The sequence below is a fragment of the Lycium ferocissimum genome, chromosome 2 (assembly GCF_029784015.1).
Source record: "Lycium ferocissimum isolate CSIRO_LF1 chromosome 2, AGI_CSIRO_Lferr_CH_V1, whole genome shotgun sequence".
NCBI classification, from domain to species: Eukaryota; Viridiplantae; Streptophyta; class Magnoliopsida; order Solanales; family Solanaceae; genus Lycium; species Lycium ferocissimum.
The window spans coordinates 27,876,365-27,948,453 of record NC_081343.1 but is presented as its reverse complement, the minus strand read 5'-3'; the positions used below and the strand labels follow the sequence as shown (position 1 = coordinate 27,948,453).

At 37.4% G+C, this 72,089-nt stretch overlaps 4 protein-coding genes, 1 non-coding gene and 1 pseudogene across 6 annotated transcripts in view; 3 read left to right on the top strand and 3 right to left on the bottom strand.

Moving 5' to 3' along the window:
- LOC132034468 (actin cytoskeleton-regulatory complex protein PAN1-like) overlaps window positions 1–5,003 on the top strand; it is a 25,096-nt gene extending 20,093 nt beyond the window's left edge. The window contains exons 6-14 of one of the 2 annotated variants that reach the window (XM_059424843.1): window positions 1,310–1,381; window positions 1,457–1,555; window positions 1,682–1,750; window positions 1,827–1,941; window positions 2,623–2,691; window positions 2,925–3,258; window positions 3,430–3,550; window positions 3,824–4,834; window positions 4,876–5,003. In XM_059424843.1, coding sequence (XP_059280826.1) covers window positions 1,310–1,381; window positions 1,457–1,555; window positions 1,682–1,750; window positions 1,827–1,941; window positions 2,623–2,691; window positions 2,925–3,258; window positions 3,430–3,550; window positions 3,824–4,606 — 1,662 coding nt within the window. In that variant the 3' untranslated portion in view covers window positions 4,607–4,834; window positions 4,876–5,003. Of the gene's footprint in view, window positions 1–1,309; window positions 1,382–1,456; window positions 1,751–1,826; window positions 1,942–2,622; window positions 2,692–2,924; window positions 3,259–3,429; window positions 3,551–3,823; window positions 4,835–4,875 lie in introns of both variants that reach the window. The other variant, XM_059424838.1, reaches the window with a different exon arrangement.
- A 586-nt stretch (window positions 5,004–5,589) lies between these two features.
- LOC132034480 (amino acid transporter AVT3B-like) lies at window positions 5,590–7,244 on the bottom strand. The gene has a single exon (XM_059424852.1). It carries the CDS (start codon window positions 7,070–7,072, stop codon window positions 5,795–5,797), a length of 1,278 nt encoding a protein of 425 aa, XP_059280835.1. The 5' UTR covers window positions 7,073–7,244; the 3' UTR covers window positions 5,590–5,794.
- Window positions 7,245–27,408: 20,164 nt separating this feature from the next.
- Window positions 27,409–28,794, bottom strand: LOC132047968 (probable protein phosphatase 2C 47; annotated as a pseudogene).
- Window positions 28,795–41,182: 12,388 nt separating this feature from the next.
- On the top strand, window positions 41,183–42,390 carry LOC132047967 (uncharacterized). The gene is made up of 2 exons (XM_059438920.1): window positions 41,183–42,073; window positions 42,194–42,390. The coding sequence occupies exons 1-2, from the start codon at window positions 41,474–41,476 to the stop codon at window positions 42,326–42,328; spliced, it is 735 nt and encodes a 244-aa protein (XP_059294903.1). The 5' UTR covers window positions 41,183–41,473; the 3' UTR covers window positions 42,329–42,390.
- A 19,112-nt stretch (window positions 42,391–61,502) lies between these two features.
- LOC132047473 (uncharacterized) lies at window positions 61,503–63,227 on the bottom strand. The gene is made up of 3 exons (XM_059438514.1): window positions 63,073–63,227; window positions 62,862–63,026; window positions 61,503–62,754 (listed from the first exon to the last, which is right to left on the bottom strand). The coding sequence occupies exons 1-3, from the start codon at window positions 63,225–63,227 to the stop codon at window positions 61,503–61,505; spliced, it is 1,572 nt and encodes a 523-aa protein (XP_059294497.1).
- LOC132048461 (small nucleolar RNA R71) lies at window positions 63,160–63,264 on the top strand. Its single transcript, XR_009412994.1, has one exon. It is a non-coding gene; the product is annotated as a small nucleolar RNA R71 (small nucleolar RNA).
- Window positions 63,265–72,089: the final 8,825 nt, after the last annotated feature.

Here is a 72,089-nt window from a genome sequence, read left to right as displayed (position 1 = left end):
CTGTTCCTTTTTTTCCTTTGAATTTTTCACTATTGCGCTATTTTTGTATGCTGTTCTACAACAGGAACCTTTCAATACTAAATAGTGTTAGATGTCCTTTTTTCAAGGATAAGCAGGCCCCTTCTGTTGTCTAGTGCTAGATTGAGAAAACTTTTGCAAAGAAAAATGGAAATTGCAAGAGTCAAGAGAAGCTGGGTCAAACGTCTCTAGGCTAGATCTGGCCGAATATAGATTTTTTTGTTGATAAGGTAAATAATTTTATTAACAATTGGGGAAACCCTGTATACAAGCCGTATACTAAAAGAAGAGAACCTACATCAAATGTGGCTCTCAACAAAAGAGATCCAATCCTCTATACAAATAGGGACCTCGAAAGTACACCAAAATGAAACTAGAGACAAGAGTACACCAAAATGGAACTAGAGACAAGACACTACTATGCATCTTTACAAAATCTTGTTCCACCCCTTCGAAAGCCCTTCTATTTCTCTCTTTCCAAATGACCCACATTATTGCTAATGGGGCGGAATGTAGAATTATGACCCATAAGATGCAGCGAGATCTTGGATTGTAAGATCCAGCTGAGATCAGGAGTGCAGGTCAGAGTTTGATAAGAAATGGACCTAGGACGTAACTCAATCCCAAAAGCTAGTTCATGAGGTGAGGATTGCCAAGACCTTATGAGGAAACATTACTACATCCAATGCCGCTATGGGACTTTAACACCCCCCTCACACGCAAGTCTGAACATATGAAGCGTGGACAATATAGCATGAGGCCCTCACATTGGGTAAACCAAGAATTAGGATGGACATGGCTCCGATACCATGATAAGAAATGGACTTAGGGCTTATCTCGACCCCCAATGCTAGCTCATGAGATTGGATTGACCAAGACCATATAAGCAAACAAATTGCCACATCCTACACCTACGTGGGACTCTAACACCACTATTTCTACTTGTCTCCTTAACGTTTGAGTCTGATATTCACTGGCCATTTGGATTTTTTATTATTCATATTTCATACAACAGCTTAAAGTTGTTCCATTTCATTCAGGCAACGTGGTTCAGCAGATTTTGTCCTATGGCTTACTGAGTTCTGAGTAATTAGTGATTATATCTGTATATGTGCTAGGGTATCATGACATACATTTGTTCATGGCCTTGGTTTAGAGTTGTTCTTCCTGAAGCTGTGAATTTTTATTCGGTAACTGATTGGTGGGTTTCCTCGCTGGTGTGTTCAGCAATTGATAGCTGAAGTTGAAGCACATCACTAATACTGTCATTTTGCTTGTCCTTTTTCACCAGATACTATACAAAAGCCGATGCGACAATAGACTAAATGAGATCACCGAAAGAACTTCTGCTGACAAAAGAGAGGTAAAACTTATTTGAATACAACAATTTTGAACACGTCCAATGATTTGTTCTGTATTAAAATTGATAATTTTACAGGTCGAATTACTGGCTAAAAAGTATGAAGAGAAATACAAGCAGACCGGAGATGTTGCTTCCAAATTGACCATTGAGGAGGCCACATTTCGGGATATTCAAGTGCTTCTGCAACTCTTTCTAGCCCTATGCACTTATACTAACTCTTATGTTCTGCTATTGTATAGTAAATTGTGCAAATCTAGCAGAGGTTTTGTTGTGATATCGTGTTTTGCTGAAAATTTGCAGGAGAAAAAAATGGAGCTGTATAAAACAGTTGTCAAAATGGATCAAGATGGTAAAACCGATGGTATCCAGGTAGCTATATCTTACCACTAATAGATTTTCTGGAGATCTCGAGAACTTATCTAAATTCAGTCTCTGGTTTTTGTAGGACCGTGCTAATCAGATTCAGGCAGACCTCGAGGGGCTAGTAAAAGCTTTGAATGAACGCTGCAAAACTTATGGGCTACGGGCCAAACCAACTACTCTACTTGAGCTTCCATTTGGTACTTGCACTAGTATTTTTGTAGCTTTGCAATTATATATGCTTTAATTTAGTTATTCTATATGTTCTTTATTCTTGATCATAAAATCCAGATTAAAAACATTGTTGAAAATTTATTTCCTGCATTTCCTGTTATTTTTGGTTCTGAGTTGACCCCATTTGAGTTGTTGTTATTTGCGACAAATTTTGGTTCTACCGGGCTGTTTATTTGTTCTTTAAAGTGCCATTTATGTTTTATTTTTGTTGGCCTTCCTTTTGGCACCCCAGTTCAGTTTAGTACTTAATTAGGGGTATCATTACTAACTTCTTGCTGGCTGCATTAGGATTTGTTCCAGTTTAGAAGTTTTCTGATCCTGTTGATTATAAAAGTAAAAAAGCACCTATTGATCATATGAGGATGTAATATATGGCATGTATACTAAAAATGAGTATTTTTATATATTTCTATTCCTCTAATGAGACCTATTCCTTTATATTTACATCTTGCACATCTAGATCATGAATTGGGACTAATTCTGATGTTGAAATACTGTGTGTGTTCATCTAATGGTCAGCACCTTGGTGAGAAAAATGGGATAGCATGCCTTTTTGATGTCTCTTGTATTTTTTTAACCTAAGCTCTCTGATTTTCAATTGCTTTAGTTTTTTTAATGTTTCTGATGTATTAGTAATAATTTTAAAGGTTGGCAACCTGGCATCCAAGAGGGGGCAGCAGACTGGGATGGAGAGTGGGATAAGCTTGACGATGAAGGTACGTTGTAAGATGTCATAGTTAAATCAAAAGACGGATATTCAAAGCGCCTCCAGAGACCGCCTGATCAGCTTCTGTCATTTTTAGATCAAAAGACTTGACTTTCATAGTGCCTTCAGAGACCACTGGATCAACTTCTTTTCCTCCCTTTCCTTTGTGCTGTTTTATCATTATCTTTTTTAAGTTGTCAAAATTTTGAACTCATTGCATTGTTGAATAATCGTCCTCCGCAGAATTCACATTTGTGAAAGAGCTCACCCTTGACGTACAAAATGTCGTTGCCCCTCCTAAACCAAAATCTTCACTGGTTCGGGATAAAGCATCTTCTTTGAATGACCATGATACGGGGAAATCATCTGCTGATGCTGACACTGATACAAAGGCAGAGAAGTTGCCAAACCCTGTAAAAGCCAGAGAGATGGCTGATGCGGAGACTTCCCATGCAGCAAGAAGTCCAACTGATAGTCCAACAAGGAGTAATGCAGTAAACAGCCCGTCAAAAGAATTTGAAGAATCACCAAATAGGAAGGACAGTGCTTTTGATGGTTCTCCCCATGCTGCCCAAAGGTAATTGTGGTTGTTTTCGTTCTTCCTTTTTGGTGATTTAATCTACAGTGGTGTTATAGTCTCCAAATAATGACGACCTTTTCTATTATTCAATCGTATTCTTTGATGGATTCAGCTTCTCTGAAACTGTTATCTTTTCTAGAAATCTGAACTTCTGTATTACTAGTGCAGTGAACACTGGGGAGCTGAATCTGTGTTCTCTGGGGACAAAAGTTTTGATGAATCTGGTTGGGGTACATTTGATAAAGACCGTGATGCAGATGCTGCATGGGACTTCAATTCTGGCGCTAAGGTAAATGGATACATTTACTCATTTTAGTTATACAAAAAAAGCGCATGGATAAATTTACATGTTCATTTATACATCTTCAGGGGTCATCTATGTCTCTTCGGCCTATCACCTTTTCTGAAATCTTTGCCTGACCTTTTTCTTTTTGTCACTGCATCTTCTGGAGCATCTTGGTCTAGGCAATTTTCTACTCATCTGTGGTGATTGGAATAATTCGTTTCTCATTGGCTCAGTTGAAGGGGCGTATCATATTGCTTCTTTTCCGCGGTTTTGCAGGATTCTCGTGATGAGAAGCACAAGGAAACTTCTCTATTTGACGATGATGACTGGGGCCTAAAGCCTATAAAAACAGGCTCCACAAATTCCAGCAACTCACTCCCGAAGCAAACCCCATTTTTCGATTCTGTTCCTAGCACCCCTAATCACAATACTGGGTTCAGTTACTCAGAGAACCAGTTCCCGAAGCAAAGCCCATTCTTTGATTCTGTTCCAAGCACACCAAGTTACAACTCTGGATTCCCACAGGGAGACAACTTGTTCTCTAGGCAAAGTCCCTTCTTTGATTCTGTTCCCAGCACACCAGCCTATAACGCAGGTGGCTCCCCAGTTGCTGATAACATGTTCCAGAAAAGGAGTCTCTTTGCGGACTCGGTTCCAGGCACACCTATGTCTGAAGATCACTTGAACAGCTTTTCCAGATATGATTCCTTCAACATGCATGATGGTGGACTCTTTGGCAGTCGTGAGTTTTCAAGATTTGATTCCATGCGCAGCACCAGAGATTCTGAGTACGATAATGGTTCATTCCAACAGCGTGATTCCTTCACTAGGTTTGATTCATTCCGCAGCACAGCAGACTCTGATTATAATTTTGGAGCCTTTCCCCCTCCCGAGTCACTATCAAGGTTCGATTCCTTCCGTAGCACCAGGGACACAGATTACGGTCATGGTTCCCCATCTTTCGATGATGCAGATCCATTTGGGTCCCATGAACGATTTAAGACATCAGTGGAGAGTAAGACACCAAAGAGAGATTCTGATAATTGGAAAGCATTCTAATATGGTAACGGATTTCCTTACTCCGCATGCGGTCTCTCTCTCTTTTCTTTTTCCCCTCCATTTTAAACTGTTTTGGCCAGGTTTTTCGGTTTTAGGGATAGTGAATTGGTTGTGATTAGATAGTCTCTCTATGTGGCATGAGGTAGTGTTAGGATAAGTTGTATCTCTTGTATTATTCATTAGCTGGTCTGTTCTTTCTTCTCTTTTTTTTTTTTTCTCGGCCCTGGGGTTGGGGGGGGGGGGGAGGGGGGGGTGGTGGGTGTTGTGAGGGTGGCATTTATATTTTTGACCTTTTCCTTTGTCGCATTACTTATTCAAGGTGAACAGATTTGTGTTCCCCCCATATTCAAAATTTCAATGTAAAAAACTTGTAAAATGGTCTCTTCATTTTCTGTCAGCTGCTATTTGAGAGTTAAATCTAGTCGAAGGGAATTTTCCCACTTGACTGCCATAGTGCCAGTTATTATGATAATAGGTGATGGAGGATTGTGGTAGATTATATAAATCATATGTATCCATTTCGCATAATATAATTCGAATGATTTATGACAGTTCTAATACGTCTACGTTGACTGCCTATCACAACCTTTAGTTCGAAACTGGAACTGTTACGCGTTATGAAACTTACATTGACAACTAACCCTCCTACCAAACATCAATGAAATTTGGTCGGAAATGGCAAGTTCAACCCAAGAGAGACGACTGAAAAAGAGCAAAACCACATTACCATTTTCGATGAATGCATTAACTTTAAGGGAAAATAAAACAAATGTTAGTCTTTCAAATTAACCTCTACCTATCCTTACAATAAGATGATAAAACTAAAGTGAAACTTATTATTTCAAGTTCCAATATTATTTAAGAAGAGAGAACCAATTTGGCCTTGCTAAAATAGTACGTAGGAAAAGATTACATATCAATGGCCTTTGGTGGAAGAAAATATAGGAACTAAAAGGAAAACTTATTCTCATAGGAGAATCCAGTTCACAACGAGTTTGATCTTATTATATGTACACATTTTGTTTTTGGCATATGCAATGAGTTCTATTGAATCCACAATCTGACTCTGCGACAAGATAAAATAAAATGTACTTGGGAGTAATTTGAACTCAACCTAAACCAGAGAGTACATGAAATATCTTTCATGATTCACTTGAATTGTAGTAAATATGAAGCAAGTAGCCAACTTCAAGCTTTGACTCCAAAGATCTCCAGCATGGAAGAATAGGTTCCATAGACTGCAAGAAATGCACCCATTAAAACAAGTGCAGCATCAAAAGCCAAACAACGCCAGCCAAGTTCGTTCTTGAACACAATTAAGTGAAACATAGCAGGCAACACAAACCCAAGAACAATGCACACACTGCTCCCAACTAGTGACAAAAAATCAGCAAAATTTGGCACCATCAATGCCACTAAAGTGACTGACAAAACAACAATCCATCTTAGCCAAAAACAGTATCTGCCTTCACAAAATCTCCTTTCCATCACTTCATAAACTGGGTTCATCATCAGTGGGAAAGTAAAAAACAGATTTATGCAGAGTCCAATCTGCACTAAGGTGCTAAGCAATCCCCTCCCAAGATTGGTAGTGATTATATCTTTAGTCTCTTCACCAAAGGCAAAATAACCTAATACTCCAAAAGAACCATACATCAAAGAAATGAAAGTCATTGACAAGCCCAAAATTTTCCCAAATTTGTCCTTGTCTTTCATCTCTGCTTCCAAAGGTAAAACCATTCCAACACCTTCAAAAGCATAAACAGAGACACCAAGACCATAGAAGAAAACACTGAACCCACCAAATGCTTCAAGAACTGGTCTGTTCTTGAGAAAGATCAACACATCCTCAACCATAACTACCCCCATAGCACCTAAATCAACAACATCAGCAAATATACTCAAAGGGGCTAAATGGGTAAGGGTAGGAATTGAATTTAACCCCAACTGAAATGGCAAACAACTCCAAATATACACCTTCTTAGGTGACAACCCCATGATTTTGGGTTCTTGATTTGTCACAGAATAGTTAAATATGTATGCTAAAGTATTGGCTATGAAAATCAGGTAACTGATGCAAAAACCAGCTTGGGAAAGAACAATCATAGCATCTACAGTACATCTACCTATGGATCCACACACAGCATATCCCAAGTCACCAAAAGATGAAATCTTGGCAACTTTGTAATGGGATTCAAGCTTTCTTCTTGAATAGACCAAAAGCATCATACAATAGTAAGTAAGTGAGGCTACTGAGAAAAGCATGAGAGTACCCATAACCCATCCTGTTTTCTTGAAACTATAAGGAAGGCCAAGAACTCCAGCTCCAACCACTGCTATGAAAACATTAGCAAAAGTTTTGGAGGATGAAGAAAGGTGTTGGGTGTCTGTTAAAAGTGGTGTATCTTCTCTTGGGATTTGTAGAACATGGGATGATGAACTTGCTTTGTCTTTATCAAACCCCATAGGGAAATTTAAATCAAGAATCTAATCCCAGTGGCAAACACACAGAAAAGATGAAGACTTTATTGATTTTAATGTGAGGAAATAGTAGTATTGCTGATCAGAGAGAGAAAATCTTGAGTTTATTCCACGGTTTCAAACTACCAAGTAAAGATGTAGACGTTCTTATAAAGCGAGAGAAAATTGAAGGGACCACTCAAGAAAACAGGACTTGAAAGTGACAATCGATATTTTTTGAACTGAAAAATCTAGACACGGCTTCATTTATTTATTTATTTATTTGTCCAAAAGAAGTCGTCATTTTTTTGTTTGATTTTCCTGTTGAAAAAGGACAGATGGTCGGTCGTAGTAAGTTGTTTGAATCCGCGACTTAAGTAGCACAAAAAATAAAAAGTTGAACCAAATTAGTGCAAAAAAAAAAAAAAATACATTACTAGTATTCACGCACGAATTAAAGGACCGAAATGCAAAAATACAGTTTGGGCCTTTCACGCACGAATTCCGTACGTGAATGGTGTCAACTGTTTTTTTTTTTTGGGCGTTACCTTTTCAATCACGTTTTTTTTCATACTTTGGGCAAAGATTAGTCATGTTTCAAAATTCTAAAATATCAATATTTTATATAAAACTTAATATCTTTTTTTGCGTACAATAATGTCGGCCATTACATGAAGTCACTTTCAAACGTTTGGATCGTCGTTTTAGGGGTTCTAAAAGTGCTTCTCAAGCAAGTTTTGAAACTTGTAATATTTATAGGGTTTTGATTTAAGTGTTTTTATTATATTTGAATGTATCAATTTAAATATTTGATTTAATAATAATTCATCCAATACGAGAGGTTTATACTAATTAAAAAATAATTCATTCCATTTAATTACAATACTAATTCAAAGCAATACAATAATAAATTACAATAACAATACAATCTTCAAGTTCTAGAGGCTCTATTACTTCGAGACGTGCTTGTACTACCACGGCCTTGTTGCCCACACGAACGCTTATCATGGCCATATTGCTTACATATAGAGCACTTGCGAGAGTAAGTTCTTTCACTAACATCCATTTGATTGGGTCTACGACTCCGTGAGTTAATGCCCAATTTTCTAATGTAATCCTTGTTAGCAACCATCGAAAATGGCTCGTTTGGCCAATAAGCTTCGTTACCAAGTGGGTGGAATTGGCGGGAATATGCTCTAAGGTAACGTGGACCTTGTATTCCCGCCACATAATTTGTTACCGTTTTTCTCATTCTCTCGAAGCACTTGACAAACATGAGAACACGGCATGTGGTACGTTTGCCACTTACCACAAGTGCATGTTCTTGTTGCCTCACAAACAGTATGCACGTTTCCACCCTTACCGTTGTAATAACCCGTCCTAACTTCATACACATGTTGAATTGGGTCATCTTCGGGTCATTTGGTGACGCTCACATTTTTGTCTTTAATGCTCCATAGTTTTGAAGGGCTTTGGCATCCATGTCCGCCGTCGGCTAATATCGCTACGCTCGTGTCTAACAACAAATCGCTCCACCACCTCGTTTGAAATTCATTCTCACCATCGCGGTGATGTAGTCCTCGAGCGGTATTTCGGAAGCCATTGAAAGACTCCGAGTCGCTTGTTGTGAGCATGCCCCATCTTTTTCCTCCATCGCATTTGAAGCGTCCATTTTTCAACATGGAGCTTCATCAACCAAACGTATGCGGGTTCACTCACCGACACGACGAGATCCATTTTGCAGCCCATTTTCGTTGTTGATGCTCCATCGCAGCCCCCCCCCACATCAATTTGTTTAGAGTGCCATTGTGAAACGTTGATTGCAAATTTGCCTTCAAGTTGCCTTAAACAATAGCGATGGTAAACAAAGTGGTCGCCACCCGATAAATTATTCATATTATGCAATATGCCTTTATGACGATCGACAAAGACGCATATGCGGTACGATCCTTAATAATACGAGTTTTCAAATGGGTCAAAAAGATCCCCCATGTGTCGTTGCTCTCGTTAGCGGCAATTGCGAAAGCAAGAGGAAATATTGACCCATTGGCATCCATTCCTATTGCAATTAGGAGCTTGGTGTCGTAGGCACCATATACATGCGTACCATCATGGATATCACTGGTCGGCAGTGAGCAAAACCATCAATGCATGGTTTGAATGTCCAAAATACGAAGTTGAAGATTTTACCCTCTATAAGTCGCCACTCTACAACAGTACCATGATTAAAATGTTGTAGAGCTACCATATACCTTGGCAGCGATCGAAAAGAAGTATGCCAATTTCCAAAGACCATCTCAAAAGCGCGTCTACGCCCGGAGAAATCCCTTTCTGTTGCTTATAGTTTTACTATATACGGCTTGAACGTTTCGAATACAATCTTTAATGGGGAACCTGCACAAGTTTAAACAAACAACATTTAGTAATAATCTTTTAATTGATATAAGACATATAATGTATTAGGTAGGATAAGTTACCTTGGCGTTTCGGCAATGTCTTTAAGTAACACTTGAGCAATTATGTTTGTATCTAAATTATAATGATCTCGCTCGATTTTCTTCCATATCACAAGTGTGTCTTTTCGTGGAATTTTGTGATAGCCCACATACCATCAAAGCTTAACAATTCCCCGAAGCAACCACTACGCCGAAATTTGATACCGTCGTCTACAAACTAGCCTCCATATCTTTGAGGTTGACAGATGAACCTTAAACTCTCTCATGTCCTTAAAACAATAAATTTTGACAGCCCGTTGCAAAGCTTTTTTGGATGCGAACAACATTCCCTTTGCAAGGTAGCATCGATCTTTGTTGAGATCCTTAGGTTCAATCCGTGTTTTTAAGCGACTATCATAATCTTCTTTTGTGAAGACAAATGCATCATCACGACCCTGTGCTATCAAGATAAGGGATATTGTTAGAATGCCACCGAATCGGGCTTTCGAAGTTGGGTTTTCACCATCGATGGTGGTATGTGGCGGTGTATCGGTTCTTGTTGGTTTTGGCTTTGAGGAATATTGTTGGTCATACCAACTTGAACATCATCATCATCGTCTTCATCATCGGTTACCTCTGCATTATTAGCTATTTCATCGTCATCACTTGATGATGACTCATAATAATTAGGAAAATCTTCATTATTAAGTGCATTCATCCTCCTACATGAAAAGTAACATATTTTAAATACTAACATCATACATATATATAGATAATTTAATATCAAGGTGTAATATCAAGGTGATGAACATACTGTTGTTCATAAGCACTGTCATGGTGTGGAGAATGATCAACTCCACCGAACTGAGAGGATTGACCAACATCCATATTTGGTACCATCAAGTAGTTTTGAGAATCGTTCCTATAAAGATTTGAAAACAAAGTTATTTACCAATTCATACAACAAACACAAGCTACTACACATAATAATAATATAAAAAATCCATATTTACCAATTTTCATTGTAAGCTTGATTAAATTAACGGCTTAGATTTTTCAACCGGCACTTGACCACTCAAAATGTCTCCATAAGAACTAAAGTCCCCATACGTGTTACCATGAATAGGCCGGACGTGAGGATTTCTTCCCGAGGTATCTTTTCAACATACATCTCAAGAACATTAATGAATACTAAATCACGATATTCTTCCAACGATCCCAAATAATCACTCAAAGATTCATCATCGTTGCTATTGTGCATGCCATAACGCACTACACCGTTTGATATTGTTTGTGGATATCCGCCGCGATTATTGAGATTCCAAACTCGGTGCTGGTGTAGTTTTCATTCTTTCGTGCATGTAATCGACTAGTGTTTCATAATTTAAAGTTGTTGGAAATTTAACATGGGCTTTTGGTTTGATACTATAACGAATGGAGTAATTGTCCTCGACGATATCTCCATCCCAATATAGTGAAACCTTAACACGCATGCTTCTCCACACGTCGGCGTACGCCTCGCGACCATCTCCGCTCGTATGGCGTCGGGACAGTAAGATAGTCAGCGGGAGGGTCAGCTGGTATGGGCTGAAAAGGTCTCAACCTAGTCCACACCCATATCTGATATAGTCAATTAAAAAAAAAAAATTATCAATCGTCGTTTTAAAAAAATATATTTTGTGTATAATTACACACACTTAAATATATAACCTGAAGGAGCGAGCAAAATGCTAGGGACCTCTACCCTCGTGCCCATAGAACATCGGCAGAATCCTCGATACATGCAGCCCAGCCAGCGCCCCAACTATAACATCCTAACTCGGCAAGATCGTCGATATACCGAAGATACCTCAAGCTCATATGCGAACCCGAAGTGTTCGGAATAGGATGGCCCCGAATATGATGAGTAGGTATAGACGCGCACGTCGATCAACATCACCGGAGGCGTGTCCTCTCCAATCGGATGCCGCATGTCCGTGAGGCGCAAGCGAGCGTAAAGGACGACAACAAAAGCCGACTCGTCGGGAAATATGACCATCCGCAGCCGCGAAACCGGTGAGCCTAATCAACTCATCCCGATAAGGCGGCGGCACTGCGAGGCTCCTCAATATACAACGGGCGTCCATCAACTCAGTAGCCCATAAATGACCTCCACATCCCGAAGGGTAATGGTAGCCTCGCCGGTGCGGAGATGAAATGTGTGCGTCTCCGGTCGCCACCTCTCAATCAATGTCGTCACTAGCGACCTATCGTGCTGTACCCGACCAACTTCGACGCACAAGTAGATACCGCCCCGACGTAGTATATCCAGGACACGAGGATGTGGGGGACGAGAAGCTAAGATCTCCCATGCTGAGTCCCCTAACCGGTACGGGACCGAGACTCGGGCCGTGTGTCGGATGTCCATATATGTCGCGACATGCTCGGTCAAGATACAAGAACTCCCTCGGTCCGTGGCCCCGGATCGCAGGGTGGTGATCCATCTATTTTACGCATTTTAAATAAATCATTAACAAGTAGTATTAGTATTAGTTATGTAATCTTTTTTCGAAAAATTTATTAAAGATGTGGCGACCTATCCGTTTTACGTATTTTAAATAAATCATTAACAAGTAATATTAGTTATGTAATCTTTTATAGAAAATTATATTAAGGGTTTTCAATCCTAAGCTACGGGTTATGAATCCTAAACTAAGGGTTTTCATTCCTAAAATATAAAGATAAGTCAAATAATTAACAATTAGTTAGCATACAATTAGTATAAATAATTAATAAATAAACAAATAACTAACTAATCAAATAATTAACAAGTTATTATCATATATTTAATAAATAAACAATTAAGTAACTAATCAAAAAATTAATAAATTATTATCGTATATTTAGCAAATAAACAATTAATTAACTAATGAAACAATTAAGAAATTATTAACAAATAAACAATTGGCTTAACAAAAACAAAATAAATAATTAGCCAGTCTAACAATTGAAATAGCTAGTCTAACAATTAATAAATACTTAAGTCGCTAATCCAACAATTAACAAATACTAAATAAACAAGCAATAAATAATTAACTAATTAACAATAGATAAACAAATAAAAAAAAAAAAGGAAAAAAATGGCAACCCAACAAAGGTACCTGATCGCCCAAAAAACGAAAAAAAAAAAAATAAAAATTACGAGTAATCCACCACAGTTATACAATGACCATGCTTAGGGTAATAATATATTTAACAATGTAATAGAAAATTCATAGTGAAATACCTAGATTGAAGCTTTTTTTGAGTTTTTGAAATGTGTTATACGCCGCTCTATTCCGAAATCCAACCTGTAAACTTGTTCCTACACTTCAATATACCAACAAAATGAGTTTAGAATTTAAAATAACACGAAATTAGTGTTTTAAGGCAGTGACACAAAATCCGCTTTAATGGCGGTGGGAGGCAACGGATCTGTGGTGGGGAAGATGGGGACCGTTAATATGTTTCCATTCACGCACGAATTTGCGTGAATACTACTAATGTTTTTTTTTTTTTTTTTTTTTTTGTGACTAGCTTTGCTCAACTTTTATTTTTGTCTAATTAAGTCATGATTCTAAGTTGTTTCAATCACTGACAAACATTGTGTATTTATTAAACATGATTGCCATTATACCTGAGTGCCATTTCTTAATTGAAAAAGACCTTTGTTTAACAAGTTTCCTTTAATGAAATTATACGTAACGTTAGCATTGGCATCAACATGCAATATACAATACAAATGGTGTAGGAGATGAAGTTTTATAAAATAAAAAATAAAAAAAATAAAAAAATGGTGTAGGAGATTGCAGAAACAAACAAGTCTGACCCACTTCCTACCACAAAATTCTTCCACCTGGTACCTAATTCATAAAATATCTCTACGACTCTACCTGTCCATTGAAAGTTAGCTCACAGATTAGATATGCGAAAAATTATGATGCATGCATTGTTTATAAGGTAAAGGAAGTGATTGGTTCCTCATTTGGCGATTGGTATATTCAAATCCCTTTATAATTATCATTCGTTATAACAGCATTTCACTATAGCGGTTTGATTTTCTCCGAAATCGATTTTTTATGTTATATTTTACTTTTCTATAACAACATTCTATCTATAACAGCAATGACATTCATTATAGCGATACACTCTTTATAAAATTATTTCTCTATAACAGTCACACTTAAATATTGTGTAATAATATTTATAAGAAATATATTATCTACAAAATAAAATATTAAAATATTTATGATAATCATCATTAATGTCATGTACATAGTAAATTTCAAGTACGAATATCTAAAAATCTTCAATTATATTATTAAGCTCTTAGACAACTTCAAGGAAAGCTATTGAATTCCCTTTTACTGAAAGTTTGAAATCTTCGTCAGTTCAAACGTTATATTATTACTAAGATCGAAATTTATGAAACAATCTACAATTTTAGAATTCTTACATCAAACTTGAAAATTTAAATGCATATGTTTCTTAGATTTTAATTTTTTATCGGTATAGTATAACTAGTTATGGATTTCTTAGTAATTTATTAGTCTTTTTAATTTTTAATTAATGAAATATGAAATTCAATTGGGATTTTAAAATTAACAAGTATTTTTGGTTTCGTTTATACTAGCATAAAAAGTGTAAAAAAAAAAATGTGAATGAAGGGTCCCACTGAATTAAATTGGTTCCATGAATCTAAGAAATGGTGAGAATTCTTGATAAAAAAAAAAACTTTCGTACTTTTTTTATAACAGTTAAATGAAATCTAAACATCAAATGCCAGTATATATACATAGCAGCACCTCACTATAGGAGTCATGAAATTTTCGGACAAACGCTGTCATTATAGAGAGGTTTGACTGTACTTGTTTTGGGGTGCAATTGAGTAGGCCTTTGGTCATAAAAACTAAATATTTTTTATTTTATTTAGAATTTTTGAATTAGAGTTGAAGATGAGGTTGTGTTTGGTTATATTTTTTTGCAAAGAATATTTGGTTGTTCCAATGTACTTTTTCTATAAAATTATAAAATATGATTTATATACCCAATTTCTAAACACTAGTAAAACCACTAAACTTGATTAATTTACCTGAAACATACAACCAAATTTGCTCTAAAAGAGTAATATCTCTTAATGGATAGTTACGTAATATCATAAAAATTTAGTCCCATACATATTTTTAAGTACAAAAAAAATAATTCACTAATTCAACATTTTTCATGGCACTTGGATAGATGTGTCACAACTTCTTGTATAATCTATCTCTTATATCCCTTTGGAACTTCGGATAATTTTAAAGTTATTCGTCTTTTCAATATCAGCCATTAGTTTCTGCATATATGGTTGGTTATTCTGTTGTTCAGAATTTACCAAATGCCTTTTTTCACTTTATTATATGACTTTCTGTTAATCCAAATAATTTATCTGTTTCATGACTTAGCTAGATGCTTACTCCCTTCATCTTATATTACTTAACCTTGTCATTTTATTGATAAATCAGTTATTATATTGTTCTAGATTAGTTTTGGATAGTATCTAAATTGAAGTGGGGTCATTTTTATAAAAAATAAAACTTCAGGGAAAATTTGAAGAAAAAAAAATCAAAAGTGAAATGAAAAAGAAAAGTTAAAACAGGTTTTGAGGTGTTTTGCAAATTTCAAAGACAACTTCAAGTTGTATTTGGAATATTCATGGTCAAACATTGATTTTTAAAATAAAGTGAAAAAAATCCGAGAAAAAGGAAACTAATTCAAATTTATGCTGAAAAACTTACTTTAGAGATGTTATTTATTAAAAATGATTTCATTTCTGGAACTGAAATCCAAAATCTTTTAAGAAGCAAATTTAGAGTTTATTCTAATCCAAACACACATCTCATTAATCTTCTCAGTTCCATACTCACAGATGCCTAGTAAAGCAACTATTCACAATTTAAGAAGTGAATGAATTGAGACAATCGTTGGCAGGTAGCGATAATGATCCTATTTAATGCAATATTCTTTTTTAATATCTACGTTTTCTTAACAATACTTTCCACTATACATAAAATTTAGTATATGGAAAGAAAATATCAAATCTTTTCTATTTCTTTTACTGAAATTTAGACTCTAATCTCTTTTCTACATTTTCTTTTATCTGTGATAGCCACTGCCCCTTTGCAAACTGCTTTATCATGGCTTAATCGCTTTTATTATTTTCATTTCTATCGCTTTGAATTTTCTTGGCCTTATCTGACCTCTTTTACGTTTATTATCGGTTTAGTTTTCGTAAAAGCTTGGCCGTCCTACTTTGGTAGGAGTCGTGGTCGCGACACCTACTCCTTCCCAAACCCCACGGTGTGAGATTTCACTGGATTGTTGTTGTTGTTGTTAGACTCTAATCTCTTCGAATTTCATTAATCACTAGACACAGGTCACACACCCTTTGGTGCTTAATTATTCTAGAACCTTATGGGGTGAAACAAAATCTAGCAATGGGAAATACAAACAGATGGTTAAGATTTTACTAGAAATATATATCCAAGTGTCGCCTTCCCTTTGTTATAAATATCATCATTGCTCTGGTGGAATTGAAGCAGCAAAAGTTGAAAAAAGGAACAATGAACCTTATGTATTTCCATTTTTTCGCTAAACAACCTTGTGTATTATTTAGTCAGATAACATCTCATTGTGATGTTCCATAAGCTTTCTCATTTGGATTAGTATTTCAATTTTGAGAAAATATTACAGAAATTTAAAAATTGTAAGTATGTGATTCATACGTAATTCTTTCAAAAAATCTTTCTGAAATGAAAAGTAAATTTTACAAAAAAAAAAAAACACACACACACACAGAGCAAAATAGTTCCTCACTAGAAGTGTCTAGAACGTTTTCTCAAAAGGTAACTTTTTTCATTCCACGTCATGTCTTGCCAGATCAATCATTTGCACCATTTAAATAATGCAAATTGTCATCTTCAGAATGGTTTGCTCTTTTTTATCTGTTTTTGGGCCAAACCCATCGTCAGACATACGTGGTCGTCACTTCTTTCACGACGAATACCCAAGTGACCTTTGTTCCATTTAGACACCTCAAAAAAGAATCGATGTTTCATTTAGGCATTTTTATTTGAGTTGGAAAATTGTGTGACCTCCACACCAAACAGGCGCGTGAAAAGCTTAATTTTACGATTTTTTTTTATTTTTTATGTCTTCTTCTTCCTTCTCTTTCATTCCAACACTTCCTCCACCATAAACCATCAACTTGCCACCGCAACACCACCACCGGATAAGTTTTCCGGCATAACAAGTGATAACAAATTGACAAACCCTTCCACTACAAATTAACAAATTGACACCACCACCGGTTGCAAATTTTTTTTTCACTGTGCAATAAGTTCCTCATCAAACCCAACTCCAAAAATCATTCAAACAACTTTGATTCTCAACCAAACTCCCCGAATACGTCATGAACAAGTTCTTAATGCTCTTAAGAACAATATTTAGCGCGCCTAATTGATTTAATTATTTTCTCTTTCTGAGCTTCTAATCTCCTTCCATGGAGGTCACGTTTTTTTTTTCTTTTAAAACACAGCCTTTCCGACTGCAATTTTTTTCCCGAATGTAGCATATCTCCATTGAAGAAGAAAGTCAAGCCGCCATTGTTGAAGCTCAAAGCTTCCAATTTGAATTTTCGGGTTGCCTCAAACGGGCTCCATTTTTAGTGGGTGATATCTCAAAAGAACCGGAACGTCGTGAGGAGTTCGAATCCGAAATTTGATTCTATTTGGTTGAGATTTGAGGAACTCGCCATTAACGTAACTCAAAGCTTCAAATTCGAAAATTAAATTTCCGAATTAGAGGACTGCAAAAACAAAAAAAATAATGAATCGGGGGCTATAGATTAGTGCCAAATTTTGAATTATATGCTTTCAAAATGGATCAAAATCTAATGAAAACAAAAAAATAAAAATGGAGCCTTTAGAAGAAAAAAAAATGGTGTGCGGTAGTAGAGGTGTAGAAAGGGGGAAGGAGGGGTGGCGTGGGGGGGAGGGTTTAGAAAAGTAGGTAATTTATTTATTTATTTTGGTGAAAAATAATTTTTTTCCTTTTCTTTTATCTTGTAATTGATTTTTAAATTATTATTTTACATCCAATTGCCACATGTCCTATTTTAATTAGTCACCCTGCCACGTCATTCGCTAGTGGATGACACTCATTTTGCAATTTTAGCTGATTGCGAAAAAAGTGTCTAAATGAAACATCAGTTGCCCACCTGAGGTGTCTAAATGGAACAAAGGTCAGTTGAGGTGTTCAAGTGAAAGAACTGGACGACCACAGATGTCTGACGATGGGTTTGGCCTTTTTTTTGTCATCCTCTTCAATTTATCATTTATTTCCTTGTGTGGACAAAACTACTTATTCCTTTTGAATGATCCTGACACACACTCCCCTTTCTCATTCAGACCAGCAATACATGCCCTTGCATCTCATGTCTATTAACTTTAATTAGCTAGATATATATTTTATGTAAGTTAAAAATAATTTTTAAAAATATTTTAATTGTTATTATATATAACAATATATATAAAATATATTTTATGTATCATCACTTTAGTTATAATTAAAAAATATAGAGTTTAAAAATTAAAAAGATATGATGGAATTAAGTATGAGTCGGACCTTTTTCTCATTGTCATGACAATGAAAGTTGTTCATCGATGTGAAAAGAAAATTAGTAAGAATATGAGGGAAAATTAATATTTTAATTCTAGATTTTTTCTTTTAAATTTTTTAATATCTTGTATGTATACCGACAGGTTGATATCCATTTCAATTAACTAACTGTTCAAATCCAAACATAAGAACCATTATTGTATATATTGGATTTTTAATAGCAAAACTAATAAAATATTTTTTTTAAACAAATTAAAAAATATATTATAGTTTTTTATATTAACAATTATAGATAAAAACAATTCTTCTTCTTATTTTACCCTTTATATTAATTACTCATTTTAAAATCATTTTCTGAGGCTATTGAGATTATACATCAATAAGTATGAATATTATGATAAAATATATACTTCATTTATTAATTTTTAAAAAACGTGAAAAGTCAAAAGTGGACAAGTGAAAGTGCACGGAAAGAATAAATATGTGTAGGAGAATTAAAATTGAAGTGCATACGTGTATACATGAGAAGAGAATAAATACTCAGTATTATGATATATGTCCAAGTGAGATAAAAAAGTAGTTGATTAAAGTGTACAATTTATATAACTTTTGGTACAAATTTGTATTTTTATTGTTCGTTCTCTCTTTACGTTTAAAGTATTGATAAAGAAGGAAAATGGGGATAAAAGTTACTCCCTTCATTTACTTTTACTTGTCCACGTTAATGTATCAAGAGAAAGAAATTTTTGTTCCTATTATTAATTTTGCCCTTCACATTAATTACTCATTTTCATATTATTTTCCAAGGTTATTGAGACTTACACCAATAAATATAAATATTATGATAAAATATATACTCCCTCTGTCCATATTACTTACAATTTTCCCTTTTGCACGCCCCTTGAAAAATCATAAATAAAAGATATATTTTACTATCTTACCCCCATCTCTCTCTAATAAATACATTCTAATCAAAATTGACTATTACTAAGGGTAAGATGGAAAAGATTTAATTAATTTTATCTTGGTTTTGTAAATGAGCAAGTAAGTTGGATATATATTTTTAGTAATGTGACCAAGTAATATGGGCAGGAGAGGGTAAGATGGGAAATATTTAATTAATTTTATCTTGGTTTTGTAAATGAACAAGTAATTTGGACATATATTTTTAGTAATGTTGAGTACTTTATTTATTAATTTTTAAAGAACGTGAAAAGTCAAAAGTGAACAAGTAAATATGTACGGAGGAAATAAATATGTGTCGAAGAATTAAAACTGAAGTGCATACGTGTATACATGAGGAGCGAATAAATATTCAGTACTATGACATATGTCCACGTGGGATAAAAAAGTAGTTTAGTAATGTGACCAAGTAATATGAGACGGAGGGAGTATTTCATTTATTAATTCTTAAAGAACTTGAAAAGTCAAAATCAACAAGTATAAGTGCACGGAGGAAATAAATGTATCGGAGAATTAAAATTGAAGTGCATACGTGTATATATGAGAAGAAAAATAAATATCCAGTATTATGACATATGTTCACATGAGATAAAAAATAATTGATTAAACTGTATAATATATATAGCTTGTGGTGCAAATTTGTATACACGTATATACATAAGAGAAAATATTACCAATTGCATGGGCCCAGGTGGGAGGATAAAAAGAAGGAATTTTTACGCGTTATAACTACTTCTAATACATAATTAGTGGTAATAACTACCTTTTATTTTAATTACTAATAATAACTAAATACTTTTCTAATTTAACTATTATAACTACACTGTAATTTTTGAATTACCATTTCACAAATACACCTAAAAATTAGCACCCCCAATCCCATATCCCCTTTTAATGGTAACAAAATTAATCACTTAATATACATTACCATTCTCTCTCCTTTTTCATAACTTCTTACCTTTTATGACCGTCTTCTTCCTCTCTTCACCCTTCTGCAAAAATTTCACTTCCATTCTCACCAATCAAGAGGATTCATCGTATTCTTTTTTTTTTTTTCAAAAAAAAAGGAAAAAGAAGCCTTAAAGTACTCACGGTCTATCCCATCTCCTTTGTTTCGTGAAATTTTCGCTATTTGTGTTATTATTCTTCCACAAAATCAACTTGGTGGAAGTGATTGTTTTTGCTTCTGTGCCATGGTGGTGGTTATGGCGGCGCACACGAGAGAGGGGAGAGAGAAAGTTTTTTAGGGTTTTGAGAAGACGAAAAATATATGTATTTGTGTATGTTCTATAATATAACTACCAATTGTTGTGGTTGGTGGTGTATTTTTGTAAGTTTTTCTATATATTTGTGTATTTTGTTCAAATTAATTCCATCAGTTCATCTAGTTTTAAATACACGGGTGACGCAAATACATGGTAAGTTTCTATATATTTATGAATTTTGTTCAAATTAATCCCATCAAATACATGGGTGATGCAAGTTGTTACTCACACAAATACATGAGATTTAATTTAAAATACATGGGGTTTGATTGGAAACTTCAAATACATTAGTTATGCTATCAAATACATGGGTAAATAAAAAACGAAATCAATATTGAAAACTTCAAATACATTACCACTAAATACATGGGTGATGCAAATTGTTACTCACACAAATACATGATATTTAATATAAAATACATGGAGTTTGATTGAAAACGTCAAATACATTAGTTATGCTATCAAATACATCGGTAAATAAAAAACGAAATTAATATTGAAAACTTCAAATACATTGGTTGTTGATTGATCGTGTTTGTTTTGTCAATGTATTTTCAGAGGTGTTGAAGATTTAATTTGAAATTTGAATTTTACGTTTGAATGTTGAAGAATGCATGGAAGAAGAGAAACGTGTAAGGAAAGGGAATATTACAGGAGATTTTGCGGAAAAGAAGGTAAAAAATATCTTAATTTCTCATTTAATACCACCACCGTTACAGCCTAAAATAAAGGAGCCTGTTCCTTTTTTTTACCGCATGCTCATGTATTTGCTGGCAACAAATACATGCGAAAACATACACAAATCAGCTGATTTTTAGCTACGAATGGTAATATTAAAAAGGATAGCTACAAATGGTAGGAAGCTACAATAAGGTAGTCATTTGAGAAATTTTACCTAAAACGAAAAGTTGGCCAGCCCAAGTGTACAATTAACATTACTTTTGGCTTGTGGTACAAATTTGTATACACGTGTATATATGAGAGAAAATATTACCAATTGCATGGGCCCAAGTGGGAGGATAAAAAGAAAAGCATTTTTTTGCGCGGAGTGCCCTTCTTTTGGGGTGGTCTTTAAATTTTGCCCCTCATATTTGTGGTCTTTAAATTATGCCCCTCATATTCTTTGGTCTTTAATTTTTGCCCTTCGCATTGCAACTTTGAGCTTTCGCGCAGGTTCTGAGTTCGAACCCCCGCTCAAGCAAAAATTAAAAAAAAAATCGCAAGACAAGGTTTGAGTCGCGTGTATGCCGGACCCGGCATACTTTTGTTAAGGAATTACAAATTTTATGCCGGACCCGGCATACTCATGCCTTATGGGCAGACTTGGCATAAGTATGCCGGGTCCGGCATAACTTTGATAATTCCTTCACAAAGTTATGCCGGTGGGGGCATACTTTTAATGGGCAAACTTTTACTTTGTGAAGGAATTATCAAAGTTATGCCGGACCCGGCATACTTATGCCAAGTCTTCCCATAAGGCATAAGTATGCCGGGTCCGGCATAACTTTGATAATTCCTTCACAAAGTTATGCCGGTGGGGGCATACTTTTAATGGACAAACTTTTATGCGGACCGCATAACTTTGTGAAGGAATTATCAAAGTTATGCGGACCCGCATACTTATGCCAAGTCCGCCCACAAGGCATAAGTATGCGGGTCCGGCATAACTTTGGTAATTCCTTAACAAAAGTATGCCGGTCCGGCAGATAGCGAAATTTAAACTTGCCTTGCGAATTTTTTTTTTTAAAATTTTGACGCGCGTGGGTTCGAACCTGAAACCTATGGGTGTTAGCCGAAGGGCAAATTTTAAAGATTTCAAATATGAGGGGCAAAATTTAAAGACCACCCCAAAAGAAGGGCAATTCTGCGAATTGCCCAAAGAAAAGTTGGCCAGCCCAAGTGTACAATTAACATTACTTTGGGCTTGTGGTACAAATTTGTATACACGTGTATACATGAGAGAAAATATTACCCATTGCATGAGCCCAAGTGGGAGGACAAAAAGAAAAGTTGGCCAGCCCAAGTGTACAATTAACATTACTTTCTTTTTTTTGCGCGGAGTGCCCTTCTTTTGGGCTGGTCTTTATATTTTGCCCCTCATTTATGTCTTCTTTAAATTTTGCCCTTGCCGCCTGTTTAATGAAAGTTTTTTGACGAAATTATCCTTACCCCATTAAAATCCTTTTTATTTCGTCATTTGCCCCCCTTTTTTTTTTTTTTGCTTCTTCTTTCCTCCTCTCGTTTTGTGTTTGTCTCATATGTTCTAAAACGTAGGTACGAATTTGGATCTTTTGCTCGTTTCAATATTTGTTTTTATGTTAAATTGTTATTTGTTGAATTAATATCTTTGTCTTCATCGTTTTTTATATTTAATTGACCCTTTTTTATTTAAAATGATAATGTCTTGTTATAGTGTACGTATGATTTTTTGAACTTTAGTTTCATTCCCATGTATATATTTTAGTTTTTTGAATGTCGTATTATGAATGTCGTAATATGTTTTAGTTGATTTTGATATGCGTTTTGGTTTTCTCTTTGTTGAATCATTGAAGTTTTGCCTGTGAACTGCTGTTTTATGTTGTTTCTGCTGTTTTTATTTAATAATCTGGTTTTTGTGAAGAATGTGTTTGTTTGAGGCAACATATGCCTGGTCCGGCAGAGTTATTGATTTTTGAAACTGAAGTTATGCCGGTTCCGGCATAAAGTTATGCTTGTTCCGGCATAACTTCATGAATTAAGTTAATTTATGTGTGCTTGGTTTTATGGTGTTTTCTTGTTAATAATTTTGATTTTTATGCAATCTTATGTGTTTTTGGTGTTGTTTTGTTAATAATGTTTTGTTTTGGTTATGAAAAATGAAAGTTTGCCTCTCACGGCATACTTTGTAATTTTTTAAAGTGAACTTCTCGCCCTCCGGCAGACTTGTCTAATTCTTAACACTTGTGTATTTTTTTGTTTTGGTTATGAAAAATGAAAGTTTGCCTCTCACGGCATACTTTGTAATTTTTAAAGTGAACTTCGCCCCCTCCGTGCAGACTTGTCTAATTCTTAACACTTGTGTATTTTTTTGTTTTGGTTATGAAAAATGAAAGTTTGCCTCTCACGGCATACTTTGTAATTTTTTAAAGTGAACTTCTGCCCCCTCCGGCAGACTTGTCTAATTCTTAACACTTGTGTATTTTTTTATTTTGGTTATGAAAAATGAAAGTTTGCCTCTCACGACATACTTTGTAATTTTTTAAAGTGAACTTCTGCCCCCTCCGGCAGACTTGTCTAATTCTTAACACTTGTGTATTTTTTTATTTTGCTTATGAAAATGAAAGTTTGCCGCTAACAGCATACTTTGTTCTTTTGTAAAGAGAACTTCTGCCTCCTCCGGCAGACTTGTCTAAATCTTAACACTTGTGTACTTTTTTATTTTGCTTATGAAAATGAAAGTTGCCTCTAACAGCATACTTTGTTCTTTTGTAAAGTGAACTTCTGCCTCCTCGGGCATACTTTTCTAGTTCTTAACACTTGCGTAAATTTTTGTTTTGCTCATGAAAATGAAAGTTTGCCTCTAACAAAGATACTTGCCTCTAACAAAGATACTTTGTTCTTTTGTAAAGTGAAATTCTCCTCCTCCGGCATACTTGTCTAATTCTTAACACTTGTGTAATTTTTTATTTTGCTTATGAAAATGAAAGTTGCCTATAAAAGATACTTTGTTCTTTTGTAAAGTGAACTTCGCCTCCTCCGACATACTTTTCTAGTTCTTAACACTTGCGTAAATTTTTGTTTTGCTCATAAAAATGAAAGTTTGCCGCTAACAAAGATACTTTGTTCTTTTCTAATGTAAACTTCGCCTCCTCAAGCATACTTGTCTAATTCTTAATACTTGTGTATTTTTTTTATTTTGCTTATGAAAATGAAATTTGCCTCTAACAAGATACTTTGTTCTTTTGTAAAGTAAACACGCCTCCTCCGACATACTTGTTCGAACTTTTTTCGATTATTTTTTGTCAACCGAAGTTACTATAATTTCAAGTCTAAGTCATTGAGCATTGTATACTAATCAAATGGAACGTATAAACTAATAAAAATCGAACAAAGCAATAAATTTGATCAATTCTATGTTGTTGAGTAAAATTATGATTCGCAATGTTGAATCTGTTGCATATCGATTGTTTAGTTCATAGAAGATGATTTGTTGTTATTTTCAAATATTAACAAATCTAAACTTAATAAAGCATGATATTGAGTTGAATTACATTCAATTGAAACGCTATATATTATATATTTTATCTTTTTCGATGTTGTAGAAGAAAATCAATGGAGATTTCTCCGGTGAAATGTTGGAACGATGGAACGATTGAAAGGTTTGTTGTTGAAATGATGGATAGGTTTAATTGGATGTTTGGGGTTCATTACAGACTTTTAGATTTTTATATGTTATGGGTAGGGATAGTAAAGTCTTTTTCTTATTATCTTTTAGCTTAGAAGGGCAAATATTAAAGACCACGCATTACGGGGGCAAAAATTAAAGACCAGCGCATTTGAAGGGCATTCGCGCCAATTGCCCCATTACTTTTGATGCAATTATAACAGCAGTGTTAGTCCATGTTTGCCCACACAAACTGCCATTTCTATATAGTAGAAGTAGAGAAATGGCAACTCTTTGAATTAGTTTTCTATTTTGCACTAATTACAAATACAGTTTAAGTTTATTGACAATTTAATTATTGATTGCAATTATGGTACATAAATATCTTCTAGTGATAAGAAATAAACTTGAAAAAACGTAACTTCTACATAGCCAAGTGGACCAGGGGCGTATTTAAGGGGGCGGGACGGTATTCATCCGAACACTTTTGGCAAAAAATTATACAGTATATATTGAGTAGATTGTCTGTGTTTATGTACATATATAAGTTGTGAATACCCTGAACAGATACAAAAGGTTAGCTCAACCGGTCCAGGGTGTTCAAAATACACACAAAATTGCACTGCTTTATTTTTCCGGCTCATTCGCACGTTTACATTTTTATTTTTTGAATTCTAAATAAAAATTCTGAATTCGCCACTGAAGTACTGTACAGTAATTGTATAAGCACAATTTTCCGTCTCCTCCTGATCTTCAGTACTCTATATAGGCTCGAGTATGGCTAGAAATAGTACAACAACTTACGTAAGATGCTGCGACTTCATGCCACCAAGAAGATTGAGAGTAAATTGGACAAGTTTTACTGCTCTAACATTACTTTAGAAAAAATTTATATGGTGAGTGAGATATGCCATGTCATATTTGCGTGAAGGTCTCTATTAATTGACAAGTGCATATTTATGGGTCCCACTCTATTTTAACTTTCCCCCCTCCCTTCACCCACCACATTTTCTTCAATTCACCGTCATACTCTCCGGTCTCTTTAGCTAAGCTTGCCAAAAATAATATTTATTTTTTAGCTAGTTTACACAAGCCATTTAATTGTATTAATTTAAATAGCACAACAAGACATAGTGAAAAGACTAGTTAATGTCCCGAAATTAGCATTTTCGTAATTAATTAAAGTCATTCGTAAAGAAGAAGATAATGATAAAAATAAGAATATTGAATTTTAACTTTTAAGTCACATCTGAGCAACAATAAACATCCATTAAAGTAACTTTCCCATTATTTCGCGAACACGGTGCACAAAATACCATTATACCAAGTAGGGGTATATAAAGCAAATCGATAAATCTAGACCAAATTGATAAATTGAGTTAATTGAAAAAATAATAATTTAATGGTTTGATAATGAGAAAAAAAATCGATCGTAATTGATTTGATTCAATTTTAACTAAAAACAAGGTGAAACTAAGACAAACCAACCTAACATTATATATATATATATATTCAATTTTTAAAAGTTATTTATATATAAAAATATTTTTTATAATCTACTTTGTAATTATTTTTTTAACTTTGTCATAGCTTTTGTTTCTTAACATTTTAATACCATATTTTGCCTTGCAATTTTATCCCAATGTTCATATATATTAATTTAAGTGAATCCGTTATACGTATGATGTTTTTGTTGTCCTTGACAACAATTTATTTATTTTTAATCAAGTTTCTTAGGGCGTTGTAATTTTAGTTATGTGTCTAATTAATTAACATGAACTGGAGTAGATATGATTGTATGAAGTAGTATGACATTTGCATAATATTTCACAAAAACAAATTAATTTTGTTATAAAATGTTTCACATCAAACCAAGAAAAAACCAAAAAATTTGAAAAAAAAAACTAGATTTTATAGATATTAAAAACTGACAAAATTGGTTTGATTTAATAAATAAAAGAACCCGTATCAATTAGATCTATTTACAGGTACCAAGCATCAAATGAAGAATATAAAAATATGCATAAATATAAAAAGAATTGGGTGAAAAAAAATTATGACCACAAAACTGACTTTGAAAACAAGGATAAAATATTGAGAGTGAAATAAATAGAGATGAGGAGGGCAGATAAGTGAAAGCAGAGATTGGAGAGAGAAATAACACTAGGGATGAGAGGGGTCATATAAGTGGGACCCATACACTTTTTTTCAATAAAATATCACCCTCACATGCCAAGCAATACTTATGCCTCATCCACCATAATTTATTTTATTACTTCATCAGTAATATGGATTATGGTTTTGCTTTGGTATATATCTGCAAGCTCCTTTTCTCTTTTAGCTTAAGGATCAGAGATATATCTTGTAGCTTATAACTCATGTTTAAAATCAAATAATCTACTTCCCTTTTGGCAAATGACCTTTATTCTAATCTACTAACAAACATAAAAAGCTACAGTATATAACAGAAGTGAAAAGCACTTGTTGCTATTCAAATGCTATGGCACCTTTTTCTGCATTGGATCTGTGACATTCCAAGATATCCCCCTTGTTTGAATGACCAATATTCCAAATTTAACATCAATTGTGAAGAAAGGAAACTTAACTCCTTCCCTTTTTGGTGTCATAACTTTTGCTGGGGAAGGAATTGAGTTTAACACAAGGATTTACACTACGAATGTAATCGAACTGACTATATAGCAAGTCATTACTTCATTTTTCAGGTTACCAGATAACAAGTTTGCTACGAAGAGTTATCTATTGTTGCATATCATCATAACCTAATTTCACAAAAAATGTATACACTACAAGTGCACAAAACCTAAACTCCAAACTTAACATAATCCAGTCATTTCGTAGATTATGGTTGCCACTGGATTATAAGTGTGAGATTGAACCGGTTGGTGTACATATGAACCTTATTATGAAGAGCAGCCACATCAAGGAATAGTAACAGTGACAACTGAATAAATCTAAATTGAGTCGTAGGAGGATCCTTACAAAAGATTTTCTTTTTGTTAATCAGCAACAATATACCATTTCCATGGACAACAGAAAACTCAGAAAAATCCCTGACAATGGTGTGTAATAGGTTAGTTCATCTGTACAAGCAGATGATCACGTCTGTTTTGTATGTCACTCAAAACACCCCTTAGAATATCCAATCCTTCAGCTGAGATGCTCCTCCTCCTCTGGGTTCTTGGTATTTCAATTGGCGGGGTGGATCACGAGAGATGCAAACTACAAGAAAGGTTAGATTATCACAAGTGTTACGCTTTAGAGCCTCTCTAACAAGCTCCCTCGAGCATCTCTCGGGATCATTATGCAACATGAGCTCTTTCCTCACGATAGTTACCGCGTACTGCCTACTCATGACATCCCATAAGCCATCACAACCCATTATCAAGAACTCATCCTCTTCGGACAGGACCACTTCTTCCAACTCTGGCTTCGAGCTTAAGGGTCCCTTTGAACTTTTGGGACCCTTTATGTGCCAGTCACCAAGAGCTCGTGCAACCGAGAGTTGGCCATTGAGATAACCGTCATAGATGACTCCCCTAGTTTCTCAATTCTTAATTTTTTAGAAGTTGTGTTTGGTTTGTGGTCTTTTGATAATTCAATCGCTCTTCCTCATTTTCCTAGCATAGTTCGAGAGTCCCCAGCATTAGCAATAAGCATGGTCTTGTGGATCGCCACAGCATAAACAAAGAAATGAATGTAAGTTACCTATTGTGACAAATGAAAAAGGATAAGGGGGATAGATAAAGAATTCATCAACGCATAACTAAGTTATGTATGTTCCTATCTGGCTTTGTAAATAGATACAATAACAACAACAACATACCAGTGTAATCCCACAAGTGAGGTCTGGGGAGGGTAGAGTGTACGCAGACCTTACCCTTACCTTCGAAGGTAGGGAGGTTGTTTCTGAAAGACCCTCGGCTCAAAGAAAGCATGACAAAAAAGTTAGACAAGGATTGCATAAAATAAAGAAGCCATGAAAAAATAGTATAGATAAGCGCCATGAAAAAATAGTATAGATAAGCGCCATGAAGAAAAGTAACAGTAAATGCAGCAAACTGTTGCTCCCAAACGCACACGCAATTATACGTGGTCGTACAAGTAATATAGACTATTAAGTCCAGATATCGATCCCACAGAGACTTAGATTCTACTGTTAAGCTAATTCAAATACGGATGAAACTATTCAAGAAAGTGAAAATCAAGATGTTTATTGTACTAAACTAAAACTGAAAAGTAAACAATTTGTGATGGGTGTTTTTGTGACTGGGAATATCTTGATAAAGATTGTAAGAATTATCAGATGAGAGAAAGATCTAGGGTCATGGCTTTCGACAATCCAGTTGATCTTCGGACAATTCCACCTATTTTATTTCCTGGTTTACTAGTTGACGGGTTAATTATACTTTATGATATTCTCTCGAACTACTCACAAGCTGTAGATGTTACTATAACGCCTATATCTCTATGGTCATCAGAGGTAACAAGAACGCATTTATTTCTCCGTATTCAACTAAGTAGGGCTAAATGGTATATCTCTATCCTCAGTAGCAAAACGATTAAATCGAAGAAACTCTATTTATTCTTATTACGTACGTGAATTCCCTTTCTCAAGTCCAATTCGCGCACCACAGATAGTGTCTAACTATTGGCCAGATAATCAAACAATTAAGATCAAGAATAAATAAGCAATCCAAAATATGGAAAATCAATAGATAATAATTGTCATCAAACCAACTTTCAAGTCTTTCGCCACAACCCTAGAATTAAGAAGTTTAGCTACTCATAATTCGATCATAGACAAAAGAATTCATGAATAATCTAGGGTTGAAAAAGATGAAAAATAAAATAAACCTAGAGAGAGAAAATAGAACGGTGGCTTACAAGTCTTTGAATAATCTCAGCACACCGTTTTCAGCTAATAAAACGTCTATATATAGTCTAGGGTAAAAACAAAAAATAAGTAAACCTAATCCTAGTCGAACCGGGAAAGCTTGCGCAGAACCCCGCTTTCCTTCCGCGATGCGGATGGATAGCGCAATGTTCGAGGCCCTCGCTTTCCTTCCGCGATGCGGAAGGAAAGCCTGATGGTAATGCCTGGAGCTGTTTTGGTCCGCTTTCTTCACGCGATGCCGAAGAAAAGCGGACCCTTCAGTCGAATTATTTTCCTTTTAGTTCATCCTTTGTGGTCTTCGACTCGTCACCTCGTCTAATCGTCATATGCTCCAAAATCAATCACTTTAAGCCCAGTTTTCCATCGTTTGTCATCATCGTACCTATACACATGAAATATAACGACATAAGTTCAAATACGACGATTGCATCATAGATTAAGCGATAAAAGTCATAAGAATAGGATGTAAAATGACACAAAACATGATATTTGTGCCAAATATCACCACCCCCACTTAGACTTTGCTCGCCCTCGAGCAAACTCAAACCAACACTAAACTACACTTCTAGCCTAACTCATTCAAACAGGTCTGCAACGGGATTCGGCTAGTATGGCTATCTCAAAAGAAAGATTTCAAAACCAAAACAATGAGCCGAGTTGCGAAAGCCATGCCAAAGATTTAAAACTTTCAATGTTTAGCACCAAGGACCACCTTCTTAAAAAAAAACACTTCACTTTTAAAACCAATTGACCCAACGACACCACTTTAAAACATGTAAGCAACCTTATGATCAAGAAATCAACACTTCACCACTCTATTGCTAATTATGTGCCCTCACCAAAATAAAGTAGTCCATATCTCTCAAGAATATCACACATGTTTAAATCAATGGACATAAAATCAATAAGTACGCTCACTCTCACAAAGAATATCACATGTAAAGTACGACATACCATAGGCTTGCCCGTAGTGTAACCACTCCACTAATACAAGTAAGACGAACCTAGAATCAAGTAGGACTTCGAGGGTTGTAATGTAGGCTAAGGGACGGGTAGGAGTTATTTGGATAATAGTGACTATCCTCCCTAAGCACTTTAATACATCTACTTCTATCATTCTTGCACAATTTCTTCATTAGCCCTTATTCAACACCGACCAACCTTTAAATTTCTCCCAATTCACCCATTTTCTTTATTTAAGCACCACTCTTTTTAAGAAAAAGTCGCACAAGTTAGATGGGAACTTTTTCGCTACATTTTTTTTTTCGTTTTCAGATTTCTTTCTTTTCTGTTTTTTTTCCTTTCAATTCCCACTAACAAGTGAATTAGTTCTTTTCATTCGGTGCTCCCATTGTCTTCCTAGATTACAATTAACAACCATTTCCCCTCTTTATTTCACATCCCAACTCCCATTATACATGTAAATGATTAAAGTGCTAATAGAGTATTTGGATCAAAAATTAAGTTTTATAGAACGAAGGAGTAAAGGCTAATTAACTGCTATCAAAGAAAAGGCTAAAGGCTCAAAAGGGTTAACTAGGGTGCTATTTACAAGTTGGTAGGATAACGTTTTAGGCTTTTTTAGTGACTAATCAAAGAAACGCCTCTATCATTTTCTAGGCTCAACCGAACTTCATTTCGCTTTGTGAACACACAGGGCAAGTTCTAGATGTCAATACCAAACATGGATACAAATGCAAAACCTTACACACACATGGCACACAATCAACGCAAGAGGGATCCGGTTGTCCCTCGAATCAAACAACAATGAAAATCAACAATGCCAAGTGGGTCATACGAGTCAAATAACGACTATTTTGCAAGTGCTTTCAAGAAAAGTGATACAATTTTCAAGGCATGCTTTCACAAAGGGGAAAAATTCAAGATCACTCATATGCCAATACTTCACCTAACCCGTGCACCTAGCATTTGAATACACCTATCCTAAGGACTAATTTTCCCTCAAGCAGGTTGTCATCCACCCGTCATCAGGAAAAGCCCTTTCTATGACTAAAAAAAAAAAAAAATCTACCTACTCCCGGTTCAAAGGGCCCCTCTTGGGAAAGAACCGAGGCCATAAGAAAACCAAAGGGGGTGGATGATGAATGCCTAATAATGAGGGACTTAAGAAGTTATCAAAGAAAAATAAGGAAAATAAAATCTTTTTGAACTATTTTTTTTTTTCAACTTTTTTTTTCGACACTAAGACGCAAAACTATTAAAAAAAAATAAATCCTAAGGCATACTAATCATCATCCGCAACCTCAAAACATGTTGTTACAAACCAGGGACGAATTTTTCCACCCCACACTTAAAATTATGCAATGCCCTCAATGCATATATATTTAAAAAAAAAAAAAAACAAAGCGTAAGAAATACTCCCTGGGGCCCACTAAGGCCTAGCTAGCAACATGCTCTCATCATCAAGGGGCGAATGACTCCACACTTAAAACTCTGGCATGCTCCTCAGCTTTCAACTTTAGGTACTCAGACTCCCCCTAATCGTCGTGGCACGACATGAATCAACTTTTTCCTCCACCTCGAACTTATAAATTTCACCCCTAATTTTGCATCCAATTTTCTATCACGCTTCTGGGGCGGTGGTGTGAAAATAAAGGAACCAATCAATAGATATCGTTTCTTGAACTTCTTGGCCCTTAAGTGAGGAATGTCGCTTTGTCTTTTCGGTGTGGCAAATTTCAGGATGTAAGACTCTTGTTCCTTATCTATACACTTCCTCATCGGCGTGGAAGGCTCGATTTCCATGTCGCCAACCACGCATAATGTAGAAAAATGTTTAGAACGAGGACCAACCCGCCGTAACTCTAAAACTGCATTGTTTCTGACATCCTCACTTTTGTATACCTCCTCAACAATGACATTATCAACAAAGATCTGATCAAATGGTTGGAATTCCTCTATCTGCTCCACATGCTGGCCACTATCCAAGGTAATATGTAGTTGGGCATCAGACGCCTCGACCTTTTTATTCATTTGTGCCTGCAAGCCATGGATATCTAAGCCAAATTGGTCTATCTCTTGTCCGAGCTCGTTCCCACCTTCTATAAGTTGTGTAGCCATGTTTGTAAGACCATCACGGAGAAACCCATGAAATTTCATTTGTTGAGCTTGTTCTGTTAGCCAAGATTGGCTCACTATCTCTGCTTCTTCAAAGCCATCTACTTGTGGGAACTCGCTCTCTTCTTCTGTTTGAGGTTCGTCTTGAGTATTGGCTAAGCCTGTAACTTGTAGATCATCATAAGTTTCGGCCTCGGCCTACATCTCTGTGAGTTTGGCACGAATCCTCTCTATGGCTTTCCACATTTTTGCGTTTTGCTCTCTCATTAATGCATTATGCTCCATCATTTGCTCCCCTATTTGCTTCATCATATCGCTAACCCGAGCAAGACTTTCCGCATCCTCACTTCGTTACTACTATCAACATCACAAATAACAGGAGAATCATAATATGGGCTCGGGGATGGGGAGTAAGAGTTAGGACAACCATTCCAATGACCGTCTTGACCACCACATATATTACCAATATTCCACTCAAAAGATTGGGAAGGTGCACACAACCCATTCCCGAAAATATTTTGACAGTGTTGCCACAAGTGGGGTCCTCCACAAATCAGACACGGATCACCAAAATAGGAACAACCAATATTCGACCAATTTTTACTCCAAGATGCCATGTCAAGCAAGCTAACCAAAATATTAAATTAAAAATAAAATAAAATAATAATAAATAAATAAAAACTTGAATAGAAATTCAAAAATCCAAATTAGAAAAACAGTAATACTGCTAAGTCCCGGCAACGCGCCAAAAACTTGTTGCTCCCAAATGCACACGCAAGTATACGTGGTCGTACAAGTAATATAGGCGTTAAGTCCGGATATCGATCCCATAGAGACTTAGATTCTCTTGTTAAGCTAATTCAAGTTCGGATGAAACTATTCAAGAAAGTGAAAATCAAGATGTTTATTGTACTAAACTAAAGCGAAAAGTAAACAATTTGTGATGGGTGTTTTTTGTGATCGGGAATATCTTGATAAAGATTGTAAGAATTATCGGATGAGAGAAAGATCTAGGGTCATGGCTTTCGACAATCCGGTTGATCTTCGGACAATTCCACCTATTTTATTTCTGGTTTACTAGTTGACGGGTTAATTATACTTTATGATATTCTCTCGAACTACTCACAAGCTTTGTAGATGTTACTATAACGCCTATATCTCTATGGTCATTAGAGGTAACAAGAACGCATTTATTTCTCCGTATTCAACTAAGTAGGGCTAAATGGTATATCTCTATCCTCAGTAGCAAAACGATTAAATCGAAGAAACTCTATTTATTCTTATTACGTACGTGAATTCCCTTTCTCAAGTCCAATTCGCGCACCACAGATAGTGTCTAACTATTGGCCAGATAATCAAACAACTAAGATCAAGAATAAATAAGCAACCCAAAATATGGAAAATCAATAGATAATAATTGTCATCAAACCAACTTTCAAGTCTTTCGCCACAACCCTAGAATTAAGAAGTTTAGCTACTCATAATTCGATCATAGACAAAAGAATTCATGAATAATCTAGGGTTGAAAAAGATGAAAAATAAAATAAACCTAGAGAGAGAAAATAGAACGGTGGCTTACAAGTCTTTGAATAATCCCAGCACACCGTTTTCAGCTAATAAAACGTCTATATATAGTCTAGGGTAAAAACAAAAAATAAGTAAACCTAATCCTAGTCGAATCGGGAAAGCTTGCGCAGAACCCCGCTTTCCTTCTGCGATGCGGATGGATAGCGCAATGTACTGAGGCCTCCTGCTTTCCTTCCGCGATGCGGAAGGAAAGCCTGATGGTAATGCCTGGAGCTGTTTTGGTCCGCTTTCTTCACGCGATGCCGAAGAAAAGCGGACCCTTCAGTCGAATTATTTTCCTTTTAGTTCATCCTTTGTGGTCTTCGACTCGTCACCTCGTCTAATCGTCATATGCTCCAAAATCAATCACTTTAAGCCCAGCTTTCCATCGTTTGTCATCATCGTACATATACACATGAAATATAACGACATAAGTTCAAATACGAAGATTAAGCGATAAAAGTCATAAGAATAGGATGTAAAATGACACAAAACATGATATTTGTGCCAAATATTACAAACTAATATGATAATCGAAGTATCAAAGATAGTGGCTTTATAAATAGATATTAAAAGTAAATGCTAGATTTCAATCATGAAAGATATCTTTACCATATTCGATAAAGCCAGTAAGAAAACCTCTCCTACCACAAAGGACCAAAGGCACTTTTAGGCAGTAAAGGAATCCAATTAGTTAAGATTTAACAACGTTTTGTTGTCCTGTTCACGCTTGGACAATACATTCATCCAGAATCGGAAATAAAGAAGTCAGGAAGAGTAAAATCTTGAATCTTTCAGAACTAGGTTATCCACATGGGAATAAGAAAGTGGATAGAAACAGCGTGAAACAGCGATTTTTATCATCATCGACTCTTCCAGTTATTTCCCAAGTTTGCATTATTTAATTATCAGTACTCCCCAATTCGATGAGCTTTGTGTTTTAAGTTTCCAACGATGTTGACTAAAGCACTCTGGTATCAGACTAAACATCGCGTATATGTTTCTTTGATAACCGAGAAATTCATGAGGGCTAATAGCACGCAGTTTGAAACTTAAGGGATAATGAGGCCCCCACAATTCTCCTGCGACAAGGTTCGAACTCATGACACGTGCCTAATTCACACATCACACGGTGTGCTCTCATCACAAGATCAAAGCCCTACGAATCTAAATATCGACATATTTTTAGCAGATTAAAAATTTGTATAAACATTTTATTGGGACAGACACGGGATGAATGCCTCTAGCTCCTACTTACCAGAGACGAAAAAATTAGAAATACATGACTCTGCCACACAAAAGAAGGTCAAACACTTACCGTCCAAAAATAAGCGCAGTTGTTCCGGAGGTACTATCAAGTGATTTGGTATCAGCCAGTGCATTATCGGCTTTAACAAAAGCATTCCTTATAGCTCTTTTGACCATCGATGGAAAATGCGAATCCTCTACCATAAAGCTTAGGAGATTCTTTTGAGTGAATTAGGGGTGGCAATTTGAATCCGGAACTTTTGTAACTCAAAAATAAAATTTTGGAACAAAATGACCCATTAAAAAAAAAGAAACCAAAATAGGCTTCACACACAAAATCTGTGTGTAAAAGGACCTAGACCTAAGTGTAAAATTATACTTAAGTTCTTTTACGCACAGATTCTGTGCGTAAAAGCCCTCAAATAAAACGTCCCCTTCTTCCCCACCTCTGGTCCCCCAATTCAAAAAAGAAAAAGAAAATCAGCCATTAAAGGTCACGTTCCGAGGTCCCATACGATAAAAAACATCGTTTTCTTGTTGATTTCCAACCCGAAAGTCAATATTTTTGGTAGGAACAAGTTTCTTGGCAATAAAGCGGCGTATAATTCAATTCAATAACTCAAAATCAAAGCTTACTATGATTTTTCTATTACATTATTAACCTAAGCATTATTATTGTGTATTATTTGCGGATATCGACAAAAAAAAAAAAAACTTTTACGCACTTTTTTTGTGCGCAAAATGGGGGCTGTTTCCACTGCCATGGACAACCCGTTTTTTCATTTTTTTTTATTTTTTTTATTTGTTTATTTGTTGTTAATTTTTTAATTGTTAGATTAACGAGTTAAGTATTTGTTAATTGTTAGATTAGTTATTTCAATTGTTAGACTAGCTAATTATTTATTTAGTTTTTGTTATGTCACGACCCAACCCCGTAGGCCATGACTAGTGCCCGAGCTGGACACTCGTATACCCTTGTTATCTATAGTCATACACTGCTAGCATGCACGAGCTGATATAAGTATAAGGGCAAAACATATGCAAGTAAGCTACTTATTTCCCGAAGAGCTACAGCCTATAACAGTTAATATCGTACCAAAGCCGGCAAGGCTGTCATATATATATATAGGGAACGTCCCCAACAAAACATAAGCCGAGAAGGCTACCTTCATACACAGCTGCCATGATAAACATATATATAGCTACGCAAGCCGACAAGGCTGCCACTACAAATGGGTACGCCCCGCATACACAAGCCATAACCTTATAACAAAACAACAACCATCCATAGACCCACACTTGTGACTACGTACCCCAAGAGTGACAACGACGTCATATGACGGGACAGGGCCCCGTCGTACCCTGAACGATAACATATGTACATATCAAAAGTTATACCACGACACTATGCTCCGGAACAAAGGAACACTCTGAAATAGCTGAGTAGATACCCTAGGCTGGCGGATCTCCGAAGCGTGTGTCTGTACCTGCGGGCATGAAACGCAGCCCCCCGAAGAAAGGGGGGTCGGTACGAAAATATGTACCGAGTATGTAAAGCGTCAAACATAGTAAATAGAATCATATCCGAGACAAGGTGTATAGGACTCAATGCAACTACGAGTAGTTTCATAAAACTTTCCTTTGAACATACTTCATTTGTATCGTTCTCATATCAATGTCAATATAATGCTTTATAATCAAAATCGCATAATCATTCGTATATAACATATATAACGTGTCCGGCCCTTTAGTAAGGGACTCGGTATTTATAATCATAACATCATAAACGTAAACATATTCGTGTCCCGGCCCTTTAGTAAGGGACTCGGTAATAAGGAATATATGCCCTCCTGGCCTCCATCTCCAAATCATCATATCATCACATCATCATCATCATATATATATATATATATAACGTGTCCCGGCCCTCTAGTGAGGGACTCGGTGAATAGTATAATAGATCGGCGCACGAGAACGTACCCTGGCCCGGACTCGGTGAAGGATATAGCGGTAAGCACGAGCGAGTAATAAGCAACCACATATATATGTAAAACATTTTTGAGACTCAGTGAATAGTAACTAAATCAATTCTTGGACATTAGCATGTTACATTATATGAAAACCAAGCATACCTATGCAATTCCTTTAAAAAAAATAAGAACTCTTGTACATTACATACTAGTCCATCATGTAATAAATAACGAGATCATATTTCAACTATACCAACATTTTCAACATTACGGACGAATAACAATCACATATCGTACTAAGAGTTAGAGAGTGGAGTCACCCGAGGCTCGATTATATCTTACTTACGTCTAGGACATGCCAAAAGAAGGAAGGAATAGGCTTTGCGTACCTTTAGCGTTTAGTCGTAATAATAACTTGTACTTGCTGCCCAACAACACTTAGCCTATATCAAGATATCAAGAGCTATAATTAGTATACAAGGGATTTCAATACGCACTCCGACGCTCACAATCCCTTTCAAACATTTAGACGACGTTCCGCTCGCATTCAAACCAACTAGTGCTTACAATCTAACATTGCTACTCATTCTTTCTCATATCATTTCAAACTTGTTTAACGTGACTTAGGGACTGTGGTCAGCTTGTATATCATTCATTCCAGCCCCAAAATCACAGAAAATTAAACAAGACATGCACAATACCATTTCCCTTGTACTACATGTTCATAACAACATTCAACAATCAACAACATTACTTTCATTTCTAATCTTAAAACGAGTCCACGGTTTGGACTGCTTATATCCTTCAACATGGTTGGTTTCATTAACTCCTTAATTCACATATTCAACATACATACAATATACTATAATGTGCATAAAAACAACAATCCAAATTTGGCACAAAACAATCCACAAATTCCCCTAAAAACAGCCCCTTTACACAGCTTCAATGCCATTCCTACAACTTCATGATTTTCACTCCTTTATCCATACTACAACACCTTCAATCCAATCCCAATACATTGTACAAGAAGACCAAACATAATTCCATTCAAATCTACCACACATGGCTCATGTAAACTTTAAGAAAACAGCCCAATTCTAACATGCACATCATAAACCAATTTCTACAAATCTTAGTTCAATCACATATGGTGGTATACATTTATTATTCAACAATACAAGCAAAATGGAACCAACCATTGCTTCACCAAGCTCACGGCTGCCACTCAAGTTCAACCACAACAACAATCCAACAACAACATGCATGAATTACACATTTATATCATCATACAACACAAGAACAATAACCATTCTTACCTTTCAATCTTGTTCTTCACCTTGGTCTAAATCTTCAACTCTCTTGAATGCTACACCTCCTAGTCTCTTCCCAACATCTACCACACGTCCTTATACACTTGAGGAGGATTTAATTTGCTTGGAAATTTAATTTTTGGATCAAAATGAAGCAAGTCATTCTCGGCCAGCCATGGCGAGACTATCTCTCTCTATCTCTTAATTTCTCTACTTTGTATTGATGAAATGAGCTTTCAATTGAATTGTGAATCAGATATATCCCTTATATAGGCAGTCCATAATGTGGACATGTGTCCCACTCAAGTGGTTAGCCAATAAAAGTTGGCCAAATCACAAGTGGGACCCACACGGCCACTTAAGCCTACTAATGATACAAGTAGGCTCTTAATCTCACTTAGTCGTCTAATCTTGGTCAATTAATCCTTATTCTTCAATAATGTTCTTATACCAAACGAAATCCATAGGCAATTGTGCATCGGAACGAAATCGGGAGGTGAAAACCCTTCCCGGGAACCCTAAAACAGCTTTGTCTTTAACTTGTCGCACTTAGCTTTATAATGTCCCAACGTAAAGATACGGGACATAACAAAGCCAATTGTTTATTTGTTAATAATTTGTTAATTGTTTGATTAGTTAGTTAATTATTTATTTATTAATTATATGCTAATACTTTGTTAATTATTTGATTAGTTAGTTAATTGTTTATTTATTAATTATATGCTAATTGTTTGCTAGCTAATTGTTAATTTTTTGATTTGTTAATTATTAATCTTTATATCTTTAATCGTTAATTTATTTATTTGCTAATTAGAAATTGAAAATCCTTAGTTTAGGATTCAATCCTTAGAAATTGAAAGATTACATATTTAATATTACGTATTAAATATTAATTAAAAAAATAATGATTAATTTAAAATGCGTAAAAAATATACCACTTTAATCGTTACTTCATGGATTAATGATTAATTTAAAACGCCACCTCCATGGAGTCGGGGCCCTTCGACAACAGAGAGGTACTTTATCTACAGTATGAGCATAGGTCCCAGTATGTATGGGATGTACCGGTATCCTATAGTAGAGTGGTCCGTACCCGTTCGGGGGAGTCAGCATGGGATGTTCAAGAGGCTATTCCCCCACATCCTCGTGTCATAGATATACTACGTCGGGGCGGTATCTACCGATGCATCGAGGTTGGTCGGCTTGTGCATAATAGGGCTCTAGTGACGGCCATGATTGAGCGTTGGCGACCGGAGACCCATACATTTCATCTCCGCACTGGCGAGGCTACCATCACCTGCAGGATGTCGAGATGATTTATGGTCTACAGATTGATGGACAGGCATTGTAGAGAGTAGAGCCTCCACAGATGCTGCCGTATCGCCAGGAGTTGACTAGGCTCACTGGTTTCGTGCCTCAGCAGAGAGATATACGTGGACAGAGTCGGTTGTTGCGGTCCTCCCTCCATGCTCACTTGCGCCTCGTAGATCTACAAGATCCGATTGACGAGGCGACGCTTCAGGCTGATGTTGACCGACGTACTCGCTTATATCTTCTCATCATATTCAGGGGCATCATGTTCCCGAACACGTCGGGTGGGGATATGAGCATGAGGTATCTGCTATATATTGAGGATCTAGACTAGCTGGGATGTTACAGTTGGGGCGCCGCTATCCTGGCTTACATGTACAGAGGATTTGATCGAGCCTCTATGGGCGAGAGGCTTGAGGTCGCTGCATTTAGCCCTCTTCTTCAGGTAATATATTTAAGTGTGTATAATAAAACACTAAATATATTTTTTTGAAACGACGATTGATAAATAATTTTTTTGATGACTATGACAGATATGGGTGTGGACTACGTTGAGACCTTTTTAGCCCATAGTCAAGCCACCCTCCTGATGACTATGTTGATGAGGATATGCCATGCGCGGAGATGGTCGCGAGGCTTATTCTGAGGTGTAGAGACGCACCATGTGATTCTCCCGTTTAGGGATCAGTTAGACTGCATGACGGCGCCCGAGGTAAGTTTTTTTGATTTAACATTAGTTTGTTATTTTTGTTAGTTTTTTATTGTTAACTAGTTGAATTCTTTTTATAAGCTTTCATATGGACGCCGTATGATCGATTTATATGTCGCCGGCGGGCGTTTTGTAGGGCTGGTGAGCACATGTGGATGGCACGGTGTCCATTGATCTATATGGACATTGTTGAGCATCACACGCCCGACCGCGTGTTACGACAGTTTGGGCATGTACAGAACATACCCGCGGCTACGCGTTGGGAGCACGTCTACTATACCAGAGACGAGCGTTCGTTCGGCAATGCGACATGGCGGGAGCGTATGCACCAGGAAGTCGATGCATGGAACGCGAGGATGACGACTCTAGCGGCGGTCGGACATGACACTTCGGTCCATGAGTACATGACGTAGTACATGCAGATCACTCGCACCTTGATTGCCAACCCCTCGACGCCTCGTCCTGATGGCCGAGGATATGCATCACTCTCAGGAGTGTATGAGGCGCCGGTAAGTTTTATTAGTCTTAAACTTAATCTATCGTCTTATTATGTATTGCTTTACGAATTTATTCAATTCTTAAAATTTGCAAATATATGCAGCTATGGATGACTTTGACAATACACCATGAGAGCATTCCCCTTACGGAGTCCCCCGAGCCCGGGATAGCGGCATATGCAGTACGGATAGTTCAGCTTACCAACACTAGTATGACACGAGCACAAGAGTGGCATCGTATCGATGAGGATGTTCCAGAGCCTGCTCCAGAGCCTGTACCAGAGGGTGTTCCTGAGGGTGGTAGGGCTGATAGAGGTGGTCGGGCTGGCAGAGGTGGTCGGGCTGGCAGAGGTGGTCGGGCTGGCAGAGGTCTAGTAGATGAGCCTGACGATATAGCCCGTCAGGCTCCGTCGGCTACAGATATCCCGTCGACTTCTTCTTCCAGGCCGTCGACTTCACAGAGACCTGGATATATGCCAGAGATATTCACACATTATGATCCTTGGTCATCATTTCCACAGGTGCCAGTTAGTGATCTACATGTAGGAGACGGACATGAGGACTTAGACTTGGGGATTATTTTCGATGAGTACTTTCTTCGTCCTACAGCCAGGCCTGCGGCACCATCTGCATCTCCGGCTCAGCGGGTCGCTCAGGAGCCCTCTCACATGCCATCTCAGGAGCCCGTCAATACACAGGTTTATTTTTTTACAATAAAATAATGTATTAATTAATTATTTTATTAATCTAAACTAAATTATTTACATGTATTATAGATTCATTCTTCTGGGCTTGTGGACCCATCTCCTCTTGTTCAGATTGACCCGTCTCCACCTCCAGCTACAATTCCGGGTAGCGCTCAGGAGACCGTTGAGGAGCTAGCTAAGGAGCCCTCTGACCAGCCATCTCAGGAGGCCGTCGACACACAGTTTTTTTTTTTTACAATGAAATAATTTATTAAATAATTTTTTATATGTTATTTCATGTTTAATTTATGATAAATCTAAATTAAATTGTTCATATGTTATTTCAGGTTCATTCTTCTGCTCCTATGGTTCAGTCTCCTTCGATTGAGTCATCTCCTGAGGCATCTAATGAGGCTACTAAGGTTTCGACCGCCGCCGTCTCCCACAGGAAGCATATTTTCACCCAGGGCCTGAAGAAGGGAAGAAAGGATGATCATGGCATAAATCATCCTGTCATTAAGAGGAGGAGAGAGAATCTTGATGATAGTGAGGGTGGTGGGGTTGGCCTTAGGAGATTGTGTATTTGTAAATAAAATATACATTTTATGTTAATATTATATATATTTTTGGGTATTATATTTTTAATGATAATTAGTTATTTTAGTATTTATTGTCGATTAAAAATAACTGGTGTGACGTCCTAGATTAATTAAAACCCTATAAAATATGACAATTAAACTTAAAGATAACAAGTTTTCAAACTTACTTTGGAGCACTTTACAACCCATAAAACGACGATTCAAACATATATGTATACTTGATGTAATGAGACGACATTATTGTACGCTAAAAAATATATATTAAGTTCTATATAAAATATTTATATTTCGCCGTTTTGAAACGTGGCGAATCTTCGGTCAAAGTACGAAAAAAAACTTAAAGATAACAAGTTTCCAAACTTACTTCGGAGCACTTTATAACCCCTAAAACGACAATCCAAACATATATGTATACCTGATGTAATGAGCCGACATTATTGTACGCTAAAAAAGATATTAAGTTCTATATAAAATATTTATATTCTGGAGTTTAGAAATGTGATTAATCTTCGGTCAAAGTATAGAAAAAAACTTAATTTTGAGTGATTTTCAAAGAATAAAGGCTGGAAGAAGGAAGGGATTTGTTATTTCAGTACCTTTATGCACAGAATCTGTGCGTAAAAGGAGTTAAGTGTAAATGTACACTTTGATCCTTTTACTCATAGATTCTGTGCGTGAAGCCTATTTTGGTTTCTTTTTTTTAATGGATTATTTTGGTTCCAAAATTTTATTTTTGGGTTACAAAAGTTCCGGACCCTGGCAATTTGAGCCCATATTTAGAAAATTAGCTCATTTAACTCACATTTTAGTGAGTTGGGTCACTCATATTTCAGGTGGGAGTATGGGCTAAAGGGTTCTTTTTAACCCATAAAAATATGGGCAAATATTGGTATCCATATAAGAACACACTACACCCAATAACAACACATTTGAAAATGAGAAATTTCTTTCTTACCTCCCACCCCAACCCTTATCCCACCACCAACAATATTTTCTATTAATTTATTTTACTTCTTTAAAAAAATATAAAAAGTGAGAAATTTTTTCTTAACCATCCCCTCACCTCGTACATTTTTTTTTAAAAAAAATTTCATATACTTTATTTTACTTTTATAAAAATTTTAAAAATGAGAATTTTTTTTCTTCCTCCCACTCCGACCTCTAACCCCACCACCGCCGTCCCCCCAACAACCACATTTTCTATTCCATACATTTCATCTTTTATAAAAAGTGAAAAAAAAAAATTCTTGCTGCCCACCCCACCCCCTCCCCCTCAAATTTCAATTTCATTTATTTTACTTTTATAAAAAATGGAAAAAAAATGTGTTACCCCCCACCCCAAAATTTCAATTTCATATATTTTACTTTTATAAATTTTTTATAAAAAATGGAAAAAAAAAAAATTCTTACCCCCACCCCACCCCCTCCCCCCTCTTCCCCACTAAATTTCAATTTCATATATTTTACTTTTATAAAAAAAATGGAAACAAATTCTTATCCCCCTTCCCCCCCCCCACCCCCCCACCCCCCCAAAAAAATTCAATTTCATATATTTTACTTTTATAAAAAATGGAAAAAAAAAAAAAAAATTTGCCCTCCACCCCACCCCTGAAATTTCTATTTCATAATATCAATTATGAATATATGAAAAAATTAATTTAACTTGACAAAAGAAAAAAAATTGTAGACATTACACTTGAAATAATATTACATTTGTATAACATGGGCTAACCTATGACCATCTCACCCATTTATTACCCAACCCATATTTACCCACATGAAATATGGGCGGTTTGAAACCCAACCCGTTTTTGTTCAAATCATTTTCAACCAAACTAAATCCAAGCAAACCTACCCATTTGCCACCCCTAGAGTGAATGATGCAGCATCAACACCACCATGACCATCAAATACCTGAAGGTACACTAATAAAAATTAATCAAGCAACTTAAATAAACCAAAAGGGTGAACAAGTACCGGGAACTTAAAATACTCCAAGTGAGCATCTTAGACAGTCAAGTGACATCACATTTTACTCTATTACAAAGTGATATTGCATTTTACTCGTTGCAGGTCCTAGGGGCCATATGAATCAAAAAAGATATTTCATTTTTCAAAAAGTGTATTTTCACATATTGTATGAATAATTTCAAGAAAAATATATGTGCCACTTTGGTCTTTTGGCAGAAAGTACAATTTGGAACCAAATTAGAAGTTACTGACCCCATAAAATGCCGCTAGAGAAGGAAGCCCCTTGGATGCACCAATGTGTTCGCAAAGAGAGTCCGCGACTTTTTTAGTATGAAAAAAAAAAAAAAAAAAAAAAAACTAACACAAAAAAAAAAAAAAAAGAAGACATAACTAGGTTTCACGTACAAAATCTGTGTGTGAAAGGACCAAACTGTAACTTTTATAGTTTGGTCCTTCACGCACAGATTCTGTGCGTGAAAGGCTACTTTTTTTTTTTTAAACCATCGAAATCACGTTTTATCCATACTTTGGGCAAAGATGAGTCATGTTTTAAAACCTCGAAATATCAATATTTTCTATAAGACTTAATATTTTTTTTTTTGCGTACAATAATGTCGGCTCATTACATCAAGTATAACTAAACGTTTGGATCGTCGTTTTAGGGGTTCTAAAGAGCCCCGAAGTAAGTTATTTTGTTTGGAAACTTGTCTTCTTTAAGTTTGAGTGTCATATTTTATAGGGTTTTGATCTAAGTGTTTTATTATTTAATCAAATCGAATGTAAAAATAAAAATATTTTATTTAATAATAATTCATCCAATACGATAGGTTTATACTTATTCAACACACTTTACTAGAAATTAATAATAGCCTTAAACAATCAAAGAAAATTAAAAACTTACTAATTTTTTTCTTATTGATGATTTCATCATAAACTAACAACACAAATTAACCGCATGAGTCAGAAATTTAAAAGAACTTAAATAACCCCTAATCTTCATCAGAATAGAAGTCCTCAATATCGTCGTCAGAAAAATATTGGCGGTTTCTTAAGACACATCTTTTTCGGTAGATGTTAGTTTTCTACCAGCTTGATGATGCTTGTTCTTCGGCCAACTTTAGCATGTAAAATCTACAACGTCTTGCCGCATTCTCGTTGTTTTCTTTTCTAATCCTTTGTACCCATTTCTCGCAAGTTTTCGGACCTACTCCAGGCATGGTTATTGAGTACCTTGTTGGGATTGGAGCGTTGAGATTTTTCAAGTCACGAACAAGACGTTCTGATTCGGCAAGCCGATGTGACCATTCTCGGCATAAACCGCAATAATATTCTTGCGGATCTGAATATTTTACACTGCAGAAATCGTCATTACGCTCTATAAGAAGGTGGGGATTTAGCTCGTCTAGTTTGAAATCACTGTTATCACTCGAAAAACTGCTATGATTTGAACTCTCATCATCACTGCTATTTGGTTCTTTTGGTAGGAGTAAAGACCAAGCTGCGTTTCTACTACTCGACATTGAATACGTTGTAATCTAATAACAAAAGGAAGGGCTACTTATATAGTTGCAAACTCCTATGTACCCCTAGTTGGGAGGGAGTGGTCTTTATGACCCTACTTACTTACTTTATATAAAAAAAAATATTAATATTCATCGAACATCTCACAGTCCGAATCCCACTTGGATCTAAATCTTGTGCTACCATGTACACCATATTCTACCCTAAGGTAACGTATTTGCATCCGATTGTTCTCTTCGCGAAAATGGTTAAGAGCAAAATTAAACTCTTGTGGAGTTCCACGAGGCATTGACATAACACGTTTTTTTGGGCGTTTAAGCCCTACTGACGCTAACTTTTGCTCCAGTGCTGCAGCCTCCCTAACACGCAATCCCACTCCATTCTTATTTTATTATTGTATTCTCGATTGAATCTGTTGTTAGGGTTATTTGAGTATTGAAAATCATCATCTAGTTCCCATGTCCTACCCATTGCTTTGAATATGTTTCCTGGGATAAAACATGTAATAGAATCAAGATTACCAAACGGGATGTAAAATGACATGATAACTCGTTTTAATGTGAATGCTTCTAGAAATTGTTAATCACGTTATATATAGTACTACATTATTTGACTGTTTTAATATGACTGTCACTTGTATTGCGCACCATTTTAATGCGCAATGTAAGTGTTGATTTGACAACACACCACGCATAACAATTTCAGCAATCTATGACACATAATGACTTGATTTGACAATACAATGCTTCATTATTTGACCGTTTTAATATGACTCTCACTTGTATTGCACATCATTTTAATGCGCAATGTAAGTGTTGAGTTGACAACACACCACGCATGACAATTTCAGCAATCTATGACACATAATGACTTGATTTGACAATACACCACGCATTATTTGACCGATTTAATATGACTCTCACTTGTATTGCGCACCATTTTAATGCGCAATGTAAGTGTTGATTTGACAACACACCACGCATGATAATTTCAGCAATCTATGACACATATAGACTTGATTTGACAATACACCACGCATTATTTGACCGTTTTAATATGACTCTCACTTGTATTGCGCACCATCTTAATGCGCAATGTAAGTGTTTGATTTGACAACACACCACGCATGACAATTTCAGCAATCTATGCCACATATAGACTTGATTTGACAATACACCACGCATTATTTGACCGTTTTAATATGACTCTCACTTGTATTTTGCACCATTTTAATGCGTAATGTAAGTGTTGATTTGACAACACACCACGCATGACAATTTCAGCAATCTATGACACATATAGACTTGATTTGACAATACACCACGCATTATTTGACCGTTTTAATATGACTCTCACTTGTATTGAGCACCATTTTAATGCGCAATATAAGTGTTGATTTGACAACACACCACGCATGACAATTTCAGCAATCTATTTAACATGAATGTTGGACGAGTGAAAAACTCATCAATTTCACAAGTCTAAGTCTTACAAGTCAATGGAAAAAAAAATCAAAGTTCATAGAAAAAATATCTCAAAATGCTTCAACTGTTAGGGTTTCACTATTTTGGGATTGAGATATCGTTGAGGATAATTACTCCATTCGTTATAGTATCAAACCAAAAGCCCATGTTAAATTTCCAATAACTTTAAATTATGAAACACTAGTCAGTTACACGCACCAAAGAATGAAAACTACACCCACTGAGTTTGGAATCTCAATAACAGGCAGATATCTACAAACAATATCAAATGGTGTAGTGCGTTATGGCATGCACAATATCAACGATGATGAATCTTTGAGTGATTATTTTGGATCACTGAAAGAATATAGTGATTTAGTATCCATTAAAGTTCTTGAGATGTATGTTGAAAAGATACCTCAAGAAGAACTCCCTCAAGTCCAGCCTATTCATGGTAAAACTTATGGGGACTTTAGTTCTTATGGAGCCTTTTTGAGTGGTCAAGTGTCGCTGGAAAATCTATGCCAGCAATTTAATCAAGCTTACAATGAAAATTGGTAAATATGCATTTTTATATTATTATTGTCTGTAGTGGCACGTGTTTGTTGTATGAATTGGTAAATAACCATTTTTCAAATCTTTATAGGAACTATTCTCAAAATTCGCCAGTGGTACCAAATATGAATGTTGGTGAATCCTCTCAATTCGGTGGAGTTGATCATTCTCCACACCATGACTGAATCCTCTCAGTTCGGTGGAGTTGATCATTCTCCATACCATGACAGTGCTTATGAACAACAGTAAGTTCATCACCTAGATATTAAAAAAATGTATATATATATATATATATATATATATATATATATATATATATATATATACACGATGTTGGTATTTAAAATATGTTACTTTTTCGTGTAGGAGGAGGAATGCACTTGATAATGAGGATTTTCTAAATTATTATGAGTCATCATCAAGTGATGACAATGAAATAGCTAATAATGCAGAGGTAACCGATGATGAAGATGATGATGATGCTCAAGTTGGTATGACCAACAATGTTCATCAAAGCCAAAACCAACAAGAACCAATGCACCACCACGTATGACCACCAAATGGCGGAAAACCAAACTTCTGAAAGCCCAATTCAGTGGCATTCTAACAATATTCCTTATCTTGACAGCCTGCAAGGTCGTGATGATGCATTTTTCTTCACAAGAGAAGATGATCACAGTCGCCTAAAACACGGATTGAACCAAAGGATCTCCATGAGAGATCGATGCTACCTTTCAAAAGGAATGTTGTTCGCATCCAAAAAGGCGTTGCAACGGGCTGTTAAAATTTATTGTTTTAAGGACATGAGGGAGTTTAAGGTTGATCAGTCAAACACAAAGATATGGAGGCTAGTTTATAGACCACGATATCAAGGATGTGAGTTGTTGCTTCGGGGAATTGTTAAGCCTGATGGTACGTGGGCTATCACAAAATTTCGCTAAAAACATACTTGTGATATGGAAGATAATCGAGCAGATCATTATAATTTAGATGCAAACATGATTGCTCAAGTGTTACTTAAAGACGTTGCCGCAACGCCAAGGTAACATATCCTACCTAGTACATTATGTGTCTTATATCAATTAAAAGATCATTACTAAATGTTGTTTGTTTAAACTTTTGCAGGATCCCCATCAAAGATTGTATTAGAAATGTTCAAACCGCATATGCTAAAACTATAAGCAACAGAAAGGGATTTCTCGGGGGCAGACGCGCTTTTCAGACGATCTATGGAAATTGGCATACCTCTTTTCAATCGCTGCCAAGGTATATGGCTGCTCTACAAAATTTTAATGCTGGTACTATTGTAGAGTGGCGGCTTATAGAGGGTAAAATTTTCAATTCCGTATTCTGGACATTCAAATCGTGTATTGATGGGTTTGCTCACTGTCGGCCAATGATATCCATAGACGGCATGCATGTTTATGGTGCATACGACATCAAGCTCCTAATTGCAGTAGGAATGGATCCCAATGGGTCAATATTCCCTCTTGCTTTCGCAATTGCTGCTAACGAGAGCAACGACAGATGGGGGGTCTTTTTGACCCATTTGAAGACTCATATTATTAAGGATCGTACGGGCATATGCGTGCTGTCTGATCGTCATAAAGGCGTATTACACTGTATGAATAATTTTTTGGGGTGGCAGCCTCTCTTTGTTTGCCATCGCTACTTCTTATGGCATTTGAAGGCAAATTTGCAATCAACATTTCACAGTGGCACTCTAAACAAATTGATGTGGGGGGCTGCGATGGAGCATCAACAAAGAAAATAGGCTGCAAAAATGGATCTGATCAGGAAGTTAGTGAACCTGCATACATTTGGTTGATGAAGCTCGAAATTGAAAAATAGACGCTTCATACTGATGGTGGCTGTTGCATCCAAATGCACACGCAAGTGTACGTGGTCGTACAAGTAATATAGTGATTATATAAAATCGGATATCGAACCCACAGAGACTTATGACCAATACTTTCACGAAAATAAACTATTGCTACTACCTATGCAAGTAAAGAATAAAAGTTTTGGTTGTTTTGTAAACTAATGCTGTAATAAAAATAACTAACAATGTAACCAGAATTTATGCTAAGATACTGCTTTTATCAAGATTTGAGAAGTATTTCAGGGTCGTGGTCTGTTCACCAATCCTATTGAGTCATTCAAGTATCTCACCTTAGCAACTTTGTTCACAATTGTCAATTAACCAGATTATTAATCTCGTAGTGTTCTCCCGAACCACTACTCGCCGATTCAAGATAACTCGCCTCCTATATTCCTATGGTATTGACCTATCAAGAACACAATAAGAGCACGGCATGAAATTGATTGTGGTAACTAAGTACATTCCTATCCTAGTCACAAATCTCGCCTGACTATAGGGATATTCAGATTACTGATCTCGTTACTCCTTCTCCATATTGACAACGTCTTTCCCAAGCACGGGTATCAATTAGTAATTAGAACTCAACTGTTGCGCAAACAATCAAGCAATTAAGAACAGAAGTAAAGAGGCAATTGCATACGAACAAGCTACTAAGATTGAAATACTTGTCAAACGTCAATATTCATGGCTGCGCCACAACCTCCAATTACGGTGTTTAGTTACACATGATTCGAGAATGGAAACAAGAATTCATGATTAACATAGGGTTTCAATGTAAAGAAAAATAATAGAAGAGGAATAAAACCTAGAAAGAGTTTCCCCAGTCTCAAAATTCTTCCAAGCCGCCTTTCTAATGTTAAAAATGACTATTTAGACGCTAGGATAAATATAGGATAAGTTGGCCCAATCCCGATCCAAGTAGGGCAACTTCCTTTCCATGTTCAACCAACATGCACATCCTCGGATTCAATCAAAAACTGCTCGAAATACCCTCCATTAGTCCCTGTTGTACCTATTAATAAAAACATACCGACATAAGATCTTATACAACAATTTGCATTAAAAACTGCGATTAAAGTGCTAAGAAGGAAAGTGCAAATGACACTAAATCTAGATATTTGTGCTAAATATCAACACCCCTCACTTAAACTTTGCTCGCCCTCGAGCAACCACTTATCCAACGTTCCCTTGTACTTCTTACACCGTATGCCACTCAAACAGGTCTACACACAGATTCGGATATATGACAGCTTTAAAACACATTAAAACATACACATTGAGCCAATCTCTCAAAAGTCATGCCAACTGCTTCAAAACAAACATTTTCTTACGCTTCCAAATATTAGCAACCAAATCTCTCAAGAAACGACACATTCAAAAACATGCATATGACTCGTACACCACTCAAAACACAAAGAGTCTACTACTTGACCGAGTGGGAGTACTTTACCCATCTCCTATCAATTATGTGTCCTCACCCAAAGAAGCTTTGTACATATTGCACACAAAGTTAACAACATCTGTCCATGGACATAAGTTGCAAACAAGATCGCTCACTCTCACAAAGAATATCCACTGCTCAAACAATAACGAACCATAGGCTTGCCCATAGTGTAACCGTTCCACAAATTAGAGTGAGATGAATTTAGGATCACTTAGGACTTGCATGGTTGTAATGTAGGCTAAGGGACGGGTAGGATATATTTTTGGAAATAGTGACTAACCTCCCTAAGCACTTTTAATACCTCACAACATAGTTTATTTAGCATCCTCCTTCGTCAACCGTGAATTTCAACCACAAGCTACCCATTCTATCCCGTCAACAATCATTTATTTTCTCAACTTTAAGCGCCATCCTATTTTCGACTAGCTAATGGGAAACCATATTAAGAAAGCAATTACTAAACGGAGCGCTTTCTATTTACTGTTTTTCGTTTTTTTTTTTTTTTTTCGCCTTGCACCCATACTTCCCACTACTAGCTTTCAAAACACTCCAGCGCACCAATAGCCTTCCTTTCTACTTCATTCAATGAACCCTCCCTTAGTTTCGCATCCCAACTCTAATTCCACAATTCGCAATTAAAAGTGACTAAGGAGTAAACAAAGATCAAAAAAATTGGTTAATAAAAACAACGGGGGTAGGCTATTTGGCTATTGTCAAAAGAAAAGCTAAAGGCTCAACGGGGTTGACTAGGGATATATATACACAAAGGGTAGGCAAGCGACGTTTCGAAATTTGGCTAACAAAGAAATGCCTAGATCACTTCCTAAACTTCTCACTCCATTTCACTTCACGAACACATCGGGCAAGTTCTAGTCATCACTATCAAGCATGGATCATATTAGAGTTTCCTCACATCACACACAACACATAATCAATATAAAACAGATTCATACAACCCTCCAATCAAGCACTATCACAAATTATGCCAAGTGGGTCATACATGAGTCAATGCAATTCACTACAAAGTGTTTCGAGAGAGGTTGCTTCTTTTCATGCATGCTTTGTAAACATCATCAAGAACAACTCATGGCTTTCACATTCCACCTAACCTGAGCACCTAGAATTCAAGTGGTCTAACAGGCTTGACTCCTACGACACCTTTTTACAAAAACTAAAAAAATCTAACCTGGTTCAAAGGTCCCCTCTTAGGAAAGAACCGAGGCTATAAGAAAACCTAAGGGGGTGGATGGTGTGTGCCACTAATGAGGGACTCAAGAAGCTACAGATCAAAATATTATTATTATTATTATTATTATTATTATTATTATTATTATTATTATTATTATTATTATTATTATTATTATTATTATTATTATTATTATTATTATTATTATTTTTGACTCTAAGGCTAACACAAACTACCAAAAAGAAACCTATGGCACTTGATCACCATCCTTAACCTCAAAATGTTGTTACAAGGGACGTATTTCCCACCCCACACTTAAATCATGCGCTTCCCTCGAAGCATATAGAATGAAAAAATTTAAAACCAAAGGCAAGAAATACTCCCTGTGGTCCCTTAGGGCCTTGTCGTCATCCTCATCAGACTCAGCCTCGCCATCAGATGGCTCGGCATCTTCTTCCTCCTCATTGTCAGCATCTTGTGCTTGAGATTCTTCTTTACTACCTTCCTCCATCTCGGCTGCTATGAGGTCAGCGGAACACAAGTCCTCGTCAGCGGGCAACTTGCCCTCCTCTCCGACCAGAATCGTGAGCGGGTGGTGTGAGGACACCCGCAAAACACACCGGAGAGGTCTAACTCAAATGCTCGCTTGCTATCACCGCAATCTTGTGGAGTACTGCGCCAATACGATGAACGAGCCGATCTTTCTTGGGTCTGGAGTTAAGTTAAGCTCGTTGCTCGATCGGGGGGACTTGACATTAGAGATGTCAATCATATTATCCGGGCACTCAAGCACCCTGTCATACTTACTCTCTAAATGCGGGACAACCTCCTCAGGTATGCTGTAAGTGTGTTACCGAACTAAGCTTAAGGGATTTTCCCTCTCTGATGCGGATCATATCCTGAAACATCAAGTATCCAAGGTTGACAGGTTACCCCGTCAAGAAGAAGTACACGATGGCCACTCGCTCTTTCAACATGGTAGTGAAGTGGTCAAGTGGCATAATGTGGTAGTTGAGCAGTTTTAGCCACACTCGTGCTTCCTTCATGAAATCACCCATTAGCATAGTCTTGTGCTTCCTAGGGTCCTCTCTGTATCGTGTCCACTTGGCCTTGGAATCAGGCCCTCACAGGGTTTTCCGAATGGCTTTATAGTCAGGCCTTTTGATAAACTCAAGCAATGGCCCCACGGGATGGTCGGGAACTCCTAATTGTGCACACAAAGTGGAGGCTGTCAACGACACCCATTCATCTCTCAATTTCACCGAATGATGAGGCTCGCCACCCTCTGTTCTTGCCAAAATGATGTTGGAGTAAAGCTCCAGAACAATGTCAATGTTGACCGGCCCTGGGTTATCAAATACCGAGTTCCAGTCCATTCCGATTATTTCATTGTAAATTCCCCTGAAATTTTTCTTCAATGTTACCTTATTGACAGCCTGTTCATGCACATATCAGCCAGAGGGAACTCTTTGTACCATGCTTCTGCCAAACCAGTCCCGTGGAAGGTGGGCCGCGGCCTCTGGGAAGAAGCTCGAGGTATAGGGACCACTGGTTGCTTGCCACTACGAGTTGTTGCCCCTTTCTTAGTAGCGGTGTGCTTTCCCTCTCTACTCCTTTTGGAACCTTGTGAGGGGCCCGACTCGTCAACTTTACCTTTTCCCTTGGTCACCATTGTACCTGTAGAGATACACAATACCACCATCCAACGGTATTAGCAAATTTAGCCCAAGTGAGGTCGTGAAATGACCCCACACTTATTGTACGCTAACATTTCACTTTGTTGCCTGCAAGTTAAGCCCAAGTGTGGGGTCGTGAAACACCCCACACTTACTACAAGCTAATCTAGAGACTAAAACGACAAAATTAATGAGACCAAAGATTCAAAAAGAAAAACAACTCAAAAAAAAAACTATTCTACAAAACAAGGAAAATCATGTTGGAGGACCTAAGGGTGTTCACGGCAATGCCCCATGGTTTTGAATGTTGTTTCAAGTTTATTTGCTACTCAAGACTTCACAAAAATCACAAGAAATTTAATTTGGGAATTTTATCAAATAACTTGTGGGCATAGGACTATCCCTTGGAGTTTTGCAACAATGGAGGATTATAAAGCCCTCCCTTATTTTTGGGACTCATTGTTCTTGCATCCAACACCCATTACCACACAACAATACCAAACCCTCCCCCCAATTCGCCCAACCCCATAAACCATGGTTTATCAATGTTCCATACCAACACAAAGGGGAAAAAGGGAAAGGGGTTTCTATGAGTGAAAGCACACGAAATCTTACCTTGTGTTGTAATGTGAGATGATTGACACTACCTTTCTTATAGTTGAACGGGATTGGGAGAAGGATTTTAGGATTTGGGTTCGAGTGGGGGTGTTTTGTAAAGAGAGGGTGAATGTTTGTGAGAAGTAGGGTTATTGGGTGGTCGTCCGTGTCTTATTCTTTTAAAAAAAATTGAACCGGCCGGTCGAGGCGTGCGGCCAGCGCGACGCATGACCAACGCACAACACCCCTCCCCACCCCCTTTCGGAACTTTATACTTAGAAAATTTTTGACTGCGAGTGTCGAACATGCGGCGCGCCATGCGACGCGTGACCAACGCACAACACCCCCCCCCCCCCCCCCCCCCCCCTTTCTGAACTTTATACTTAGCCAAATTTTTGGCCTGCTTACCTTGTGTGCGATTCCCATGCGACGCATAGGAAAAACACAAACAAACCTGGATCTCGATTCTTACTGTTTTGCATTCGTTTCGAGTTCCCGTGCCTCCCTTTGCCCTGCAAACAAACATGACATATATGCTACAAAAGTTGGGTTGCCTCCCAACCAGCGCCTTAGTTAAGGTGGTGGCACGACACTTTTTGTACTTTTATTTTATTTTGAATTTTTACATTACTAACTCGGGTTGCCTCCCGAGAAATGCCTTAGTTAAAGTTGTCACGACCCAACCCCGTAGGCCGTGACTAGTGCCCTAGCTGGGCACTCGTACACACCTGCTAACTATAATCAGTCCACCGCGAGCATAATAAGGACTTATACACACAGAAAGGAAAAGCGTCGCATATATATACATTTCGCACATATGCCGGCAAGGCTATCATAATATACATAACATGTCAAAACATATCTACGTACGACAGGAAAGCGCCGGCGGGGTGGGACCGCCCAAAACATAAATCACACGGACATAGCCGAACGATTCCACTATTCACAACCCACACATATGTCTACGGACCTCTAGAGAGTAATCACGTAACCATATGACGGGACGGGCCCCCGCCGTGCCCCGACATAAACGTACATATATACAACGAAGGAATCTTTACCAAAATATGGGCTCGGACAAGGGAGCGCTCCAAGACAAGGGGAATGGATGTCCTAAAGGCGGCGGATCACCAAAACGATCGTACGTGCCGCGGGCATGAAACGCGGCCCCCGAAGAAGGGGTCGAAGACGGATTATGTCGAGTACGTAAAGCGTGGAATACGCAAGAAACGTAATCGTGCCGAAGTAAGGTGAGTATAGCAAATTAGTACAGTAACGTGAAACCACAAGACTTGCCTTTGAAACATAAACTATGCATGTCAATATCATATCCAATTCACTATAGGACTTAGAAACATGAGTGAATAATCATCTTGTACATATGCATATACAACGTGTCCCGGCCTACCCAGCCGAGGGACTCGGTAGATAAAATCATCATGTCATCATATCATCATAAATATACACCGTACCCGGCCCTCTAGTGAGGGACTCGGTGAACAAAATCATCATATAATCATGTCATCATATCATCATATATATATACCGTTCGACCCTACTAGCCGAGGGACCTTGAATAAGATCGTGTCTATCATGTATATCATACTCGGCCCATCCCGCGGGCCGCGCCATCATCATATCATCATATATATATATACCGTACCCGGCCCTCTAGTGAGGGACTCGGTGTGTACCGTACCCGGCCCTTTCGGGACTCGGTGAGCAATGCAACAACTGTGCACGAATACATACCCGACCCGGGACTCGGTGAAAGATATCATGACAACATGCACGAGCAGAGTAGTGAGCAACCATATGCACATAAATCATCTTTTAGGACTTGATAGGTAAGTAGACAAATCAATGCTCGAGTATCCGAATAATAGTCACGCTCAGGACTCTTGAAATATCATTACGAAATATGTCACATAACGTCTCAGGGATCATAAACATGTATCAAGCCAATCCGAGCACGCCTATGAAAGTTACGGGCATTATTCATTATAGAATCCTTCACGAACATATCATAGCAATCCGAGACCATATATGAAAGTTAGGGATATTATACATTATAGAACACTTTAGGAATAAAAACTCTTTATGCAACATTCATTATCTAGACATACAAAAGACTCGAGGGCAATAGCTCGACTACATTAAGAGTGCGAATATCAAGAAGCGAATAAGAATCGTAGACATGCTCGGATCTTAAGAGTAGAGTTACCCCAAGGCTTATATCGTATCATACTTACATCTAGGACATGCCAAAAGAAAGAAAGAAAGGCTAAGCTTTACATACCTTGTCCGCTTCCTAAGCTAGTCAGGACTTAAGTCTCGGGCTTCCCAAGATCTACAACAACGTCATTAGATACCAAGCTAGCACTTTATTTACAGAAATTCGGGCAGTATTTCCCCTATAAATTCAACAACCCCGAGAATTCAACTTGGCCAAATCATCAACAACAATACCAACAACCATACTAACAACATCAATAATTAACTCAAAACGCATTCTAATGTTAGTAACTCTTTCCTACATAATTCGAAAACATTCCATTTACATTCAAATCAACCACATACAATCAAGCCAACATTAATGCTCACACGTTCAAGTACTAACCGAGATCCTTCAAACAAGACTCAAGAACACTTCAAACAATCCGCACAATATTTAAAACAACCCAACCAATATGCAACACCACCTGAAACTTCCCAACTTCAATAGGAACAACAACAACACATTTCTTTCTTCCAAATTCATGAACTACACCAACAATTCACACGTTGACAACATCATTCCCATAAATATAAGAAACTATATTAAAATCACATTAGCTTCTAAAACAGCCCACAACCGATTACAACCTCAACTTGAACCATTAAACCTTCATTTTCATCATAGAATCCATAACAACAACAACCAAAATACTAAGTAAAACCAATTCACCATACTACCAAGGCGACCCCATACGGCTACAACATCAACACCATAATTTCATGAATTGCATTCATTTCCACATACTACAACATACACAAACCATCCATAACACATATAAAAGGATATTAAACCTTACATTTATGACTTAGTTCCACAACTTGGCTAGGGTTTGTGCTTTGCAAGAATGAATGTTTGGCTTGCTCCAACAACTACTTCACATTAATAAGGACCTTCCAATTGATTGAAATGCTAGAAGAAAATTATTCTTGGATTACTATTCATGGTCATCAAATTTGGTCAGCCATGGCCGAATGGTCTCTCTCTTTCTCCAAGCTTCTCCAATTTTCTTAAGTGTTGAAAAAGATGAATATGTCTTGCTAGTCATCTAGTATACACATATATAATTCATCCATGTGTTCCATGCCCCACACATTGCTTGGATCAATTAGATTTGGCCAAGCCATGGGTAGGAACCCACCTCATGCCACACGGCCAACTTGGCCTTTTGTTCTTGATTAATTAACTTTTAACCCCAAATTTTCCTTAATATTCCATACCAATAAAATCATAAGCAACTTATGCCTTAAAACAATATTGGAGGTTAAAAGTCTCTACCTCGTATCCCGGAATAGTCTTGTCCTTAACTTATCGCAGTTAGCTCGGAATGTCCCAATGTACAAAATACGGGATATATAACAAACGTCGCGACACGACGCAGATTCTTTTCTACTCATCATTAAGGAGCACTTGCTCCTTCTCGTTGTCAAAATCACCGCCCCAATATCGCTTGAGACGCTGCCCATTCACCAAGAACTTGCGCACCCCATCCATGGTTTGTATCTCGACTGCACCATGGGGGGTGATTCTAGTCACTACAAATGGTCCAGACCAACGGGACTTAAGCTTGCCCGGAAACAACCTCAGTCTCGAGTTAAAGAGTAGTACCTGCTGCCCTGGCACGAACTCACGATGCTGGATATGCTTGTCGTGCCATCTCTTAGTCTTCTCCTTGTATAGCTTTGCATTCTCATATGCCCCTAGTCTGAATTCATCAAGCTCATGTAGTTGGAGCAATCTTTTCTCTCCCACTACATTCATATCAAGATTGAGCTTTTTTATTTCCCAATATGCTTTATGCTCTAATTCAACCAGCAGATGACACGCTTTCTCATAAACTAACCTGTAAGGAGACGCTCCGATGGGGGGTTTTATATCTTTGTGCGATACGCCCACAAAGCGTCATCCAACTTTATTGCCCAGTCCTTCCTCTGAGCATTCACGGTCTTCTCTAGGATTTGCTTCACTTCTCTGTTCGAGACCTCACACATCTGCATGTCCGTGGGTGGTGGCAGTAGAGATTTTATGCTTCACCCCATACTTTGCTAGAAGGTTCTTCAACAAGCTATTGCAGAAGTGTGCACCACCATCACTAATCATTGCCCGCGGGGTTCCAAACCTTACGAATATATTCTTTTGCACAAAATTTACCACCACCTTCGCATCATTGGTTGGGAGAGGCACTGCCTCTACCCATTTTGAAACATAGTCGATAACAAGCAGAATGTACTTGTTACCGAAGGATAGAGGGAAGGGACCCATAAAATCGATACCCCAGACGTCAAATATTTCTACCTCCAATATGTTTGTCAAAGGCATCTCGTGCCTCTTAGAGATGTGTCATGAGCATCTTTGAAAAGAGTGGGCCAATAGAAGCCAGATTGTAAAACCTTAGCAGCAGTACGATCACCCTGAAAGTGCCCTCCATATGGGGAAGAATGACAACTCTCCAACACTTGACTCACCTCGGTCTGTGGAATGCATCTCCGCACTAACTGATCAGTCTCTTGCTTGAATAAATACGGCTCATCCCATATATAAAATCGGGAGTCATGATACAGCTTCTTTCTCTGCTGTGAGGTGGCTTCTGGGGGGTACACCCCACTTACAATCAAGTTCACAATATCAGCATACCATAGGACTTCGGCAGCGGGAATGGCAAATAGCTGCTCATCAGGGAACGACTCTCGAATTTAGATGTCCTGCACAAAATGATCATGGTTGTCCAATCTAGACAAGTGGTCTGCGACTTGGTTCTCAGCTCCTTTACGATCCTTAATCTCAATATCAAATTCCTGCAAAAGGATAATCCACCGAATCAACCTGGGTTTAGCATCCTTCTTGCTGAACAAGTAGCGAATGGCTGCGTGGTCTGTATAGACAATAACATGTGTCCCAACGAGATAGGACCGAAACTTATCAAACGCATAAACCACAGCTAGCAGCTCCTTCTCTGTCACAGTGTAATTCACTTGGGCAGCGTCTAACATCTTGCTTGCATAGTAGATAGAATGAAAAACTTTCTCTCGTCGCTGTCCCAACACATTTCCCCACAAAGATTGTCACTTGCATCACACATCAACTCGAATGGCAAGTTCCAGTCAGGTGAAATGATTATTGGTGCGGTTACCAATCTCTTCTTTAGACCTTCAAAGGCCTTAATACAAGCATCATCGAATAGGAATTTCACCTCATTTTCAAGTAACCTGCACATCGGACTTGAGATCTTTGAAAAATCCTTTATGAAGCGTCTGTAGAATCCTGCATGCCCTAGGAAACTGCGCACACCCTTGACTGATACAGGGGGTGGCAGCTTCTCAATGACCTCTACTTTAGCACGATCCACCTCCAGCCCTCTCTTTAAAATCTTGTGCCCAAGGACGATGCCTTCTCGGACCATAATGTGACATTTTTTCCAATTTAAGACCAGGTTAGTCTCTTCACAACTCGCAAGTACTCGGTCTAGATTCTTCAGGCAAACCTCAAAAGAGTTCCTAAATACTGAAAAATCATCCATGAACACTTCTACAAAGTTCTCAACCATCTCTAAAAAAATAGCCATCATACACCTTTGGAAAGTCGCTGGTGCATTACACAACCCAAATGGCATGCGTTTGAAAGCATATGTACCATATGGATATGTAAACGTGATCTTCTCATGATCCTCTGGAGCAAAGCTATTTGATTGTCGCCAGAATAGCCATCTAGAAAATAATAAAACTCTTGCCCGGCTAACCTGTCTAGCATTTGATCTATGAAGGGAATGGGATAGTGATCCTTTCTGGTTGCCTCGTTCAACTTGCGATAATCTGTGCAAATTCTCCATCCAGTGATTGTTCTAGTAGGAATGAGCTCGTTTTTGTCATTTGTCACAACTGTCATCCCTCCTTTCTTCGGGACGCATTGCACCGGGCTCATCCTCCATGAGTATCTTGTGCATGCATAGAGCGGAGCTAATTCCCTGAATATCAGATATCTGCCACCCCAATGCCCTTTTGTGAGACTTCAATACTTCCAAACAAATACTAACCTCTTCGGTGGTCAACTCTGCTGCCAATATCACTGGCAATGTATCACCCTCGCCTAAGAATGCATTTTTAAGATGGGCGGGCAGAGGCTTCAATTCCAACTTCGGAGGCTCTTCAATTGATAACTTCAGAGTTACTCCCATTGTCCTGTCTAAGTGCTCAAACTCTCTGCCGAATATAAATACTTGCCATATCCGGAGAGTCGCACCATCTCGCGCCGCCGTGTCACCAAACATATCATCCCCTACCAAGGCTCTCTCGATGGACCATGAGAAGTGATGAGTGGCCTTCGTGTATCATCATTCAGAACAGTAATGGCGGACAGCTCCTCATAGATTGCAGGCATCTTCAGAACTTGGTATACATTGAAGACCTCAAATTTATCATGTACTCTCATGGTGAGCTGCCCGGCAGCTACATCAATAAGTACTCTCCCTGTGGCCAAGAATGGACGTCTCAAAATAAATAGGACTTCCGGGTCTGGCTCGAAGTACAAAATCACGAAGTCTGCAGGAATTATCAACGACCCCACTTGCACCAGTACATCTTCAATAATGCCTTCTGGTCTTGCTAACGATCTGTCCCCCAGCTGAAGAACAATAGTGGTTGGTTTGGGCACTCCCAAACCTAACTTTCTGAAGATAGATGAAGGCATCAGATTTATACTTGCACCAAGATCACATAGTGCTCGAGCAATAACCTGCTTCCCAATAGAAATCTCAATCGTGAAACTGCCGGGATCTTTCAACTTAGTGGGCAACCTATTTTGAATCCGCGAAATGCACTCCTTAGTAAGTGCAACGGTAGCATATACTGTGAATTGGCTTTTATTTACAACAATATCTTTGATGTACTTCGCATACTTTGGAATACCCTGCAGCATATCAACCAATGGGACATTTACGTGTACCTGCTTAAGTAAATCAAGAAACTTTTTGTAAGTTGCCTCTTCTTTCTGTTTTGCCAGATGTTGAGGGAAGGGAGGTGGTGGCTTTGCAACCACGGGCTGTGGTTGCTTTGTCACTGGTGTCTTGATTACCCTTTCTTCTTCAATCATCTCCTCGGTAATCTTCTCTTCCTCAGCTTCTACTCCACTGGTTTTCTTCTGAGCTACTTCCTCTGGTTCTCTCCCATGTCGAAGAGTCACAGCATTACAAGGCTTGGGATTCACATCCATATTACTTGGAAGTCCTCCAGGTGGTCTAGTATTTTGTACACCAGCTATCTGTCCCATCTGCCTCTCTAAATTCCGCACAGCCAAATTGCGATTCTGATTATCTGCTATCAACTTCTGCTGGTCTATCATCATCTTTTGCATATCACCCATCATCTTTTTCATCATCTCTTCCATACTGTTCGTGGGTGCTTGAGGCACAGATGTTGGCTGATAGTTCTGTTTCTGATTACCTGGGTTGTCACTCCACTTGAAATTCGGGTGATTCCTCCAATTTGGGTTGTAGGAATTCTCGTATTGATTGTTGTTTCCTTGCCCCTTGCTTGCATTACCCACAAAGTATATGGATGCGGGATTTGCAGGGCATTCATCACTATTGTGACCTTTTCCACTGACTTCACAAAAAACGATGGCTTGTTGCGCACGTACGCACGTGATGGAGCTTGCGCAGCAGTTAACTTCTTGATTTCAGTGCGCATGGCATCAATCTGTGCTGATAGTGTTGTAAAATTATCTACTTCAAAGATACCTGGTGCTTTCCTAATTGAACTGCTAGCTGCATCATCCAGCCAGTCTGGAGTGCTCTGAGTAAACCTGTTCAATAGTGTGAATAGTTCTTCATAGCTTAGATCAAGAGCACCGCCTCCTGCCGGCAAAAGTGTCTAGTGATGACTTATCTTGGGCATCCAGACTCTCAATAAATGTGTGTGCCAGAACTTCATTCGTCTGATGATGGTGAGGACAATCTTTGAGAAAACCCTTAAACCTCTCCCAGGCTTGACAAATTTTCTCCATTTTTCTGCCTGAATGACATGATCTCCCTTCGGAGGCGAGCGGTCTTTCTTTGGTGGAAAGAACTTTGTTAAGAATTTTGTCGCCAAGTCATCCCACATAGTGATAGAATTGGCGGGCTCCGCTAATAACCAGTTACTTGCATTCCCCAATAGAGAGAAGGGGAACAGTGTCAGCCGCACATATTCTTTAGTGACCCTTCCGATGCAAAAGTATCGACAATGCGAGAAAAGTATGGATGTGACGGCGAGGATCCTCGTGCGACATTCCCGTGAATTTCCCACTAGAGTGAAGTAGTTGAATCATAGGATGCTTCAGCTCAAAGTGCCCTTCGATGGTGGGCTTGACAATGCTTGAAGTGACATCCGTCACAAGAGGCACTGCAACCTCTCTCACTTTCATTGGTTGATTATTAGCCATGACCACAGGTAACTCTACGACAGCCTGCGGGTTCTGCAATAAATTCAAATCTCTCCTGCGCCGATTGAAAGTACGTTCAGGCTCAGGATCGAATTCCTCAAGATTGTTTTGACTCGCAGTCCTTCGCATTCGAGCAAAGTACCTGAAATCAAGTAGCAGCTAAGATCAAGACGTTAATACCTGGATAAGTATAGCAATACAATTTATTATGGCAAAAATAATTGACTTCTAAGTCCCCGGCAACGGCGCCAAAAACTTGTTGCGTCCAAATGCACACGCAAGTGTACGTGGTCGTACAAGTAATATAGTGATTATCTAAAATCGGATATCGAACCCACAGAGACTTATGACCAATACTTTCACTAAAATAAACTATTGCTACTACCTATACAAGTAAAGAATAAAAGTTTTGGTTGTTTTATAAACTAATCTTTGTAATAAAAATAACTAACAATTTAACCAGAATTTATGCTAAGAACGTATTTGAATACTGCTTTTATCAAGATTTGAGAAGTATTCTAGGGTCGTGGTCTGTTCACTAATCCTATTGAGTCATTCAAGTATCTCACCTTAGCAACTTTGTTCACAATTGTCAATTAACCGGATTATTAATCTCGTAGTGTTCTCCCAAACTACTACTCGCCGATTCAAGATAATTCGCCTCCTATATTCCTATGGTATTGACCTATCAAGAATGCAATAAGAGCACGGCATGAAATTGATTGCGGTAACTAAGTATATTCCTATCCTAGTCACAAATCCTGGCCCAACTATAGGGATATTCAGATCACAATCTCGTTACTCCTTCTCCATATTGACAACGTCTTTCCCAAGCACGGGTATCAATTAGTAATTAGAACTCAACTGTTGCGCAAACAATCAAGCAATTAAGAACAGAAGTAAAGAGGCAATTGCATACGAACAAGCTACTAAGATTGAAATACTTGTCAAACGTCAATATTCATGGCTGCGCCACGACTCCAGAATTACAGTGTTTAGTTACACATGATTCGAGTATGGAAACAAGAATTCATGATTAACATAGGGTTTCAATGTAAAGAAAAATAATAAAAGAGGAATAAAACCTAGAAAGAGTTTCCCTAGTCTCAAAATTCGTCCAAGCCGCCTTTCTAATGTTAAAAACTACTATTTATACGCTAGGGTAAATATAGGATAAGTTGGCCTAATCCCGATCCAAGTAGGACAACGGCGCGCTTTGTGCGCGGCTATGCGACGCGTAGCCGGTGCATGATCTCCTCTGTGTGTTGCTTGTGCGGCGCATGGCCAATGCATGGCCTGTCTGAGATTCAGAGATGGGGTTTTTGTGTCTTTGGCTGTGTGACGCATAGCCAGCGCATGAGGCCCTTCAGTGGTCGGATTCTGCCTTCACGTCTTTGGAACTTCCTTCCCATGTTCAACCAACATGCACATCCCCGGATTCAATAAAAAACTACTCGAAATACCCTCTATTGGTCCCTGTTGTACCTATTAATAAAACATACCAACATAAGATCTTATACAACAATTTGCATTAAAAAATGAGATTAAACTGCTAAGAAGGGAAGTGCAAATGACACTAAATCTAGATATTTGTGCCAAATATCAGTGGCAAAAGATGGGGCATGCTCACAACAAACAACTCAGAGTCTTTCAATGGCTTGCTGAAATCTGCTCGGGGACTACCTGTCACCGCAATGCTGAGAATGACTTTCAAGCAGGTTGTGGAGCGATTTATGGTTAGGACAACGCAGGCCGGAGCGATATTAACCGAAGGCGGGACATGGATGCCAAAGACCTACACTAAGATGGAGCATTATAGAAAAAAATGCGAGCTTCACAAAAAATGACCTAGTATGACCCCATTCAATGTGTGTATGAAATTAGGACGGGTTATAAAACGGTAAGCGTGGAAACGTGCATACCGTTTATGAGGCAACAAGAACATACACTTGTGGTAAATGGCAAACGTACCACATGCCGTGTTCTTATGCTGTAAAGTGCTTTGAGAGAATGAAAAAATTGATAACAAATTATGTGGCATGGGAATACAAGGTCCACAGTTACCTTAGGGCATATTCCGGCCAATTCCACCTACTTGGTAATGAAGCTTATTGGCCAAACGAGCCGTTTTTGATGGTTGCTAACAAGGATTACATCAGGAAATTGGGCATTAACTCACGGAGTCGTAGACCCAATCAAATCGATGTTAGTGAAAGAACTTACTCTCGCAAGTGCTCTACATGTAAGCAATATGGACATGACAAGCGTTCGTGTGGGCAACAAGGCCGTGGTGGTACAAGCACATCTCAAAGTAATAGAGCCTCTAGAACTTAAAGATTGTATTGTTATTGTATTGCTTTGAATTAGTATTGTAATTTAATGGAATGAATTATTTTTGAATAAGTATAAACCTCTCCTATTGGATGAATTATTATTAAATCAAATATTTTTGTTTGTACATTCAATTTGACTAAATAATAAAACACTTAGATTAAAACTCTATAAGATATGACACTTAAACTTAAAGAAGACAAGTTTCCAAACAAAAAACTTACTTCGGGGCCCTTTAGAACCCCTAAAATGATGATCCAAACATTTAGTAATACTTGATGTAATGAGCCAACATTATTGTATGCAAAAAAAGATATTAAGTCCTATATAAAATATTGATATTTCGGGGTTTTGAAACATGACTAATCGTTGCCCAAAGTATGGAAAAAATGTGATTTCGGTAGGTTTTTTTTTTTTTTTAAAAAAGTAGCCTTTCATGCACAGAATCTGTGCGTGAAAGGCCAAACTAAAAAAGTTACTGTTTGGTCCTTTCACGCACAGATTGTGCGCGTGAAACCTAGTTATGTATTTTTTTTTTTTTTTTTTTTGTGTTAGTTTGGATTTTTTTTCCCATACTAAAAAGTCGCGGACTCTCGCAAAGATCATCGATCGATACAAATATGCTCATCTTCCATATCAATATTAGTTTATTCTAATCTAAACACGCATATCTCATTAATCATCTCAGTTCCATGCTCATAGATGCCTAGTAAAGCAGCTATTCACATATGGGGTCGTTTGGTGCATGGTATAGGCTGGGATATCCCAGCACTAATTTTTTGTACCGTGTTTGGTAGGAGGTATAAATTTATACCTCCTACCAAACACGGTACAAAATGAAGCATAATCCCAAGGGTGGGATATCCCACCTTATCCCACTAAGGTTGGGATTATTTTATCCCATCTATAAGATGGGATAAAATAATCCCAAAAGGTGGGATAAATTAGTCCCAAAATTATAATCCTAGGATAATTTTGGCTACCTACCACACAAACCCCATAAAGTTAGTAATTTTTTTTAAGAAAGTGAATGAATTGAGTCAACGTTGGCAGGTAGAGATAATGATCCTATTTAATGCAATATTCTCTTTTAATATCTACGTTTTCTTAGCAATACTTTCCACTATACTTAAACTTTACTAAATGGGGGACAGTAGTACTAACAATATGGAGAAGGAAGCAATCAATCAAGGGAATGTAGCAAGGTAAACAAAAGGATAAGGAAAATCATGATCTCAGCTGGGTGCAACATGAAGAAGGCAAATCAGCAGTATCACGGCAGATAACAGTGTGAGAGGAGATACCAAAATCAAAATTTAATATGAAAAGGGGAAGCAGAGATCTTGGTGTGCATACCATAGAGCACAGTATGGAAGCCGCTATTAGAGCAGGAGATATTTCACCAAAGTTTCTTCAAAAGAGAAGGAGGTAAAGCAAAGAAAAAGGTATCAAGGGAGACAAGTGTTCCACCTGGGAGTGGAGTTCATACTAGAAGGCAGATTAATAAACTTAATAAACCATGATGAATGCTCTTATATGGAATATTAGGTCTGTTAATACCATGGAAGCTTTTACAAGGTTGATAAAACTGAATCAAAGATACCATTTTGGTTTTATAGGCTTAATGGAACCTTTTAAAGATCCAGACAAGATAGAGGAATATAGACGAAGAATTGGAATGGAGCATGCAATAGTTAATATATCTGGTAAGATTTGGGCTTTTGTGGAAGATATATTTGACTATCACATAATTGTGGATCATCGACACTTAACTATTAAATTAAGGGTCAGAGGAACTCAGGAGGATATGCTGGTGTCACTAGGGTATGCAAAGTGTACTCAAGCTGAAAGATTGGAGTTGTGGGACTCTCTGGAGGATTTGTCTACTTCAGTTGGTGGTCCTTGGATGATTGGGGGTGATTTTAGTGCAATAACTTCAGATGATGAGAAATTTGGTGGTCTTCCAGTAACCATCAACGAAATACAGGATTTTAAAGGTTGCATTCAGAACTATGGAATGTCAGATTTGGGATTTAGTGGCAGTAAATTTACTTGGTGGAATGGCCAAAGTGGTAATTATTGTATTTTTAAGAGGCTGGATAGATGCCTGGGTAATCAATTGCTACAAGCAAATTATTCTAGTGTAGGTATCACTCATCTGATCAGGAATAGGTCAGATCATGCTCCTATGTTAATTTCCTATATAGGAGACAATAGAAGTATCAAAAAACCTTTTAAGTTTTTGAACTTTTGGGTAAAGAATGAGGGTTTCATAGAGTTGATTAAACAACATTGGACAGCTGATTTTATGGCAAATCCTTTCATACTTTTTTTTATCATAAACTGAAAAAGGTGAAAGCAGATTTGGTACAATGGAGTAAAGCAACTTTTGGGAACATATTCCAAGAAATTGAGGCTCTTGAAGAGGTCATTAAGGTGAAATAAGCACAATTTCAGAGTCTACCAACTCCAACAAATAGACAGGAATTGCATAAAGTGCAGGCAGAATTAAACAGATATTTACATCTAGAGGAAGAATTTTGGAAACATAAAGCTGGTATGCAGTGGTTTCAGGATGGGGATAGAAATACAAAAAAATTTCATGCTTATGTTCAGGGGAGAAGGAAAAGGATGCAGATAAGAAGAATTCAAGGGGCAGATGGGAATTGGATAGAAGAAGAAGAGGGAATAATTGCTGAAGCCGTTAGATTCTACACTGCTCAATTTATAAAGGAAGAAGATCCAAAAGATTTTGAAATTCTAAATCACTTGCCTAGAATGATTTTTGAGGATGATAATTTGTTGTTTGAAGCAAAACCAACTAAAGAAGAGGTGAAAGTTTGTGGTTTTCGGCTAAATGGAGAGAGTGCGGGGAGGACCGATGGTTTTCTTTGGTGTATTTTATCAAGTTTGCTGGGAAATTATTGGAGAGGATGTTACCAATATGATAAAAGCTTTCTTTTGTGGAGCAGAACTGCCCAAGTTTGTTACTCATACTAGCCTGGTCTTATTACCAAAGAAGGAGGTGGTTAACACCTTCTTTGACATGAGACCAATTAGTTTGAGCAATTTTGCGAACAAAATCTTTTCTAGACTGATTCATGGGAGATTGGTGTCAAAATTATCTGATATTATATCAGTCAATCAGTCTGGATTTGTTAAAGATAGAAGTATTAGAATATACTGTTGACTCAAGAAATTATGGCTGATATAAGGCTGAGGACAAAAGATGCAAATGTGGTAATTAAGCTGGATATGGCAAAGGCCTATGACATGGTATCTTGGTTGTTCTTAACCAAGGTATTTAGGCAGATGGGATTCTCAGAAAAGATTGTAGACATGGTTTACAGGATTGTTAACAATAACTGGTACTCTATGTTGGTAAATGGGCAGCAACAAGGTTTCTTCCAATCTACCAGAGGAGTAAAACAAGGGGACCCTCTTTCCCCTACTTTATTTATTCTAGTAGCTGAGGTCTTATCTAGGAGTTTGAATGTACTTCATCAGAAATCCCAGTTTAAGGGTTTTGGTATGCCTAAATGGAGTCCAAAAGTAAATCATCTTGCCTATGCTGATGACATGATCATCTTTACATCAGCAGATGTGGTATCTTTGCAAAAGATAATGGGGATTTTGAAGAATTACAAGCAGACTTCTGGTCAAAAGATTAATATGGACAAAAGTGCTGTTTATATGGATAATAATGTCACAGGGAACACTAGTATCACAGTTGAGATTGTAACAGGCATTAATAGAAAAGAATTCCCTTTTATGTATTTGGGTTGCCCTATTTATCATTGTAGGAGGAAGAAGGAATTCTTTAATGCTTTGATCCTCAAAATCATGAATAGATTACAAGGCTGGAAGGGTAAAATGTTATCCTTTGGTGGAAGGGCAATTCTTATTAAACATGTGCTTCAAAGTATGCCAATACACATGTTGTCAGCTGTTAACCCTCCTATTGGGATCATTAGGCAAATTCACAAGATATTTGCTCAGTTTTTTGGAGCAATACTATTGGGGGCAAGAGCATACGTTGGGTGGCTTGGAATAAATTGTGTGTCCCAACTCCAGATGGGGGCCTAGGTTTTAGATCTCTTCATGATGTGTCTTTGGCACTTTTTTGTAAGCTCTGGTGGAATTTCAGGAAAAATCCTACCTTGTGGAGTGCTTATATGACCAACAAATATTGTAGGAAAGAACATGCTATAGTGGTACAGTAGAAGCAGGGGTGACAGACCTGGAAAAGAATTTTAGAAGCCAGGGACTTAATAGAACATCAAATTTGGTGGCAAGTTAGGAAAGGGGACTCACAGTTCTGGTTTGACAATTGGACTAGATTGGGAGCTTTATACTATGTAAATCTAGGGGATACTTATGATGAGAGAATTCAAAATGTGAAAGAAGTGGTAGTGGAGGGGAGGTGGAATAGAGAAAAAATGATAGAAGTACTCACTGAGGACATTGTTGATCATATGGTAGAGAATATAACCCCGCCCAGGGAGGAAAGAGAAACTGATAGACCATGGTGGATACTAGACACAAGAGGGGAATTTTCAATTAAATCAACTTGGGATTTTATTAGGCTGAGGGGACCATAAGTGGACAGTTACAGGTTCATGTGGATAAAGGGGTTGCCTTTTAAGATTTCCTTTTTTCTTTGGAGATCTTTGGAAATACAAAATTCCTATAGATGATGTGCTAAAAAAGATGAATATCAATTTGGTGTCTAGGTATTAGTGTTGTATAACTCCTAGGGAGGAGACTATGCACCATTTGTTTCTAACATTAGATACAGCTAAAAGGATATGGTTATTTTTCTGCAATGCTGCAGGAATAAGCATGGAAGGAGTGCAGCTGCAACAATTGATTGTGAAGTGGTGGAAGGCACCAGTAACTGGCAGATTGAAACAGATATATGCTACAGTGCCATCAATTATAATTTGGGAACTTTGGAAGAGAAGAAATGGTATTAAACATGGGCACATGAAGGTTAATAGTTCAGTTATCTATCTAGTCTTACTCTCTATTCAAAGTCTAGTATTATGCAGGAATCCCTCATTTAGAAATATTCTTGCTGGCTGGAAGGAATTGATTCAAATGTTGGAGGGAGGCAAGGCAAGAGTGAAGGTAACACAAGTTAAATGGAGTTTACCTCCATTTGGGTGGTGTGCTTGCAACACAGATGGTGCTTCTAGAGGTAACCCATGGAGGAGTGCCTATGGTTTCTATTTGAGAGATGCTGAAGGGAATTTACTATATGCACAAGCTGCGGAGATTGGTTATGCAACAAATATAGAAGCAGAAATTGTGGCTATTTTTTAGGCTTTGAAGTACTGCAAGCAACAGGGGCTTCACAACATCATTTTTCAGACAGATTCTCAAACTATTCAGAAAATATTGTCTGAAGACTGGAAACCTCCATGGAATATTGCAGGTTGGGTGGAAGAAGTGGAGGAATATAGAAGGGACATGGATGTCATATTCTATCATACTCTAAGGGAAGCAAATAAGTTGGCTGATGCTTTAGCCAACTTTACCTTAAATGAAGGTCCTTTGCAGTGCTACTTGTTTGAGGAGTTGAATGTGTAGATGAGAAGAATTCTAAATAGTAATAAAAGTCAAATTCCATATCTAAGAATAAGGAGATACTGAAGGGGATGGAGGAAAAAGGAGAATGGACACTAGGAGATCATTTCATTCGAATCCTGGAGGAGGAGAATGAGAATGATTTTTATCTAACTATTTGTTTATTTTTGCAGGTCTATGTTACAGGACTAAACAATACAGAGGAAATGTCAACTGATGTGTATTAGATCTGAGAAAAAACAGGCAAGATACAGGACAACAGTACAAGCATAGAAGGTACACCAATGACAGGGATCAAACAGAGAGGGTGTGGGTGTACTTTGTGGTATTAGTACCAGATGGTACTCATTCAAAGGGATACACACTAAATCTATTTGTATCAATGTCAAGGGGTACTAGTATTCATACAGTTCAGGTCAAGAATAACACAAAACAGGTTAGGGGCTATATAAGCAAACATATGGTATGTCTAAGGCATCAGGCAGCAGAGAAGCTGGAAACAAAAATCAAAGGCTACTGGGAAAA

Bases quoted from the DNA above. Each gene is read 5' to 3' on its own strand.
- LOC132034480 (XM_059424852.1), bottom strand. From the start codon at position 7,072: ATGGGGTTTGATAAAGACAAAGCAAGTTCATCATCCCATGTTCTACAA.
- LOC132047967 (XM_059438920.1), top strand. From the start codon at position 41,474: ATGCAGCTATGGATGACTTTGACAATACACCATGAGAGCATTCCCCTT. The intron at 42,074-42,193 runs GTTTATTTTTTT...CCTCTTGTTCAG, and splicing joins AGGAGCCCGTCAATACACAG to ATTGACCCGTCTCCACCTCC.
- LOC132047473 (XM_059438514.1), bottom strand. From the start codon at position 63,227: ATGGAGAAAATTTGTCAAGCCTGGGAGAGGTTTAAGGGTTTTCTCAAA. The intron at 63,027-63,072 runs GTGCTCTTGATC...ACTATTGAACAG, and splicing joins ACTTTTGCCGGCAGGAGGCG to GTTTACTCAGAGCACTCCAG. The intron at 62,755-62,861 runs GTACGTGCGCAA...GGGTAATGCAAG, and splicing joins GCGCAAGCTCCATCACGTGC to CAAGGGGCAAGGAAACAACA.